The 72089-nt window shown below is 40.6% G+C and overlaps 1 protein-coding gene across 1 annotated transcript; it reads left to right on the forward strand.

The window, feature by feature from the left end:
* The first annotated feature begins 24638 nt into the window (after positions 1 to 24638).
* On the forward strand, positions 24639 to 58819 carry TMX3 (thioredoxin related transmembrane protein 3). The gene is made up of 16 exons (XM_054985364.1): positions 24639 to 24717; positions 26429 to 26483; positions 29967 to 30006; positions 31252 to 31375; positions 32003 to 32048; positions 33244 to 33324; positions 38219 to 38318; positions 41428 to 41505; positions 42931 to 42997; positions 43694 to 43792; positions 45536 to 45593; positions 47538 to 47591; positions 48893 to 48949; positions 52306 to 52435; positions 54185 to 54253; positions 56106 to 58819. The coding sequence occupies exons 1-16, from the start codon at positions 24672 to 24674 to the stop codon at positions 56388 to 56390; spliced, it is 1389 nt and encodes a 462-aa protein (XP_054841339.1). The 5' UTR covers positions 24639 to 24671; the 3' UTR covers positions 56391 to 58819.
* Positions 58820 to 72089: the final 13270 nt, after the last annotated feature.

The raw sequence follows: 72089 nt of genomic DNA on the forward strand, positions 1-72089 counted from the left end.
TCCAGTAGAGCCACGGTTGGCTGCTGGCATGCTCGGATATCGATTCTAAACTTCGCCGGCTGTCCGGAGGTTGCATGAACATCGTACTAGCTCTTCGTTCCCTCGTCTCCCTTGGTCTCGCGCCCCACTGCGTCGGGGTGGGCAAGGAAAACAGTGGTTCGGCTGTAGCTCTAGGCCGGGTATCTGCACTGCTGGGAGCGAGACTGTAGAGCGTAGTAACAGAGGAGCCGTTGCTTCTTGGTACGGGTCCTTGAGGTTCCAATCCTTGAGAGCCGGGGGAGGCATACGGATCAAACAAAGGGTCCCTGACTGGGACTGCTTTGGAGTCCGTCTGATCCAGCTTAGGCATTGGAAATGATGATTGGTAACAAAATGTCAGAACTGTGGCTAGATAATGTCCTTACTCCAGAGTACCTTCTGCAATCAGACAAAAGCCCGTTGTTTTCAAAAGTTTACTGAAGAAAGACTGCATTATAGTCCACGAGCCTGAATACAATATTCAGGATGGTACATGTGAATTGTTACCAATGACAGGCAAAGCATGAGGTACAAAGTAACAGATCCCAGCAGGCCCAGCCTCCCCCCACAGTTCTCATAACAATCCCCTTTGAAGCTCGGAAAGCGAAAGTCCTTCGAGGCTGGAACAGTGGGAGCCAAAACATTCCTCCACTGGGAGATAGCTGCCTGGGAACATCCTGGCACCTGTGAAGAAAGCACTCATAATACTGAAAGGATTAAAATGGAGTCCCTTTGGCAATAGCATACATAAAAGTATTCTGAACATGACAGCCTGTTCCCAAGCAGAATGCAAAAAAAGCAGTTTGGGAATAATAATAACAACATTTGATCTATATACCACCAGGGCTTTTTTTTCTGGGAAAAGAGGTGGTGGAACTCAGTGGTGGAACTCAGGACCGCACAATGACATTAGTTTGGGTCACCTGGAAGAAGGGGGGAGTTTTTTAAAGTTTAAATTGCCCTAGGCGAAAATGGTCACATGGCTGGTGGCCCCGCCCCCCTGATCTCCAGACAGAGGGGAGTTTAGATTGCCCTCCCTGTTGCTCGGCAGTGCAGGGAGCTCTGCAGAGAAGAGAGCTCTGAAAGAGCTGTCACTGACTCAAGGTCACCCAGTTGGCTTCTAGTGGAGGAATGGGGAATCAAACCTAGTTCTCCAGATGAGAGTCCTGCCACTCTTAACCACTACACCAAACTGGGAAGTAGTTTAGAGACTGAATTGGGATATTTTGACAGAGTGTGTAGAACTCTGGAGAGAAATCAATACAGTATGGGGGCAGAACCAATGAAAAAGTCCTGTGCAGAAAAGACCTTTCATGATCAGACCATTTTGGCAAATGTCCCGCTGATTCTCCTTGCCATCCACACAGTTCAATTTTTGAGAGATTCAATTTTTGGCACAAAAGATTCCATTTGAGAGCATGAGGTTTCTACTGAAAGGCAGGCCAAGTCTTGGGGGAAGGGTGCTTTTCTTGCCAAACAATGCACATAGTGATCCCAGCTGCTTTGCCAAGAAAGGGGAAAGGATGGTGTGTGCACTGTCCTCCAATTCCTTGCTGCAAAATGGTAACTGCATTTTTTTGCCCCTTTTGTCATGCAATATCTTTTTGCAAAGAGCAAAAGATTTCATGAAACACAGCCTCCCAGTTTGGTTCAGCACTAATTCCAAACACAGCCGCATCTGGTGAACTGGAAAGTTTGCTTGCTCACATTGTGACATTAGAGTTGGCCCCAATAAGCATATTGGGGTCAATTTCTTCCAAAAAAAATGTGTGTAAGCAGAATGGAAATTTCCTGGCATCTCCCTTCCTCTACTGAGCTCCCCAAGAGCCTGCTTCTGATAGAGAGGATATCCTCAGGAACAGCAAGAGGGATAAACTAGGAGCCTACTATGATAAGAAAAAATCAGTAAAACAGTTCTGCCCCCTTCCTCTGACTGAAACAGACTTTCCCCTCAATTTGCTTTGGCTCCCCCGCCACTCCCTCCACAGACTCTCACTGCATTTTATATCTAATTAATGCATGTGGCTTAAGCTCCCTCTACTTCCCCCAAGCATTCTAGCTAACACTCAAATGTAGTGAGCTGGTATGAGAGTATAGCTTTTTCTTTTGCAGCTTTCTTGAAGCTTACTGTCCTTTAGAAGGTGCTTCTACCTGGATGTAGCACTATGACGACAAAAAAAATCAATTGGCTTTTAAGTATTGTTCTCACTTTTTTCCCTTGGTACAAAGGGAATGTACAATTACTTCCACAGAGCAAAAGACTCCATCTTGAAAGTAACTGTCAGCGCAGAGAAAGCGAGACCTCAGAACCAGAGAACTTAAGAAAAGAAGTGTCTGATGCAAGTGATTGTAAGAAGGGAGTTCACAGAATTAGAAGAAAACACACAGAGACAATATGTTACCTGCAAAATACCATAGGGGAAAAATATCAAAAAGTATTTTTCAATAATACAATTCCAAACAGATATAATTTCTCAGAGGTTAAGGTGTTTATTACAACAATGTAGTGTCTTTCAGTTAAGCAATATGGCAGAAGAGCTCTGTAAATCAAATACATTTGAGACAACATCACACTGTAAACACCACATCAGGGGCTCATTTTGTGTTAGCTGTAGCCAGAAGTCATCAGCATTTTTGAATGCATACATAACTGATTGTAAAATGCACAGGCAGTTCATGACAGTTCATTTCCTGCTGAAGTTTAGCCAATGATGATGTTTCTATTTTTGTTCTTTATTTTCAAAGCATATACCTGCATATTCTGGGCCATTTATTATGGCTGGTGGCCAACTCTAAATTCACTTCCTATCTGTACTCTAAATTCACTTCCCATCATAAACACTTAAATGCTGCTGTTACAAAGACCATTTCCATATTTCCTGTTTCCACGCAATGATTACAATATTGAAGACTATCACTTACCTCAGTTCTAACTACCTTTTATTAAAGTGACCTAGGGATCAATACATTAGGGGACTTTTATAGAAAATGTTAAAGTAGTACGATCCTTTAATTCAGGAAAACACAGTGTTATGACCCCTTTTATTTTTCAGTTAGATTTTGCTTTTGGGAATAAAATAAGCAGTCCCTTTAAATTTCTTTAAGCTAATAAAGTAATTATTACAAATTTGGCTTCCCTGAGCCTAGATATATGACATTTCTCCTTCACTCTTCTTCGCTTCCCTCCCTCTAAGTACTGTATCAATTAGTTTAGCCTAAATAATAAAAAAAAAATCCTCCATTTTTTCCAGAAGTCAGTTATTGGCCTATTTTGTAGGTAAGTAGTTAGTTTGGCCATTAAAGCATACTCATAAACTTTATCTTTCCACTCTGGGAGACCAGGACAATCATTGGTTTTCCATTTTCCTGCGAATAATACTCTTGCTGTCACCATATAATGGAAGAGATCTCCCTGTTCTTTTCTCAGATTTGTTGGTAAAATATTTAAGAGCATGCTTTTCAGATTCAATTCAAATCTGAGTTTGAGACTCTTTTGCATCTCTTCATGTATTTTTATCCAGTATTATTGTGATTCCTTACAAGTCCACCACATGTTGCATCCATATTCTGACACTTCCAGCAATGCCCACAGTAACCTTTACTAATCCTTGCAATATCTTTGGGAGTAATGTACCACCTAAAAAACATTTTATACCAATTTTCTCTCAGTAACTGGCAGCCTCTAAATTTTATGTCTTTAGTCCATAAGTTTTCCCATAAGTCCATTGGAATGGTTCCCCCAAAATTTTGCATCCATTTTATCATACAAGTTTTGAGTTGTCCTGTTTCTGTATGATGTTGCAGTAATATTTTGCAAATCTTCCTCAGATGTGACACGTCTCCAGATATGAATAGTTCATATTGTGTTTTTGTGTGTTCATATTGTGTTTTTTCTCTCAGCCTGCTGCCTTCTTTGAGAATTTGATCCTTTAATCTTGATTCTATTTGATAAGTTAACCAAGGAATGTTTTTGCCATGAGCCTGAATTTCTTGGCAAATTTTTGTTTCCTTCTTTATCTATCATTGATTCGTAGCTAGGTTGATGAATTTTGTTCCTAACTGCTGTGTCATAGTAGGCATTAATTGGTGACATCAATGGGGAAATTGGTGGGCTCAATCTATTTCTGCATTGAAACCATATTTTAAGCAGACCCTTACAATATGAGTCCCATCTTGTTTAAGAATAGGTTTACATGATTTCTTTATCCATAAATAAACAGGGCTTTTTTTCTGGGGAAAAAGGTGGGGTAACTGTCACCTGGGGTAACTCCCAGGAGGAAGTGCTATCCCTGTCAGTATATGTGTGTCTGCACAGTGCTCCAAGGACTGCGCTGTGTAGTTTGGGAAGTGATAGCATCACACAGGCCATGGCTGCCTGGGAGAGCTCCCATGCTCCACAGAGGTCCAATTTGGCCCAGATGAGGCCAAACTTGGCCCATATCGGGCCTGAATCGGCCCTGAATGGGCCCCTGTGGTGCAGGCGTACACTCCCCCACCTGGCAGTGGCCCGATCCTGGCTGTTTCAAGCCCAATCCTGGCTGTTCAGGGCCCAAATTGAGCCAAAAGAGGCCCAAAATGGCCTGGATTGGGCCTAAATCAGCCTGTAATGGGCTGCTGCCACAAGGGAGAGCACTCGCCCGCTGGTCAGCGGCCCAATCCTGGCTGATTCAGGCCCGATCCTGGCCATTTTGGGCCTGAATAAGGCCCCAAAGGGGCCCAAAATGGCCACGATTGGGCCCAAAATGGCCAGGATCGGGCTGCTGCTAGGTTAGGGCGTGTTCCCTACCCCACTAGAAGCCCGGTAGTGGCCATTTCATGCTAGATCCTGGCCATTTTGGGCCCAAATAAGGGCCAGAATATCTTGGACCATTGCTGGGCAGGGGAGTGTTCCTTTGCCCAGCAGAGGGAGGATCCTGGCTGTTTTGAGCACAATCCTGGCCATTTTGGACCTGATCCTGGCTGTTATGGGGCCCATTTGGGCCCAAATGGGCAAAAGGGGCCTGAAACAGCCAAGATGGCACTAGAGGACAGGGTGTCTGCATTCCAACCATTGGTATGTGGCATCCCCCTGGGGGCGATTCTCTCCCCATTGTTGTTCAATCTGTATATGTGCCCCCTCGCCCAACTGGCATGGAGTTTCAGACTGGGTTGCCACCAGTATGCTGATGACACCCAGTTGTATCTGTTGTTGGACAGCTGGCCTGGCTCGGCTCCAGAAGCCCTGATTGGAGTTTTGGATGCCGTGTCTGGTTGGGTGAAGCAAAGCAAACTGAAGTTAAATCACACGAAGACGGAGGTCTTGTTCTTAGGTCATGGGATGTTGGAGGGGGGGATCCAGCTTCCCCCCTTTGATGGTGCACCACTTGTGCCTGTTTCACTGGTCAGAAGTCTTGATGTGATGCTGGACTCTTCTTTATCAATGGAGGACCAGGTCGCAGCAGTTGCCCGGTCTGCTCTTTTCCATCTTCAGCAGGCCAGGCAGCTTGCTCCCTGTCTCTTGACCTGTGACCTGGAAACAGAGATCCATGCAACGGTCATTTCCAGATTGCATTACTGTAACTAACTCTACGCAGTGCTTCCCTTGAGTCTGACCCAGAAATTACAGCGGGTCCAGAATGCTGCTGCCCATGTCTTGATGGGTGTACCTTTCAGGACACATGTAACTCCAGTTCTGCAGCAGCTACACTGGCTTCCCGTGGAGTTCCAGATCAGGTTCAAGGTTTTGGTATTAACCTATAAAGCCCTACACGGATTGGGACCAGCATACCTGAGTGACCGTCTTTTCCCATATACTCCCCGGAGGGTGCTGAGATCAGCCAGTAAGTACCTACTGGTGGTCTCTGGCCCCAGGGAGGCTAGATTGGCCTCAAACAGGGCCAGGGTCTTTTCAGTCCTGGCCCTGACCTGGTGGAACTCCACCAAGTCAGGGTCCGGGTCCACCAAGATCTTGTTTCCTTCAGGCGGGCCTGTAAGATGGAGATGTTCCACCAGGCATATGGTTGAGGCTATTAGGGTTTCCACCAAATGAGCCTCTCTCTCGGTCTCTTCTATGTCTGTAGGGGGTATCGACCATCTACCCCCCATATATCAGCGACCACGCATGGTTAAGCTGCACCTCCACCTTCATCAGATGTTACATGGTTTTTATAGGGTGAGCAGGTGTTTTATTAGAAAGCTGCATTGATTGAGATTTTATCTTCTGTTGTAACCTGCCCTGAGCCTGCTTGTGGGGAGGGCGGGATGATGATGATGATGATGATGATGATATCAGGCCACTACCAGGCAGGAGAGGGTTCCCCTGCCTGCCAGTGGCCTGATCCTGGCTGTTTCGAGCCAAATTCTGGCCGTTTCGGGCCCTAAGTGGGCTCAAAGTAGCCAAAACGGTCCTGAAATGGCACTGATCAGGTCTGAATCAGCCTGCAGGCCTATGCCAGGTGGGGGAACCCTTCCCTGCCTGGCAACAGCCCAATCCTGGCCGTTTTGGGCCCAATCCGGGCTGTTTCGTGCCAGAAATGGGCCCAAAATGGCTGAAATGGGCAGAAATGGCCTGAATTGGGCCTGAATCGGCCTCAAATGGGCTGCTGCTGGGTGGAGGATCCCTCCCCGACCCAGCAGCAGCCAGATCCTGGCCATTTTAGGTCTGATCCTGGCCATTTCAGCCGTAAAATTGGTCCAAAATAGCCAAAATGGGCCCAAAATGGCCCAGATCAGGACCAAATTGGACTGTAATGGGCCTCGGCCTTATCCTGGATGTTTCAGGCCCGATTCTGGCCGCTTGGGGCCTAAAATTGCTGAAATTGTCCCAAAACGGCCTGCATATGGCCTGAAATGGCCTGTAATGGATTGCTGCTGGCCAGGGGAGCCCTTCCCCACTTGGCAATGGCTCAATCCTGGCTGGTTTTGGCCCAATCTGGGCCCAAAATGGCCTGGGCTTTTTAAAAATACCCATGTGGTGTGAGTAATTTTAGAGGTGCTGGAACGCTGTTCTGGGTTGTTATGGCTCAAAAAAAGCCCTGGTTTCAAAGATAGTTATCAGTTCTTAAAGTTTCTCTTCATAGACTCAGTCACACAGATATACACAAATTTTCTCTGTTAGGCTCACACAGTTTGCCTGCTTCAGATACCAATTTCTCACTCAAATACACATAGACTTTCACTCTCAGGCACTCAGGCACACACAGTTTGCCTGCTTTAGACAGAATGAATATTTTCTCACAGACACACACAGAGTTCAGGCTTCCACACAGGTTGCCTAACTGAACTAGAATGAGAATTTCCTCAGGCTTCCAAAAAGGTTGCCCAATTGAATTAGAGTGAGAATCCTTTCAGGCTTCCAGACATGTTGCCTGCCTTGCCTGGACTGAATCTCTTCTCTCCACTCAGTAACTACAGTTCACTCCACCCACTCTCAGTCATCAACCAGTCATCTCACAGACTCATCCACCTCTTTCATCCCCATTCTTCATCTGTACCACACCAAGCATTTAAAGACACACAAACTTAAAATCATTACACGCAGTTTTAGCCAACACCTGTTATTTCCATTTGTCAAGTTGTTAAAATACTATGAATCTTAAATTAAGCACCATATTGTACATTGCAAGAAAATCTGATGTGATAATACAAACTTTTAGAGAACCTCTGACATTTGGAAACACACTTCACCATCTACTCTTCAACAAGAAATTTTGATCTGCTGAATATAATCAATTATTTGGTTCTGTATACAGGTTGTAGACCGGGGTGGCCAAACTTGATTAATGCTAGAGCCACATAGAATAAACGTCAGATGTTTGAGAGCCGCAAGACATGATGCAGTGAAGTGACTTCAGATGAAAAGGTGGGTTTGAGTGAGTGTCCTGAAAGTGACATCACAGGAAAGGGTGGAGTTTTGGTGCAGTATGCTGGAAGTGGCATCATAAGAAGGGGTGGAGCTTGGGAAGAGCCATCACCTGACCTTTGACTTGGAAGTGACAAGCAAGTGATGTCATATCCTTGCTAGGCTTCACCCCCAAAGTCTCCAGGTATTTTGTGAGTCAGACTTGGCAACCCCAACATTTTTATTGAAAATATGAAAGACATGGAAAGAAAGGAGGAAAAAGGAAAAGGGAGGGAAAAACATGGAAAGAAAGAAGGAAAGGGAAGGAGGGAAAGATATGGAAAGAAAGGAGGAAAGGGAGGGAAGGGAGGGAGGGAAATAAACTAAACAACTAAAATGTATGGCCATGGCAATACTCAGAGACCACTGGGAGCTGCACAATATGTCTAGAAAAGCCACATGTGGCTCCCAAGCCACAGTTTGGCCACCCCTGTTGTAGACTAATAGACTGTATTGTTCTTCAATGTTGAGAACACAGAAAACATATTAACTAAATCAAAATCCAACATGAATGCTTGAACCTGTGTGTGTGTTATGTGCCGTCAAGTTGCCTCCAACCTATGGTGACCCTATGAATGAAAGTCCTCCAAAATGTCCTATCATTAAAAAACTTGCTCAGATCTTGCAAACTGGAGGATGTCGCTTCTTTTATTGAGTCAAATCCATCTCCTTTTGGGTCTTCCTCTTTTCCTACTGCCTTCTACTTTTCCTAGTGTTATTGACTTTTCCAAAGAATCTGGTCTTCTCATAATATGACCAAAGTACGATAGCCTCAGTTTTGTCATTTTAGCTTCTAGGGAGAATTCAGGCTTGATTTGATCTAGTACACACTTATTTGTCTTTTTTGCTGTCCGTGCTATCCACAGAACACCTCCAGAACCACTTTTCAAATGAATCAATTTTCTTACTGTCAGCTTTCTTCACTGTCCAACTTTCATATCCATACATCGTATCAGAATAAGATTGTTTCTGTTCTAGGCCTTGTCTGTATATACCCCCTTAAAGGAGGAACTGCCTATTGCAACACCCATTTGTGAAAATATACTACTTCTTAAATCAGGCTCACAAATAAAGCTGAAAATATTTAAATGGTGTGATATATAATTTCTGGCAACTATCTTATCTCCTGGCAGCAGGTCAAGTGCTCAAATGAAAATAATAATACTAATGGGAGAGCACACATGCTGAGATTTATCATGCCAAAATATTAAGTGCATCAGTTTTGCCAAACATGCTCTAGTGACTACAGATACTATTTTGCTTTCCAAAGAGAAATTAGATTAATGTCAGAGGTGGAACTTTTTGTGCTAAGAAATTTATTTGGTATCAACTCCATTCCATAGGCCAACCTCCATCAGAGTACTATCTAAACATAACTGACTCTTCCAAAACCCATGGACACCATTACAGAAACTCCCATTGATTTCAATTAGATTCACAGAACACTGACACCAGAAATGAAGTCAAAAGAATATTTACTTGAAAGTCACACTGATTAATTATGCCAGTAAAGGCTTTGTCGTTGTTGTTGTTGATTAATTCAAAGAAACTTTTCTTTAAAAAATCCTCTACAGAAATCCTTGGCTGACCCCAAGGCCATAAGTTATACTGACAACTGGAGTTGATTCAAAGAGCAACTTTAGAAACACTAGTGACATAGTGTTTTTCTTCACATCCACATCCCTGGTAACAACACTATAAGGTAAGGTCTCCCAAGCACCCTTCTCCCACTGAGCTCGGGGGAGCAAAGCCTCTGTCTGGCTGCCCTCGAGCTCAAATGCAACCGTGCAGGGAGGCCACAGCTCCGTGGTTCTGGAAGGCTCAGGAGGATGAAGGGCAGCAGTTCAGAGGAAGCCCGAAGTGGGACAGATTGGCTTAGGCTGATCTCTGGCCTGCAAGAGCTGCTTGTGGCTGTCAGTGGGATGATGTTCGGGGCTGCACATCAGGTGCACAAGCTGGTGCTTCCCCTTGCTCGCTGCTGCCAGTGCACTCACTACACTTCCAATCAAAATTTGTGGGAAACTGACAGGTGTCCTCCCTGTGTCATGCATCACTTCTAATTTGGCTCATAGTCTCAAGATGACAAGAGCTACCAAGTAGGTAACATGGCAGGAATTTTAAATTACACACACCGGCTGACACCAAACAAAATTCTACCACCTGCATAACAGGCAATGTTATGCATAGCACACAAGTTAAAAATAAACATTTAATGTTTTTATTTTTTTAAAAATGATGGTGAGAGTAATAACAAGAGAAGGAGAAAATGTGGCTTTCCTCCAAGCAGTTGAGGAAGCAGTTAGAAATTTGCCTGTTGCGAACTCTGTGGAATACAGGATATATGATGGATACAAAAATGCAAATATCTTTAAATTGGATTTACTTTATATTTGTTTGTAAATAGAAAATGTTACACATGGAGAAGTATGAAAGCATTTTGATTTTTGTCATGCTAATGACTGAATAGGACTATACCACTAATTCTCTACAGAATTTTTTAAAATTTACATAATTTATTTATTAAAACGTTTAACTTGTCTTCCTCCATGGTTCCAAATGGCTTACAATACATAATTTAAAACATCAAATAGCAATAAAACCCCAGTTCCCCCTAAACCTAATAAAATACTGACAGTTCACTCATATTTGTCATGGTAGGGCTGCCAGTGGTTCTTCCATAGAATTTCTAGTTCCTGCCCCCCAACCCTCCCACCAGTTGCTAGGCACAATCTGGCAACCCTAGCTCATAGACATCCCCCACCATAGTGCTTTCCCTAAGGAAATGATCCACTTGCAGGAGAAATACCAAAAATATTCATAAATGAGAAGCATATCGTAGCAAATTGCTATTTAAAAAATGATCATGTTTTTACACAGGTCACCCCCACACACCTTCTATCCCAAGTTTAACTTGAGGGAACCTAGCAACCTTGCTTTAAGAGGAAGATGATTGTTTAGTGCCATGGCCTGGAGCAGCCCACACTGGTTTAAGGTTCCCTTATATAGTCTTTTTAGTATTTATGAAAGCTGTGGAGCAGACTGCACTTAAAAGGCTCTAGTGTAATTCTAAAAGGTTCGGAAACCTGAAGAAAAACTTAACCACTTTGACAGTCAAAGTAGTCAATTTTGTATGAAATTGTAAGATTGGTCTATTATGCGTATAGGAAGTTAATTTAGTGATTGATGCACATTCATACAGTTTGCTCATCTATTCAGTCACATCTGGACAAGATTCTGCCTTCCATTTTGTTGCATATACCACTCTCACCGCCATCATCATATATTTAAAAAGTTCGCAGTGTACTTTTTAATATTACTAGGTAAGATATTTATGAACATATTTTTAGGATTCAGCACAAAGCAAAACCGTAATATCTATTGCATCTCTTCATAATTTTTTATCAAATATCTTCTTGCTTTCTTACATGTCCACCACACATGATAGAACATTGCATCCATATATTTCCAACACTTTCCACTGTAGTACTTTCTGGTTCTTGCAATGTCCTTGGAGGTGATCATACCATCTTAAAAACATTTTGTACCAATTCTCTCTTAACATTCTACATTCAATAGAGAGATTGGCCTATATGATTGCAATATTAATGGATCGTTTTCTTCTTTATATATTAAGGTTATATTCTCCTCTTGCCACATTGGTGATATATTCTTCTTATCTTGTATCTCATAATTTACTTTTTGCAAGGATATTGCTAATATTTCTTCAAAACATTTATAATAAGTTGCCAACCTCCATCTTTGAGGGGTTCAAGTTCAGATATATGATCTAATGTGAATTTGTGGGTGTTCTATTTTTAAAAAACTATAAGATCTGTCAGGATCCATGCCTTTGAACTGTGGCTTCCTAAGAAAGTGGTGAATGCATGGTTTTTTGTGTTTTTTTTGTGGATATTATATGTGATTGTATGGTGTATTTGGGGTGACCATATGAACAAATCCAGGGGACCCATGAGGACCTCTGCTTTAGAAGCATATTTTTGTGCTTTGGCAATGTCATGAAGCAGTGAGTGCCTAATTTTTTGGGTGCAATGTGTGACAATGAACATGATATGGGACTGTATGGTGAGTTTGGGGTGACCCCATGTAAAAATCCAGAGGATCCATGAGGATCCCTGCTTTTGAAACACGTGTTTGTGCCATGGCGGTTCCACGAAGCAGTGGGTGCATGATTTTTTGGGGTACAGTCTTTGGCAATGGAAATGATATGGATCTGTATGGTGTGTTTTGAGTGTCCTCATGTAAAAATCCAGTGGATCCGTGAGGATCCTTACATTTGAACCACATTTTTGCTCTGTTGTAGTATCATGAACCAGTGGGAGCATGATTTTTAGGGTGCAATATGAGACAGTGGACATGATATGGGAGTGTATGTGACTTTTTGGGTGACCCCATGTAAAAATCTACAGTATCCATGAGGATATGTGCTTTCGAAACAAGTTTTTTTGTGGTAGCAGTGCCATGAAATGATTTTTTGGAAGCACACTGTGGCAATGGACATGACATGGATCTGTATGGTGAGTTTTGGGTGACCCCATGTACAAATCTGGAGGATCTGTGAGAATCCACACTTTTGAAGCAAGTTTTCGCACTGTGGCGATGCCGCGAAGCAGTGAGCATGATTTCTTGGGTGCAGTCTTTAGCAAAGAACATACGGGGCTGTATGGTGAATTTTGGGTGACCGCTAGGGATCCCCGACCCCGGTGGGGGTGGGGTATCCCCCACCCCAGCTCCCCACCCCGCCCCCATTTACCTAACCTGCAGAGAGGTGCGCGCCCTGTGGCACTGCACGCTCCCATGTGCAGCAGCCACCAGGATCAGGACCGTTTTGGCATGGATCGGGGCTGCTGCAGAGCACGGGAGTGCTCCTGCGCTCCGGAGTGGCTGAAAACAGGCCCGATCCGTGGCAAATCCGTGCCGATCCGTGGCAATGGACTCGTTTGCGGGCGCTGCTGAGTGCAGAGCTCCTGCGCTCCGCAGAGCCCCAAAACAGGCCCGTTTGGATGCGAATCGGGCTCCTTTTCAGGCGCTGTGGAGTGCAGGAGCGCTTCTCCACAGCGCCTGAAAACAGGCCTGATCTACATTGAAACAAGCCCGTTTTGAGGCACTGCAGAGCGCAGGAGCTCTCCTACACTCCTCAGCACCTCAAAACGGGCCTGATCAGCTGCAGAATGGGCCCGTTTTGAGGTGTTGTGGAGCACAGAAGCACTCCTGCGTGCTGTAACGCCTCAAAAATAGGCCCGTTTCAGCATGGATCAGGCCCATTTTGAGCCCCTGTGGAGCCTGGTCGTGCTCCCAGGGGCTGCACGATGACATCACTTCTGAAGTGATGTCATCGCGCCTGTGGGGGCGTGCACACGTGCTTCGTGTGTGTGCACCCTCTCTCCCCCAAGGTAAGTGCCAGGCCCCTATTTCCTGCCCGGAGGTTGAGGGGACCTGGCAACCCTAGTGACCTCATATAAAAATCTAAAGGCTTCATGAGGATCCCTGCTCCTGTACTGTGTTTTTGTGACATGGTGGTGCCACAAAGAGGTCCGTGTATGATTCTTTTGGTGGAATCTGTAGGAATGGACATGATCTGGGAATGTAAGTTGAGTTTTGAGAGACCCCATATAAAAATCTGGAGGATCCATGAGTATCTGTGCTTTTGCATCTTGTTTTTGTGCCATGGGGATGCCACGAAGTAGTTGCAATTTTTTGGTTGCAATTTGTGGTCATGATTTGGGACTGTAAGGTGAGTTTTGGGTGACCCATTTAAAAATCTGGAAGATCCATGAAGATCCATGCTTTTGTACCTTGTTTTTGCGCTGTGGTGGTTCCACAAAGAAGTAGGTGCATGATGTTTTTGGTAGAATCTGTGGCAATTGACATGATATGGAAATGTATGTTGAGTTTTGGGTGACCCCATGTAAAAATCTGGAGGATGCATGAGAATTCCTTCCTTTGAAGTACATTTTTGCACCGTGGCAGTACCATGAAGCAAAGGGTGCATGATTTTTTTCAATGCAATCATTGGCAATGGATATGGTATGGGACTGTATGGTGAGTCTTGGATGACCAGATGAAAAAATCCTGAGGTTCCATGAACTATGTTTTTGAACTATGTTTTTGTGGTGTTGCAGCATGATGAAGTGGGGAGATGTTACTGCCTATAGAGTAAGACATGGTCTAAAACATGATGGTCTTTTAATTTTGTTGCAAAGTAAAAATATTATGAATTCATGAGGATCCATGCCTCGGACTTACTTTTTTTTTTGCTGTGCCAGCGCCACCAAGTGGTGCATGGGTGATTTTTGTGGTTCAGTCTTTGTCTATGGTCATGGCATGATACGGGAGTGTATGAGTTTTGGGCAACCTGATGTAAAAATCCATAGGATCCATTGAGGATCTGTGCTTTCCAACCACGTTTTTGTAGCATGGTGTGGGAATTTAGCAAGTGTTTTCATTTCAGTCATGAAAGAGTTAAACTATTTGTGTCACCTACTTAATTAGTAAACAAACTTTGAATGTAACCATTAGATCTTCGAATAAGATTCCCGCCATAGAAAGGGGAGTCACTAAGCATAATGAAGTAAGATTAGGATTTTCTATTGGGCAGTTAGTTTATTGGGGGCAATTAATTGATGCTATGTACTGAAGTTTTATTGCTTTTTGTTCACTTCTTCTTCCACCACTTCCACTACTTCACTTCTTCTTGTCTCTACTCTAAGTCACTTATCTAGCAAGATGTAATCAGCTTAGCAATTTATTATTTTTTCCAAATGTAACCCTAATTTTTTTATCCTTTAGTAAAGTATTCTTACAGAGCTACGCTGGAGTGTGTGTTTGTGAATCTATTCTCATTACTTCCAATGCGCAATCTTTGCACAATCTTTGCTATATTTTCCTACACATGGCAGTGCCGTGAGGAGGGTGTGTGTGATTGTTTTGGTGCTGCCTTTAGAGTAAGACATGATCTACAATATGACTGTTTTTATTTTGTTTCAAAGTGTCTTGGATTTACTTTTTTTGCTGTGGTGGTGCCACATGTTTGTGGATTTATGTTTCAGTCTGTGGACCGGGATATGATATATGATTTTATGCTACATTTGTGGATGTCCTAATTAAAAAAAACTTTAGGATCCGTGAGGATCCCAGTTTTACTTTATTCTCAAGAAATCGAAGGGCCTGGGGAAAGGGGATGTACTAAAACGAATGACTGGATTGCCCATTGAAAATAATGGGAGAGGCTTGAATGCCCATTGGAAATAATGGGAACCTGGAATGCCTATTGACTTGCATGGGCTCCACTGAAACACATTAGAGCAAAAAAAGAGGTGCAATGAAAACGTGGAATGGATTTTGAAGGCAAGTCTCTGGGCCCAGATAGACTGTTCTGGGACTGGATTGACAGGCCCCTGAGTGCAATGACAGCCCCTAGGTGTGACAGAAGGGCTCTGGGACTGGAAAAACAGGCCCCTGACTGGAATGACGAACCCTCGGTGTGACAGAAGGGCTCTGAGACTGGAATGACAGGCCCCTGACTGGAATGACGGCCCCTGGGTGTGAGAGGAGGGCTCAGGGACTGGAATGACAGGCCCCTGACTGGAATGACAGCCCCTGGGTGCGCCAGAAGGGATCTGGGACTGGAATGACAGGCCCCTGACTGGAATGACGGCCCCTGGGTGTGGCAGAAGGGTTCGGGGACTGGAATGACTGGCCCCTGACTGGAATGACGGTCCCTGGGTGCACCAGAAGGGATCTGGGACTGGAATGAAAGGCCCCTGACTGGAATGACAGTCCCTGGGTGTGCCAGAAGGGCTCGGGGACTGGAATGACAGGCCCCTGACTGGAATGACGGCCCCTGGGTGTGCCAGAAGGGCTCAGGGACTGGAATGACAGGCCCCTGACTGGAATGACGGCCCCTGGGTGTGCCAGAAGGGCTCTGGGACTGGAATAGCAGGCCCCTGAATGCAATGACGGCCCCTAGGTGTGACAGAAGGGCTCGGGGACTGAAATGACAGGCCCCTGACTGGAATGACGGCCCCTGGGTATGCCAGAAGGGCTCAGGGACTGGAATGACAGGCCCTTGGGTGTGCCAGAAGGGCTCGGGGACTGGAATGACGGCCTTTGGGTGTGCCAGAAGGGCTTTTGGACTGGAATGACAGGCGCCTGACTGGAATGATGGCTCCTGGGTGTGACAGAAGGGCTCGGGGACTGGAATGACAGGCCCCTGACTGGAATGATGGCTCCTGGGTGTGACAGAAGGGCTTGGGGACTGGAATGACAGGCCCCTGACTGGAATAGCGGCCCCTGGGTGTGAGAGATGTGGTCTTGCAGTGGAATTTCAGTCCCATGAATGCAGTGAAAGCCCCTGGTGTGGCGGAAGCTTTCTGGGAGCTAAATTAGTCATCCTTTAATGGACTGATACTCTCTAAAAATTGTAGAATTGTTGTGGCTGGAATGACATGCCCATGAGTGGAATAATGGTCTCTTATATAGTAGTCTGCAACTGGAGTTACCAAGACTGAAATCAAACACTTAACATTTTAATTTATATTTCAGGGAGTTGTTTAGCCATCATCATTTCAGATCCTCCTGTATCTTTATCCTTCCTCTCGCCTGGTCAGTTTCATCACAATTTCATGAAGTCTGTATCAGCCACCTCTTCTATTTTCAGGCATAAATCCTTCTGTTCTCTCCCTTCCTGTACCTACAGCCTATTCCACAGCTATCCAGACTTCCATGTCCCCCTCAAGTGTCACACCCCGCTCAAATTCCTTGCTCAATTTAGCTCATTCTGTTGACCACTGGCCCAGAGCACGCCTCCATAGTCTCTCTGTGAAAAAACCCATTTCATAACCTTAGGTTAACAGTTGACAAACTCATGGTTTTATCTTGTTGCATGCTCTTGCTGTTTTATCTATTTACTTAGTTTGTTATTATCCACTTTTGGTCAGGTTGCAGTGATAATGGATTATAAATCCAACAGGAAAAAAAGGGGGTCCCCAAAACTGCGACCCTTTGGAGCCTGCAGGCATGTTTGTGATTCTGACACACCATGGTGGGTGCAGACACAAAATGACTGCTGCAGCAGGTGTGTGAGCAAGGAAAGACTGGGTGCAGTGTTCCTTTGGTCACATGATGAAGATCCCTGTAATGAGGTGTCAGCTGATGCCAAAGGACTATTTTTCAAAATCTGCTCAGCGCAGCAGTATACTTGCTAAACAGGTGCCACATATTCCCTACCTTTCTCAAAAAACTTGCTGGGCACCAGGAAAACTGTGGCCTAATCTGCACTGCACACTTGGTAGGCTACACTGAGCATTCACATCGATTGACGCCAAAATGGCTTCGGGTCCCATTGTTCGACCCAGCACAACCTCTAGGCAATTTGGTGTCTGCTGATGCATTTACATGTGTCTGTTTGGAGCAGAATTTTGTGGATGCTGGAGCTGACATCAATATTTATTTATGCAAATTTAACAGGTATTGCAAGATTGCCATGTTGGAGCCCCTCCTCTCACCAAATTTGCAGATTAGACTGATCTGTGGCTACTGAAGAGGCAATTTGTGGCGGCATTCTGGATAAAGACATGTACCTTTTAAGCTTGTTCTACTTTCAGTCGGTTTTTTTTAGCAAAACTGGGAGAGGATTAACAGTGCTGGTGCTTCATTCCATCCCGGTAGCTCCCTGCCGCTGTGCATCAGGATGGGAGGGGCAGAAAACGAAGCGGCAGTTTCAACCTTTCCCGGCTTTTAAAGCCCATAGGAATGAACACAATCATTAGGACTAATTCCTGGCTTGGAAAAAGCCAGAAACGAGTCCGCAATTTGTTTTACTGATAATGATGGTGGTACAGGAGTACAGAGAGCCTTGGCGGGTGGTTACGGTTACCAGCAGACATACCAATCAGCTACAAGGGAAAGGGCAAGGGAGCAGTGAGAAGCAGAGGGGGAGTATTTGATTCTTCATGGATGTGATACGTTATAGCGATGACTGGGCAGTGGATTCCAACCCACCCGGCCTGAATATACACAGAGGGAAAAACAGGGAAAAGACAGACTAAAAATGTTTCTGCCTCCCATGACTCCATTTCATATGTGGCACTCTGGAGAACATGGTAAAAATAATAGATTCTGAAACACTGTTAAATGACTGTGCGGAAAACACCCACCTTGGGAACCCCTGCCTTAGAAGATGTGTTCTGTAATGTTTGCGGACTCAGTATCTCATCTCTTTTTAGCACATCACGCCATTTACCCATCTAGATGTAACTATTGGTCTAGGGAAGCAAACTTTCACACATTCTTAAGTCAGGAAGAAAATTTTTAAAAACCTTTAAACAATTAATACGATACAACTATGTTTTTCTTTCACTAAACTCGTAAGTGGCACCATGCAGAAACTTCAAACAAACAATGTCTTTGAAAACAGTAAACAGTCCAACTAGTCTGATTCCACCAACTCCTTTTTTACTATCCTTCCATTTCGAGGCAACTGCAGCCCAGGCTTCTTCCTGAGGAATCGCAGCCCTGGAAAAATAATAAGATCCCAGTAACACCAAACGGAAAAACTTTGTGGGCATAAAACATATGATTACCTTGTTGAAGGTGATAAGAGCATATTAAGTTTTATTCAGCCACCCAGCAACCAGCCTCATCCTCATCTGCCTGGCTCTAGCTACTGACTCCCCTCCGCTGGGCGTCGGATGCTCCAGATTGCCTCTCAAATTCTACACCCCTCACAACTGAAGCTGATGCTGATGAGTGCTTCTGTTAGTTGAACCCAGGGTTGGAAACTGAGAACAAAAGGTGTTTGTTCCTGTTGTAATCTGTCCCAGGTCTGGGGGCCTGCTTGACCTTGAGAAGTCCATGAATTACACAGCCTGTTTTCCTGGCTACAGAAATAGAGGGCAGTTAGGAGAAAGGGGGAGAAATTTGCAGGGGCCTTCAGGGAACCTATATCTGCTTGATACTTGTCTGTCACTGCAAGTCCTAGCTAGTATGGCATAAGAGTATGACACTGGCATCTTATCAATAAAGGACTTTTACTCATGAAGTGAAGTCACCCGAGAGTTGCCTGGCATCCTTAGACTGGGCTACATCGATCACCTCCCACAGGTTATATAGATATGAATTGTGACCGCCAAAGGCTTGGCTATATTTCAGGAACAAGCGAACAGTTCTTTGCATCCAGCTTGCCTTTTGACACTCCGACCCCCCACCTCTCAAAACAATCTCCTGCTCTCTATTCATTATGACAATAACAAGATGCAATCAGAATTAAAAATTTGATCATACCGTTGTAACTGTTGAACAAGACTTGTTTGATATTATGTGTAGTGCACACACCACTTGCAGACGAAGTACGTTGGCAGTTTGATTGTAGCTGGAGGAAGGCCAGCTGCATATACCATCATTTGCAGCTGCAGCAGAACACCATGGCAGCATGGCAATAATCAATCTTGGCAAGCTGACCATCTGCTGGATTCTTTATTGACTAATGACAGAAGATACCGTAGCAGAGGTTGTTCCTGTACACATGCTTTGGTAGGCATTGCAAGAAGTTGCTGGTGTAAGCTCTGGTAGGAACCCGGGAACTGTTTTTGTCCTGTGTTACTCCTGCACTTGCAGTTCTTGTGCAAACCAATGTTTATTCCTATCCAGTTTCTGACATTCTCACTTTGTAGGCTACCGTACTCTTCTCCAGAAATAACGCTAAATGCATTTAATGTTGTGTAGACTCCACAGTCAAAAGTATTGTTCTGTTGAGCTGTGTCTACACATAACATTATTTTCCACTCTGCGTGCCTTAAAGAAACACATGCTATTTGATGACATGCTGCAGCAGTTGACAACAAAATGTTTCCATGCTGCTGTGATCGATCCTGATCTTTTGTTGAATCAACTATTATAATTTTTCTTGACTTGAAGACTATAATGCCCAATACCCAATGAAGTCCGGTGGAGTATAAATCAGTATTGAAGGGAAGGAGTAAAATGTCCTTGTTGAAAGCCATTGTGCGATCTAGAAATGGATAGAAAACATGGGGTTTGCCCAGAGCCACACAATTGTATATATATCTTGGACAGAGTAAAATCTTTTCATTCAGAATTCTTTGGCATATGAAACTAGAAATGGCTTCCTCTATGGCCTCATCACAGAGCCATGCCCCAGGCTTCAGTGACTCTCTGATATTGGTCGGTATGCTGTTAATCAATTTTCTGTCCATTTCTGTGGCTGTTTTATTCCAAGGATCCTCCAGCCGCTCGCCTTGCTCAAAATTCCCTTGTGCTTTTGGAGTGGAATGTGATGGCAATGCATCTTGTAAAGTGGAACCTGGAGTCTGTGTTTTCTCAATTTCTGAAATATTCAGTATATTATTATTCTGAGCACTGGCAAATGCAACAATTTTATCTTGTGATGAACCCAGCACAGAATCAGCTGCTGGTACAATGCTATAGTCATAGTCCCCCACTCTTGCCTTTTTTCTTCCAGATCTTTGAGATTTGCCCTTCTTTTTAAAAGAAGCTTGGACAGAGAATAAGTTTGTTGTCAGTTTTCTCTACATAGCCAATTGACATTTCAGCTGCAATAATATGGTAACAGAACCCAGTACTGGCACAGGAACAAACAGCAGGTTCTGGAAGGAGTTTCACAGCCTGCACTTTGCAGCTATTGACTTCTCTGACAGTAAAGGTAGCACTCTGTGGGCAGAGGGCAACTCCTCCAGAGTCTATACAAAGTCGGGCCAGTGAAGTTTGACTTTTTCTGTAACCCTCAGCCTTCTCCACACCTGTCTTTGGAGGTGGGTCACTTGATTTTATCTTGTCAATAATTGCTTCTAGATCATAGAAAGGTGGAAACTGTGACTTTCCTGATGTCTTTTGCAAGTGGGAAAACTGTTCCTTGAGTGAATAATTTCCAAGACCGCAATATGCCCGTTCAAACTCATAAAGAAAAAAGTTTGCATATAAAACATTGCTAGCAGCAAGCAATCTGCAGACATTTCCTTCCAATCCAGTTCATTCTTAATAACCCTGTTCATGCTCTCACTAATGTTATTGGTTGCCATTACATCATTTTTGAAGGCTGCAAAATCTCGAGGAAAAACCTGGCTGCATGTTTTGGTATGCTGTCCTTCAGTTCTTTATCGAAGAACTCTTTGAAAGGTTGGCTCCACAAAATGCTGTACTGTTCGTACTTTCTTCCAGAGATTCTGAATTCAAAAGGAGTGCAATGTGGTCTCTTAGCACCTTAAGATCTTTACTATTTCCTCCATGCTTTCTAACCCAGGTGCCGACGTCTCTCATAATATGATTTCTGCAATAAACATTTGGAATTTGTGGGAACTTCATTTGCAAAGGCTGTACAATACCTCTTTCTCTATCTGTCACAAATGGTATGTTCTTCATTTTATCTATACCCATTTTTGTCAGAATTTCAGACAGGAAATCTTGATGGTATGACATGAATTTCTTCTTATGAAGCAGGAAAGCCAAAGGGAACACTGGATCACCTTTCAATGTGACATTTCTTATCACAATTGGAGACAAATAGAAATCCCCAAGTTTAAAGGTAGTGTCATATGAGACAAGCTGGGGCAAGCTATCATCTTCACTTGATAAGGAAAGAAGAGCACATGCCTGTCGCATGAGATCTGGATGGCCAAATGAGATGGTGAGGTCAGGCAGCATCATAAATCTGGTAACAAATGAGTCAAGATGCGCAGAGAGTTCCACAATATTGAACACCTCATCATTGCTGATGCGTTTTCTCTGTTTATGCCTATATGACAAATTTTGCACTTGCTTGAGATTTGCTGGACGATCAACAGGCATATACTGGACAGAAAAATCCTGAGATTTCTTGTTTTGTAAATGTTTGTATACCTTTACTGGCTCTTTATGCAGGTCAAGCATACTTTCCACCTCTGCAAAGACCTGTTTCATGGTACCCAAAAAAGTTTTGCTTGATGATTTCCGATTACCATGACATGAAGGTCTGTACAGGCTTTCATCACCAAGATAATGGATGACGTACTGTGGCCTAGTATTTTTTTTGCTCTCTCAAGCTATATACGTTTCTTGAAATCAGCCAATGAGTCTTTCCTTGACCCATTGGTGTCTTTCAGGTAATAATACCTTTTTAGTACGCAAGGTGGGTATTTGCATCCACGATGGAAGTTTGACCCTTTAGAGATCCACCTGTACTGGTCAAAGCAGAAATCCAGCTGTTGTTTCAATTCAGGGAAACTAGGACAATACACATAAACCTCACCTCCCTTCGGTAGGACAGGTGGCAATGTGCATGTTCTGTCTTCATCAAGAACTTCTTTTTGCAAAATCAGAAGCACTTCATCCATACTAAGTTGGGTCCTCTGATGAGTAATGTATGGCTTGCATTCAACATGCACACCCCTGCATTTCTGGGTGGCCATTTCAGCAGGACAGAAGTGCAGCAAATGCTGGGCACCAATCTTTACTATGACAGACTATCCAATAGATGACCCAGAACCTTTAAGCAGGCCTCAGAGAGAGTTTTCTTTCAGTTTCACTTTCCCTAATTGGTTTAGCCCATAGGGGGAGAAGTGAATGTGGAAACTTTGGCCTACTGCTGTGGTAGTTCGGCAGGTCTTCTGATTTAACATTTTCTTGAAATCATTTTTATTTATTTTTCATAAACAAGCATCACATGGTTAAACTGTGAATGTAGGCAAAACCACAGATTAGTAATTTCCTGATAGCACAATATTGGTGATCAGTTCCTGTAAAACTTGATAGATTAATCACACTAGCAGTATAAAGATTGCTTCGTTTTCAAAAAGATACAAGAAGCCAGATTAAACAACTGAGTAAAACAGTTTGCAACAGTGCAACTCTTTGTAGGGCTCATGAAATTGTGACTGTCTCTCTTTAATTAGTAGTCCCATAAAAATGAATTTTCCACGTTCTTACAAAAACCCTAAAAAAAGGAAATCTATATCTAAATCAAAACATATAAAATAAGTTAAAACTTCACCTCCTACCCACTACCCACTGAAAAGGCAATACAATATTGATAACGATATGTTTATACCCTCTTCCCCTTTGGACCCCACAAAAACTTTGAACTCCAATTAACAAGCAAGCAATTTTCATACCAAATGCTAAATCAAAAAAACATGATATATGTACAGCCTCTGAGAGACCCTGTGGAAAGTGACCTCATTTGGGCCTGTTGAACAAAAGTGCAACATCAAGGGCCAGTCATTATTGGGAGCAAGAGAAAATGCCCCCCCCCCCCACCAAACCTCAATACTGCCGGGTAGCACAAACTGCTAGTGACATATTAAACTGTTTTTTCGAAGTTTGGATTGGTCCCCCCTTCCCCACTTATATGGCTTTCAAGGAAATGGGGGAAAACCGTAATTTCTTGACTCTGGAATGTGTTCCATTTTGTTGCTGTTGTTTCTTACTGGAATATTGGTGCCTTTATGAGGAGTAGGTGGCTGAACAAGTTAATTTTTTTGTGCAGATTTTGATAGGTCAGTGGAGGTAATGTTGAGTTTATGCAGTAAAGCTTGTCCTGATTCGATACAGTACCATTCGGTAAATATTTTCAAGTTTAAAGACATAGCATTAGCAAGGATCCAAGACATAGTCTGTCACACCCAGGGGCCTGTCATTCCAGTCCCAGAGCCCCTCTGACACACCCAGGGGGCGTCATTCCAGTCAGGGGCTTGTCATTTCAGTCCCCGAGCCCTTCTGGCACACCCAGGGGCCGTCATTGCATTCAAGGGCCTGTCATTCCAGTCCCAGAGCCCCTCTGGCACACGCAGGGGGCGTCATTCCAGTCAGAGGCCTGTCATTCCAGTCCCAGAGCCCCTCTGGCACACCCAGGGGCAGTCATTCCAGTCAGGGGCCTGTCATTCCAGTCCCAGAGCCCCTCTGGCACACCCAGGGGGCGTCATTCCAGTCAGGGGCCTGTCATTCCAGTCCCAGAGCCCCTCTGGCACACCCAGGGGGCGTCATTCCAGTCAGGGGCCTGTCATTCCAGTCCCAGAGCCCTTCTGGCACACCCAGGGGCCTTTCATTCCAGTCCCAGAGCCCTTCTGTCACACCTAGGGGCTGTCATTGCACTCAGGGGCCTGTCAATGGGAAATCCTGTCATTCGTTTTAATACATCCCTAGGAAAGACTCCGTCTGTCTCTTTCGTGTCTCATAGATGAGCCAATCCGGGCTGCCCCTTATTTGGCCTTACCCTGCCTGCTATTTTGGCCAGCCACCTGCTGCCCCTTTTGGGCAGGTGCTTGTTGTTTCCTTCTTCAGCGGGACAGGGCTGGGGGCAGTCCCTTCCCAGGACCATTTCTCCCTCTCCTCTCTCCCAGAGGACCCAAACGGGGTTTCCTGCCCGTTGCTCGGCCTACTCTTCCCTGCAACCTTGGCCAGCCATTTGCTGCCCCTTTGGGCAGGCGCTAGCTCCCTCCTTCTTTTGGGTTGACGGCAGGGCAGGCAGGGGGCATGCCACTTTTCAGGACCGTTTCTTCCCCTCCTCCGCCGTCCGTCTGTCCGTTTGCAACGAACCTAAGGAGGGGATTGGCAAAGTAACCAGCTACCTCTTTGCTGTCTCCAAGCTAATCCAAGAGGCGATTCCTACCCGTTGCTTAGCAACCACTCCTCCTGTCCTGACTGGCCAGAGCGCCTGCGCGGTCGGGTGGTGGTGGGGAGTGGGGGCGGGGTGCTGCTTCCCCTTCCGGAAGGCGGCTGGCTGGCTGCGCCGGTTCCTGTCAGCATGGTGGCCAGGAAGCGAGAGCGGCGTAGCCTTTTGTGGGCAACAGGTATCGGGGCGAGGGGGACCTGTCGCTAGTGTGCTGCAGAAGGGGAAGGGGCATGAGAGCAGGGCTGCTAGGCGGTCGTGGATGGCCAAGGCTGGCTTCCGGCGTGGTTCCGGGTTGGTCTTATAGCCTCTCTGCCTTGTAGCTTTTTAGCCAGCTCTGCCCTTCCTTGGATTTCTCCCTGTTGCAGCTGTTCCCTGTTCCGTAGATGTCTTCCTGTTGCGCCTTCTTTGGTGTGGGGACAGGGTTGGGGGGTATTCCGTTTTCAGGACCTTCGTGGCTGGAGCGGGGAGGTCTCTGCTTGCGGCAGTTGCAAACAGCCGCAGCTAGCGAGGAAGCAGGTGTGAAGTGCAGCATTTCAAAGCACTATTTAATGAATTCCGAAAGTCACACGTAATTTCAGAGGTGAAACTGATAATGATGATAAACTCATCCACGTTAAGTGTTTTCAAGCTGCAGGGAGTGTACTTTTAGGTGTGCACGGACACCACTTAACAGATTCAGCATTGGTTATGAACTGGCAGTTCTTGCTCGTTATTTTCTTCTGTACTTTTGTTGTTGTCAATTCTTTAAAGTCTTTTAGGAGTCTTGTTACTATCAGTCTTAATTCCCCCTCTCCCGCCCTAATACATGGAGGTCATGAAACAGTGTGATTGTGAACCTCCATACACATATATGCATGTATGCAATACTGAATTGGACAATATGTTAATCTAGTTATAAGCCACTTCTTCTTGGTCTTCTCTGTATGTAAAAGCTACCATCTTGCAAGTCCATATCCAACACAGTGGCATGTGTTTCAGTTGTCATTATTATCCTGTTGTTACCCCTGCACATGCAGGGGTTTTCCCATCACCCAACCTGCAATATGGATTAGTAATATAGAGCCTATATTTTTTCAGAAAGTTTGGAATACAGAATTTTTACAAGAAAAAGAGCATACACGCACATACGTATATAAATATCAGAGTTCTAGAGAGATGACACACACAAATACACACATTATTTATCCAGTCCAGTTTTTTTATGCAACAAGCATAGGATGCCAACAAGATTTCCAACAACAAATTGCTTTACTGTGTTTCAGTGCTGAAAACTTGACCATCTTCATCATATCTTATACTTTTATTAACCATTGTTACTTGGGATAGCTTGAGATGTCCAGTGATATGCAAATGCTGTCAATGGGGTAGGATGGAGACCTATACAAATGCTGAAGTCCTAATTGTCCTTTTTTGCTCTTAAAACTTTTTTCATAAGTGAAAAGAGTGTTAAAAGTAACCAGGAACTTTCATCTTTAGAATGTGCAAGTTATTTTTTAAGTCCATCATAACAGCCATTTTTCAAATGATTTTTTGGGGGAATCAGAGGTGGCTGAGGAACATGAGGAGGAAATAACAGTGTGTGTACTATGACTGCAGGAAGTGAGCTTGAGGATAACAATGAGTGGGAACAAGGGCCAAAGTTTTTCTAGTAGAAATGGTCTCTCAGGAGAGCAATAATGTCTCTTCTGAAGTATAGAAAGGTGAAATTTATTTTTAGGTGCATTAGAAATCACTGCGTTGAAGAGAACATCTACTTAGTAGTATTATAAGGAAGCTAATTCTGGAGGTTGTGGGGAGGTCTGTAGAATGAACACTGTGTTTTGTTATGTCATGGACAAGATTCCCCCCCCCCTTTTTTTCTCTCCTGTTCTTCCCATTTTCCTGTGCAGTTGCTGCATTTATCCTAGCTGTAAATGCGTCTTTTGTAGAAGACTTAGATGACTCGTAAGTATACATCATTTTTGTTTTTAATCCTGGTGTAAATAAGTGTGTTCAACCTTTTCAGGCTTGTGTCCCACCTTTAATGCCTAGGCAGTGGCATGGTGCCCTGTGAGTTATAAATATATTACAAGAAGTCAAGTGCCAGAAAAAGGATAAGGCAGATTTGTGACCTCAGTAGTAGGGAACATATATGGAGCATTGGAGATTGGCTAGCTGTAAAGCAGGCCAGGTTGGGGAAGAAAAGAAAAAGAATCCAGTAAGACCTATAAGACTAACAAAATTTGTGGTAGGATATGAGCTTTTGTGAATCACAGCTCAGTTCTTCAGATAGTAAGAAGAGTAAGAAGGCAGGGGAGAACTTTTGTGGAGAAGGAATCTCTGAACCTTTCTGTGCTGAAAAGAATCTTCTTCAGCACTGAATAATCCTGCAGATCTTCTCTTTGTGCGTGCATGTGCGTGTGCGCATGTGCAGAGAGAAGCATGAGATGTGGCTCTCTTGCTCTCTATGCTTGTGTGGTAGCAGGAGGTTCTTCCAGAAACAATTTAAAATAGTTTTATAAGGACCTTTTGGCTCATTCTAGGTTGAAGATCATTGGTTTAAATACCTATTTGCATTAATTATCTAAAGGAGCTTTTTTGTAATTGGCTTTAATGAGAGGTGTTTTATGTGCAAGTGCACAGTAGTTTACTAAGGCTGGAGTCTGCAGAACCATTTCTGGGAGTTAGCCCCATAATGGACTTACTTCCAAGACCTGCTTAGGATTTCTCCTTAATACATCTGTGGGAGCAGAACTGGGCTGAGGTCCTGCTCACATACTTTACACGTTTTGGCATTTTGTGTAGTGATTGCTGAAAGTTTTAAGAGCCTTTATAGGAGATTCTACATACATAATTAATTTGAATTTTTTATGTAATCTTTGGCGGGGTGGGGGCTAAAAATAGTTTGATAATTCCTTTTGTCTCCTGTTTACACTTAGTGCCTTACCTCTGTCTCTTAAGTTCCTTAGTTTTTTCCTATTAGAAACAAAATAGTCTACAAGTTATTAAAATATTGGACTTCTTCATACTGTTGGTTAATCGTAAACAATAACATAGAAGCTTAAAGGCAATGAGTAGTACCCAGTCTCCTGCAAGTGGAAAGAATTTGCAGAAGCGTGTCTTTCCTGCCTTCCTCTTCCTGAGTAGCCCCATGCATCATTGGGAGTCTCACAAAGAAGAAAACTATGCTAACTTAGGCCTTGACAAACTTTCTTTGGACCTAGGAGCTAGCCCCGAAATTAAAGAGTCCAGACTCGTCCATACCAAATACGTGTTTTTCTCTGTCATATTAAGCAAGTTTAATGTTGCCTGTCTATTATCAATGAGATTCCTGACTGGCCTGGGGAAAAATGCCCTGCCCCTTTAATAGATTAATGAGATGTTATTTATCAGGTAAAGTATTTTTAACCTTCACAGCAAAAAACTTCAACACTCCCATTTCCACACAACAAACCTCTATTAAAGGGACAAGACATTTTTATCCACACCAATTGGCAACCCTATCAGGCCTTACTCTACAAGGTAAGACCGTTAGTTAGTTGTGAAGAGCAGGGCCTTTACTTTACTTGATCCAAGGCTCTGGAATGCTTCTTCCTCATCTTCTTTCAGATAGGGCGCAAAATGTTTTTTGTGTATGAGGATGTTTTTCTAAAAAACTTGAAAGCTTTTGTAATTCCTTAGTTCCCCTCTTCTACAGGAACTAAACTAATGTACATGTTATTGGAATGAACACACATTCTCATCAACTTACCCACTTTATTCAAATAGCTACATGAAGCATCACTGCTGAAGGTAATTAGTGTTTGGATAGAATTAAAGGATTTATTCTCTTTCATCTCAAAAATATACCATTTTTAAAATTATACCCCAGTACCAATAACAAATTAAGTTTCAGTTTGATGACTAAATACTACCTTCATTTGTTTTTCTGTTTTTAAAAATGTTTTTAGGGTCTTAAAATAACCAGAACTTTTAAAAGTTTTGTCTAGAGGAATAGTGGATAGAAGCTAACTTTTGATTTTCCAAAAGAAAGCTGCAGTTACTGGTTTCAGTATCCTGACTTTGCATGATGGACCTAGAGTGTTCAAATAAGCCCTGAATATGTTTCTTGGAAACGCTGCTATGTGAGTAGCAACACTGAGGGCAATTCCATGTGGGAGCAAACATGTAATACTCTTGTGCTTGAGGTGTCTGAACTTATTCCCTTATTAGTTAATCTCATAGGATATGACTGAAGCAGCAGTATAAAAGGCCTGCCTTCTGGTAAATAATAATAACTGTGCTTCTATACAGCTTTTCTAGACAGTTTAGTGCCCCACTCAGAGCAGTGAACAAAATCAGTGTTGTTATTATCCCCACGATACAGCTGAGGAGTTGGAACTGAGAGGAATGGCTCTCCTGCTGAGCTCATGGCACTAGTGGGATTTGAACTAGCAGAGTGCTGATTCATATCCCAGCCACTTAACCACTATGCTAGTGCTACATTAAACTGCAGAATTTAATATTAATATAAAAGCATCTAAAATATGCCTTGTTGCTCTGATTTGTTATTGTAATGAATTCAGCATACACATAACTTTATACTTCTAACAAAGATACTTTTGGATTATCAGCAGTTGGGGGGTCATCTTGTGTGTTAGGTATAGGCCATTATGTGTATATACAGCGTAGTGTGTATGTGTTGGGGATGGGCTGACCAGTTTCAATTCCCTTGTTGTTGTCACAAATTCATTTTTTACAGATTACATTTTACATACAGTTTATTTTTTTTAATTTTATATAATCATTTTATTTTATATAAGCCAAATCTAAGTATGTGTACATTAGCAATGTAGTATTTGTAGTTAACAAATGAATTGGGTCTTAGAATCAGTTAATACAATAGAAGAGGTAGATGTCAGAGGCTACATGAACAGAAGACACAAACACACAACAAAATAAGACTGGTAATTGAGTTGCTTTCTGATATGATTTGTATGTGGGTGGGGAAAAAAAGAAATATGTTGGCAAATTAGTTTAATCTTTAATCACTTGTTTTTGAAATATTTTGTGCCTGGAACGCACTACCCTCAGAGAGCCAGTTGATTAGATCTCTTCCAGCCTATTTATTTGATTAGTGTTGTTCTGATATTGTTGTTGGGCTGATCTCCTACTTAGTATCATTTTTCTTTGTTGCATTGTTCCTTTGTTAAAAGTGGATATCAATTTTTTTAATTCTTTTTTGCCTAAAATGAACAAGACACTATACAAAAATAGCTGTTTTCATTTTAGGTACAATAAAATATTAATACCGTATTATTGATATCCTGTTATCAGCAGTGAATATGAGGATCATCAGTAGTACAGAAAATGAGCTCTGTTCTTTTATAGTTTGCTAAAATAAGCAAAGTCTATCTCTGTTAGAAAAATGATGGTGTTATACATATTTCATTGGGTTTTTTTTTCAAGGTTTAAAGAAAACCGTAAAGATGACATTTGGCTTGTAGATGTGAGTATGAAGAGTATAAAAGAACCTGATCCAAGACTTTCTTAAAAATAAGCTTTGCAATTTATCCATCTTTCTGATGCACCATAGTGTGGGTGTGCTAATCTAGACGTTAACTTGCTGATCATTTCAGACTTTCAGTGTGATCCTAAGCAGTTACTACAGTCTAGACCCATTTATTTAAGTGGTTTTAGATGGAATAACTCTGTTTAGGATTGCACTGTTTGTCTTGCATATATATATATATATTTGTGTGAAAGAAATAATGAACTTGGTAACTTCATTCTAAAATGCTCCTTAAGAGTTACTGTTGGTAACAAAAGGCAATATTTTAAAATATTTATGTATATGAAATACTATGCATCTATTTTTAGCTAGTTCTGTTGTTGAATTTGTTGAACAAATAGTATTTTTCAAAGTATTCTTTGCTCAATACTTATTTTAAGGATCAGAACTACAAAATGAGTTAATTAATGTTTCTGTAAATGGGCAGAGGGAGAGTGTAATCCAGCTATGACTATACAAGTTAGGTGCTATTCTGGGACTAATCCTGGAGTAATTGGGAATAATCTTCTATAATAACAGTGTGGGGCCCTAAGCCACTAGAGAGTTAGAATGTTAGATGTAGTTATAACGTGGTTAAAGTATGCATTTCTCAGTTTTAAAAAGCAGGTGCTAGAACTGGAAAATGTATGGTAAAGAACAAAATAAATCATTGGCTTAGCTTTAATACAGTATACATTAGAAATCTAATATGCAAAAGGGGCTGATAGAGTTGATTCTACATTAAGTGGCTTAGAAAAACTAGAATAGGGAAAATTCATTGTCTTTTTGCACAATATCATAAGGTACTCTTTGACAGGCAAAAATGTTTCTATGCATGTCCAGCTTTGTGCAGAATTCACAAAACAGTGAGATTGCCAAAAGTAAAGATGTAGACAAATGGTTACAGGAGTAGTAATCTATGCTGCTTGCAATGCAGGATGATAGAAGTCTTTTAGACCCAGATGGGAAAAGACTTTTATCCCGACCTCTGATGAAACTGTATTAATATTGTCAACTTTTGCCTTCTACTTTGCTATGGAGACGAGGTTTTATGCTATATTTTATTATACTTAAATAGGGAAGTTGAATGTGCAAAAGGGTAGAGGAAGTTGTTTTATATAGATGTTTCATGTGTGACAGATGCATGTGTGACAGATTCTCTAATGATTCCATGTCCTGCTTATTTTTGGTTTTTTTTCTCAGTTTTATGCACCTTGGTGTGGTCATTGCAAGAAACTGGAGCCAGTGTGGAATGAAGTTGGTAAAGAGATGCAAAGCATTGGGTCTCCAGTTAAAGTTGGAAAGATGGATGCAACTTCCTATTCTAGTAAGTGCACTGTTAAAGGGCTAGTTTTTGCTTTCTGTACTATCATAATTGTTAGAAGTAAGAGAAATGCAACTGAATCAAAAATATAATAGAAATAAACAACACAACACAGTGAAGGAACTGGCAAGACCTCTGGCATGTATGTTACCTTGACAGAAAATATGAACTGATTGTATCAACATTTAAATTACATTATCTGACCGATCCGATCCGAGCCACACAGTCGCGTCCAACCCTTGGCTACTCCGCAGATCGTCCCCCTCCAGGCCTTTCTGTCCTATAGCGCGTTGAGAGAGATCCGCAGAATCTCGCAGTGAAGTTTTTACAGGGTAGTTCACCATTGCTTTCCCCAACCCAACACACTTAGCTGTACGACAGCCACGAATGGTAAGTCATACGTTGCCACCCCCTTGGCACTTTGAGCCGGTGTGGGATAAGGGGGACATTATCTGACATCCCTCTAGAAATAGGATTATAAGAGTAGCAGTTTTAAAATACAAAATGTTTCAAGCTGTGTACTGTTCTTTTATCCATAAAGCATACCAGTAAAATGTTTTGAAATATTTGAACTGTGGCAGAGAAAGTAATATAATTTTTAATTCTAAATTACACCACTGTTTTCTATAGGTATTGCCTCTGAGTTTGGAGTTCGAGGCTATCCAACAATTAAGCTGTAAGTTTAACTTTCTGGAATTTTAATTTAAAATGCTAGTGGGTTATCATCTCTCTAGATCCTTTTAAAAAAACTCCTACGATTTTCGGGTTGTAACTGTCTCAAGAGGCATTAAAATATGTAAAGACTCCAACATGCAGCCTCATAGTTCATGTATTTTTGTATGCTAAAGTGCTTGATCATTCTTTGACAGTTAAATCCTTCTTGCCACTATTTGCAAAGTTTTTGTGCTGGTGGTTTTATGAATGCATATTTAATTTGTAGTTTGGTTAAAAGTACTGTGGAGAAAGAGAAATGAGGGAAGATGAAACATTGTATGCTCAAGTATGAAATGCGAATGTTCGCTGAAGATTAATAGACATAATGTACAATTTAAATAGCAGACTTTACATTTTGTGATTTCTTGAGTTTCAGTAAATTTGAAGTGATTAGTAAAAGCTCTTTGAATTTCAATATCTAGCTGTGCAAAATCTTTAACAAAACGGTAAAACATGCCTTCTCACACTTTAAAATGATACTGAATAAATACTTTTAAAAATTTAGGTTTCCAGGATTTATCTTTTATGTATTTTGGTGTCAGCCCATATAAAACAGTTCTTCTAAGCTAGACCTTAGTATTTTCCTTCTGCAGTGTGCCTTTTCTCAACAAGGAGATGTCATTTCTATCTGTGCTGTTTAAGATGGTTAGAAAAATGTAAGGAATAAAATTGGCTTTTTGTGTATCTTTTGGAACAGGAACAATTTTGTTTTGTTTGGGTATTTTAACTTGATATCAGAATTATGCAGATATTTATTTGGAAAAAAATGGAAATGGAGAATGAAAAGATTGGTTATTGTGTTGTCTTCTGAAGAATAGCTTTAGCTTAGCTTACAAATAGAAAAGGCAAGGGTAAACTGGGCTCAATCCAGGTGCCCCTTGCAATGCCTAGATAACAACTCATAGAACCAGATGTTCTGGTCTTCTGATGTGTGCTGGATTACGTGCAATGTTCTCTCCTGCCTTCCTGTCTGACATAACAGCTAATTAGTACTGTGAAAAGCTGCATTGGTTCTCCCTGCCCACCATACGAAGCAATAATAAATTTGAAAAATGTTTATACTCTTGTTAAATTTTATAATGTAGCACAAGACTCAAGCCAGTCTATATTATAATTGAGACATGACCAAATAAGATGTTTAACTATCTTTTATTTAGGTTGAAGGGTGACTTGGCATACAACTACAGAGGAGCCAGGACCAAAGATGACATTATTGAGTTTGCAAACAGAGTAGCAGGGTAAGTAGCAGAGTAGCAGAATTCATTTCTGTCCTGAGCAGGGGAAGAATTGTGGTGCTTTTCTGATAAATGCAGAGCAAGGAAAGGATGAGGATAAGTCAGCTTCCAAAGTCCACTTTAAACCAATTTAGTTCAATGGACTCGATAAGAATATTTGCTATTAGGAAAGTACAAGTGGGGAGCCATGGGAAAGGACCCTCCCCAACAGGTCTCTATTTTCTGTTCATTTACTAAACCCACCACCTTGTTCTCTTTGTTACTATTCTGCCTCTTCCACCTTCTTGTCTACCTGTTACCACCACTTTCCCACTCCCTACTGGTTCCTGTGACCACCACAAGCCAGGTAATGGTGATGGGCTGGAGTTGGAGCAAAAAGAATGCTAGATTCACTATCCATTCCAAGCCTTCCTCTCTCTGCCACTGTCTGTCAGCTTGTTGGGAAGGGGCTGAGCTAAGAGCAGAACGTGTGTGAAATAAGTTTTTAGCTACAAGCCCAGCCCTGCCTCCCTCCATCATCTGATAGTGGCAAGAGGGGGCAAGCTTGGAGTAGCATGTACATAGGGAAGTTCTGCTCCAAGCTCCTCCCCCCGACCTGCCAGCTGGCCCTCTTTCTCCTCTCCCCTGCTGCTGCTATGTTCTCTTCCCTAATATCTCCTTTCCATGTTTATGGAGTTGCTAAGTAATCCCCAGAATGCCTGCTGAGATTTTCAAGACCGTTTGTTTCATTCCTTTAACTTGCAATTGGGGGGTGGGTGAGTTTTAAAATCCCCCCTTTCAGATTTTTAAGCAAACTTGGGGTTTGTAGAAAAATCCTCCTTATCAGTACTTTGCACCGTTGGGTGGATTTTTAAAAAAAATCTGCACTGTGGGATCTGTGTTTGTAATAGATACAAGGTAAAAAAAAAGAGGTGGTATGAAATGATGCTTTAACTTTAAAAAACATTACTTTGACAAGATAATCTTGTCAAGTGTGTATGCAGCCGACAGATTGCTTTCCACTCCACCCAAAATTTCAGCCTTATTCTTTTTAATTCCTCTGCAAACCCCTTAGTTTCTTACTATATTATGAGCAGCTCACATAGCTAAACACGTCAATTCTTTTTACTTGAAGAGAGTTCTGATTAGGTATATGGATTTGTCACTACAAAGAAGCTTGATTTGTTAAGGTCTCATTAGTCTATGTGAGTGTTATTCCAAGGTCAACCCCTTTTTATGCTTTTAGAAAGAAAGGTTGGCTCTTCATCTCTTGTTGTAATTCAGGATAATAGCTGGAAGTGGTTTTTGGTTGAACCCAGTCAGTACAGAAATTAATCAACAATTCTTGATGGACTGTTTGTTGATGACAGTTTTTCAGACTTTTCCTTTCACAATTTATCTAAGTTGCAGCAAGCCACAATTGTGTGTTTAAAGATGAAACCCAGGTAGTGAACATGACTTGTGTTGAATCTCTAAAAAGTTACTGGAGTATGGTATAATGCAGGGGTTCCTAATGTGGTGCCCAGGGAGAGAGCTTGACTTCACTGATATCTTTTCTAGCGCTCGCCAGTGTTTTTAAAATGTAGTTGGGGCTTTTGACCGTCTGGGTTTCTAGTTGGCATTTGAGATCTTATTGACTGTACAAATGTTTTAAAAGTTTCCGTGCAGCAACTGCCACCACAGCATAACTGTGTGACTGAGGGTATATGCAAGAAAATATTTTAAAACAGTAATGTCATTCTTTTTCTTTTTAAAATTTTTCTTTATTTAAGCTATAAACTATACACCATAACATAATAAACAATAAACATAGAGAATAAGAAAAAACACACAGTTCTAAACATGACACACTAACAATACATATATCTATATAATTAAAAGGGAAAGGGAAAAGAAAACAACAACAAAAAACAAACAAATCTAGATTATACTACAGGTTGCCCTCTTTTTTCTATTGTTCATGTTTCTTAATCCATAAATACAGATGTAATCAAATCCTTGTTATCCATTTCATACAAAAAGTCTATTAACCGTTTCCATTCAGTCAAGAAGTTAACTTATGTCCTTTCTCTAATCAATGCAGTACGTTTTGCCATTGATGGAAACTCCAAAACTTTTGTCAACCATTCCTCCACTGTAGGCAATGTTGTAGTTTTCTACTTTTGTGCATAAAGTACTCTTGCCGCTGTAATAAAGTATAAAAACAGTGTTCTAAAGCTTTTTTTCCAACTGGCTGTCCGTTATTCCCAACAGAAAATTCTCTGGTTTCAGCTGAAGTTTAATCTTCAAAATCTTCTGAATCAATGATTGTATCTGCAACCAAAAACTCTGCTTTCTTACATGTCCACCACATATGAAAAAATGTCCCTTCTTGTTTGGCACATTTCCAGCATACATTTGACGCCCCCTTATACATTCTAGCCAATTTTTCAGGGATCATATACCAACAACACATCATTTTGTAAAAATTTTCTTTAATGCTGGAGCTTAACATAAATTTCAGCCCTCTTGTCCACATATTTTCCTATTGCTCCATTAATATATCGCGTCCACAATTTTTCACCCATTTAATCATACATTCTTTTACTTGTTCTTCTTCTGTCTCAAATCTCAACATGTTCATCATTTGTACAAAGGGCTATTTCAAATTCAGTTTTAGATTTTTTAGAGAGCCAGTTTGGTGTAGTGGTTAAGAGCACGGGACTGTAATCTGGAGAGCCGGGTTTGATTCCCCACTCCTCCACGAAGCCAGCTGGGTGACCTTGGGCGAGTCACAGTTCTCTGGAGCTCTTTCAGCCCCACCCAACCTCACAGGGTGATTGTTGTGGGGTAATAATAACACTTTGTAAACCGCTCTGAGTGGGCATTAAGTTGTCCTGAAGGGCGGCATATAAATCGAACGTTGTTGTTGTTGTTGTTGTTATTTTTAAAAAGGCATCCTGTTGAATGGAATTTCTGCCTGAAATGTTAAGTTATTGTTAGAGTTATTCATGAACTCTCTCCCTTATGTTTTGTGGTTAGCTCTGTCTCCTATGATAGCCATTTTATGGCTCTGCCCACCACTCTGTATCAGAATTCCAATGGTGCTCACAGGCTCAAAAAGATTGAGGACCCTGGGCCAGATTTAGGAGACTCAGAGTTGAATCTCCACTATGCCATGGTAGTTTATTGGGTGACTTTGGGGCAATCACTTTCAGCCTAGATTATCTCACAAGGAGATGACTTGGAGGAGGGTAGAACAATGTTGTACACTGCTTTGGGTTCCCATTACGGTCAAAAGTAGGAGTATAATTATTGTTTTGATATAATTATTTAGATAAATAAATGATTGGTTTCTTTTGTTAAATACATTTTGAAATTTTATTTTTAAATACATTTTTAGTTTTTTAAATACTGCTGTATATATTTAATATTTATCATTTAACATAACCTTTAGGGATTTTAAAACGCTTAACATGATTTTTTGCAATCAATTAGCAATAGAAAACTTATGTGAATCCATTTAATGTTTTATTAACATGGAAATGTTCTCGTGATTGTAGCAATTATTTCATTAGCATCATTATCAATTCATAGAAGTGTTCATAATTTCTTTAAAACACTGCTATCCTAGAAAAGAAGGGGCAAGTCCCTCCTGAGTGCATGATGAATTTACCACTTAATATTCATAATTAAGTTTTTAAAGTGTAGAAACTCCACTAGTGATGCAACTGTAGAATATGGTTACTGCGCTGGCAAGAGCAGGTGCAATGTAACATTTAACAGATCTTAGAGACTAGTGTCTTAAAATAAATGTTGATTGGCTTTCCCCCTTTTTCTAAATTCTTAGTTTGCTGAGTCAATAAAAGCACATCTTTGAGGAGCAATGGAATGTGTATTATGCAAGCAGGAGATAAATTTAGAATGAGAAACATTTTAAAAATTATATATAAATGTATTGCAGTGTAGAAGCAGGAGAGTAAGTTTTAGATGTAACATATTGAATAAAAATGGATACAGAAACAGATCCTGAGCAGAATCATCCCCTACTTTCTTATGAGATAGGTAATATAGACTTTCCTTTTGTATTCTGATACATTACTTATTTCTTAAATATGGTGGACATGTAGAATGTGGGGAAAGCAAGTAATATTGAACAAGTAGTGAAAGCAATGGTGTAGTTGCAAATGATTATTTCATTGACCATGTCTTAAAAATAGAAGGGATATTGGGGAGAAAATTTTCTGTTTTATATACATGGCAAACCACCGTAACAAAAAGTCTGCCAAGAAAGCTTCGTGATGCAACTGCACAGGGGACTACCTTTACTTTTTCCTATTCTTTCTTATTTGTAATTATTTCTGATTTATATAATTATGTTATGTAATCCCTCTTTTTCTTTTTTGTATCCCTCCTATTATTATTGCTCTGCTTTTTAAAATAAAAAGTATATAATAAGCACATCTTTAAAAATAAGAATACTAATGTTTTTGATAAAGCCTGCTGGTATTTGAAATGCAAATTTTTAAATTAATTCTTTAGCATTTTCATATGATACATGACATCTTCCTCTGTAATTTTAATTAAACTGGTGTTTTGACTGAATAACATTTTGGTTTAGTATATATGCAATTGTGTTTAGTTTTAAGAAATTACTATACAGCCTGCTTTTGGTCTACTTTTGTGAGATCCAAATTGATAGTAAGTATATTTTAATTTCTCAGAGTTAAGCTGCACTGGTTTGGGGTGGCATTAGCCCAAACATTGATGAGAAAATTGCAATTCAGACCATGTTCTAATTGAAAAATCTCAGTACTACTATAACAGGATGTAATCTATAGGAGCACATGATCAGTACTCAGAGTAGGAGCTCAGGAAATGCAGTTAAGAAACTGATTTTTTTTTCTTGCTTATGTTGCTCCATTTCTTTGTTCTTCAGGCCTGTTATCCGACCTCTCCCTAGCCAGCAGATGTTTGAACATGTTCAGAAGAGGCACCGGGTACTTTTTGTGTACATTGGTGGGGAATCTCCATTAAAGGTTTGAAACTTTGCTAAATGTATATTTTTTCCTTTTGTTCATTACAGAAGATGTGTACTTCCTGAAGATGTCCTAGTAGCCAGCACCTAAATACTTTTTGACAAGTACTTGTAAATGCTCTTAAAATTGCAGCTTCAGAATGACTGAATATCAAAGTAAGTTCAGAGGAAGACAGTGGACAAATTTTATGATAACTGATGAGATGCAAAAGAAAAGCCAAGTTGCCATTAAGATTTTTGAGAAAGAAGACTCTGGAAAACAGATTTGGAAGATTAGGGTAGCAGTTTCTGACACAAGATCCCAGAATACAATCCTAACTGTAACAAGAAAAAAACGGCTGAGGTTGCCTGGGGAGATTTATAATGTTTTGAGAAAGATAGGCTTTCACAGGGGACTGGAGAATTACGCAGAAATAGACATAAGTGCAAGTAGCAAAAAGGAGAAAAATCAATATTTAATAGCTTAATATACTGCTTTTTAAAACCTCAAAGCAGTTCCCATAAAATTCAGTACACATTTAATACATTATAATCAACTTCCAAAGCAACAAAAATTCAAGATACCAGCTTCAACCAAAGGCCTTTCTTGCAGATTTTTCCCCCTGTTTTGCAAACAAAAATGTATAACTCTCACATCATTGGGCAACTGATTCTGAAGAGACAAATCTGCCACACAAAATGCCCATGACTAGGCCTTTGACATCATAAACAGGGAATTGTGAGCAGGCCCTAGTGGGACAGTAGTAAGATCTGTCTTGGCTCCCATGCTGTACAGGGCTCTCAAGGTCAAAATCAGTACTTGAAATTGAACTGGAAACACAATTCTTAGCACAACTGATCTAACGTAGCTGTAAATATTGCTGGTCTGGTTGTCTCCTATTGGCAAACAAGCCACTTAGTTTTGTAGGAGCTACTGGGATGTTTCTGGAGGCAGACTCCCATAAAACTTGTTGAAGTTAAGCATAATGAAGCATGGATCAGTGCGGTCAGGTGTCTGTGTTCAAGAAGGGGCGTGGCATTCAAGCCAGATGTGATTGAAAAGACTCAACAACAGTACTGACTTGCTTCTCCATTCACAAAGCTGGGTCAAAGAATATCCCTTGGATTCACTAATGCCCAAGACATCCCAATGTAAAACACCAGGCTTCCTGATCAACATCACCTCCATCTTGTTTGGATTCAGCTTCAGCTTGTTTACTCTTAGCTGGTTAACTGTGACTTCCAGGCATTGACCAAGGACAGAAAGACAGCAGCATTCAGGTGCTTTGTTAAAGTGATATACAAGATAGTTGCCATCAGCATGTTGATGATACCTGACTCCAAATGTACAGTCACCATAGATATTAAATAACATAGGGAATGGAACACTGTTAGCTTTAGCCCTGTAAAAGAGAAAACTGGATTAATAATCAAAGGGGGCTATAAGAGAGAGGAGAAAACAAGGAATGATTTGTTTTTAGTTGCATAAAATTTGGTAGGATTTTATTTAAAACATTTTCATACTTGCTTTTACCCAACTTAGCATTTCCAAAGCAGTGAACAATCAAAAACATTAAAATTAATTTTAAAAAGTACACACACACAACAATTAAATACCAAACAATATACATAAACACAAAGGAGAGTCAGTGAGGGAACACAAAACAAATCAGAAAAAAATCACTCACTGGTGAAAGAGAATGATAATGAGGGAAAGACTAATTTTCCTGGGGAAGGAAATTCACAATTTTAGTACCACAGCTGAGAAGGCCTATTCTCGGGTTGCCAGTCTCAGAAGATAGTATCACCTGAAGTAGGGCCAATGAATATGACTGTAGTGGTTGGGTGGGTTCTTATGAGATTGGCAGTCTTAAGGAATCCTGATTCCAAGCCAGCTTTAATGATCAACACTAGCACCTTGAATTGGGCCCAGAAACAAATTAGGAAGTAGTATAAGTGGAACAAGATGGGACAGTTAAAGTCTCTGTGACCTGTTCCAGTCAGCATTCTGTACCAACTGTAGCTTATGGACACTATTCAGAAGCAGTCCCACATAAGAGTCCATTGCACTATTCTAATCTAGTTGTTACCAAGACATGCAATATGGTGGCAAGATCTCCCCCCACCCCCCACCCCCGGCAAGGAAAAGCTGCAGCCAACTGAAGCTGGTAAAAAGTGCTCCTGCCTGGAGCTGATACCTGCTTACCAATAGGAGGCCTGGATCCAGCAGCACCCCAAAGCTATAAACATGCTAATTATAGGAGGAGCAGTTATCAATGGGTTAACACCTAAAAGCAGTTTCCTGATAAGTTCCAAGTTGGAACAGCCCGAAAGGCTACCTAGCAAAGGGGCAATAAACTTTGTTCGGATATAAACATAGATTTAAGAACTGCCTTTGACTCTATAAATAGACTTAAGGCTCCTATATCTAATTCAAGCCCTGTACTCTTAACACTTCTTTTAAGGTCAGATATCACAGAAATGGGCACCTCACAAACCCTGTGGCTGTTTACAAGGAGGCTGGGCTGTTGGCAGCATATTTGTTAATTAGGTGTCGTAATATCGGTGTGACCCAGTTCTCTTCTCCCTGAATCCAGCCTGCTCCTCTGCTACTAGGGATTCCTCAGTCCAGCTCTTTATCTAAAAGATGGTTGGCATGAAGTTTACCTATAACACTGAGCAGGCTAATTGGTCTGTAATTGGCAGGGTCATCCCTTCTTCCTGACTTAAATAATGGTCTGTAATTGGCAGGGTCATCCCTTCTTCCTGACTTAAATAATGGAATTATAACAGCCTGCCTCCATTCCTTTGGGATATGCCCTGAGCAATCAATGTATTAAGCTTTTAAATATTTTTTTTGAAATGCCTTTGCGTTGTCATATCATCAAGGTGCTATAATTAAAACACTCACTAGCTTCACTGAAAAAAATATACATTTTAATTACATTGTGTATTGTCCTAAGAACTTTGTATAGGTTCCTCTGGGCAAACTTTTATAGTGATGACTTATTTGTAGAAATCTTATATCTGAAGAAAAGATATTTAGCAGTGTATAAATTATGTGATGTTCTTCTAGAAATGTTCATGAACATTAACAAGCCACTTTAAAATATCTATTTGTATTTCCACAGGAAAAATACATAGAAGTTGCTTCCGAACTAATTGTTTATACATACTTTTTTTCTGCCTCAGAAGAGGTACTACCTGAGGTAATTTTTTTTATGAATGTATTTGTATTAACACTGAACAATCACATTTTACTACTGGGTCAGTGTTCTCTAAAGCATAATGTAAATAGCTACTTTTATTTGTATTAATCTTACTCTGTGACCTAAAAAAGTCATTTATGTGTGGCAAGAGAACAGCATTCAGCTGTGGCTTTGTGAGGCAAACTCAGTTGATAGCACATGGTATTAAATTTTAAAAGTAGATTATTTCATTGTCTATAGAAGCTGCACTGGTAGAAGTAAGAACAAAGTCATAAATGGACATACAGTGACTGATGGAAGAAATAGAGAGACTTAATTTACTTAATGGGAGGCCACAGCATGATGAGAATGGATGGGTGTACCTGACTTTGTCCCCCCTACCCATCTGCTATTTGATACAATTATAGTGATCATTCTAATTGTTAAGTTCTCCATGAGCTAGCCTACCCCCATATCACCCTTGGACTCCCAGTAAAAAAAACAAGGCCTTTCTCCTTTCCTTTCCCCAACCACTAATTGGCAAAAGGAACATGGCAGTATCTCTTCCTTCATATTTCATAGTTCAGTTCATGATTGTTCAGACTTTCGTGCCTGCAACAGTGTAGAACCAACAGATTTCTTCCATTGTATTGGCATTGGTACCTAGGTAACAACACATCTTGTCTGCTAGTATCCTGGTGCAGCAGAACTTAAGCTAAGACTGCAATTATGTCATAAAGATGGCTACAGTAGACTTTTCTTCCTTACCTAAAGCACTAAACAAATGCTTTCAGGACATCTCATTATATTTTTATTCTTTGGCAGTATAACTGAGTTGTTTCTATGTTGGGAGTATTTTTAGTGACTTCATTATACCCTCAGGATTTGGTGCTCTGTGTGAGTAGCTGCTGTAAGGCTGCTGTAATTGTACACTCCAGGGATCGCCTACTCTGTGCCACCCTGAGATTTCCTTTTCCCTCCATCACTTTCCTTGTTAAAATTTTAAAATATTGAAGAATGGACTCAAGCTATTTCTGTGGCAAACAAAACTGCCACTATGTACTTTTTTTAATGGAAAACAAGTTTTCTTCTCTCAAAAAAAGTGCACCTTAATCTGCACCGGAATATATTTTCCATTGAATTTTATTTAAATGTGTAAACAATAGCTTACTAAACACATCTATTGTATATTTACAACATGGAATCCAAAACCTCCCATTTGTTTGTACCAAGTAGCATTATCCTTTGTTGACTGAAGCCATTAATTTGGAAAATATGAGCAAGAAGAATGAATGCTTTGAAATCTTGAACTTTAAAAACATAAATATTGAGAACGTCTGCATCTTCAGCTTTCTTAGAACTTGAAAACCAATGTGCATACAGTTCAGAAGTATGCAGACAACTAATTTTATATATCGTTAAAACGTTCACTTTCTTCTCTTTCAGTATGTGACACTCCCCGAAATGCCAGCTGTTCTAGTTTTTAAAGACGGTACTTACTTTGTCTATGATGGTAAGTTGAGAAGCACACATATTTGTTGGTATGGTAGACCAGAGTTCAGTTACATGACTGAAATTCAGAGGATTTACTTTTATACATGTAAAGAATTACAACCCTAGTTTTCCTCTGAGCAATCTTCACTTAGTCCATTTAAAAAGTTAGCAGAGTAACCAGTGTTTCCTCTCATTTTCTATTCAGCAATGCAAATATGGTATCATGGTATCATGTATCTTTCACATGCCTCACAGCTAGGTAGATTAGACTTCAAACTAGATTGTTACTGGCATTGTTCGAGTCTTACAAGTGTTTGGGATGTACGAGGCCACCAAGGGTATAGCCTCCTTCTGTAGTATGTTGGAGTATATGTATCTCTCCTAAAATGAAGTACTGAGTGCAGCAAAAAACCCAGTATTTAGTTCTTTCTCTTAACCCTTTCCATGCCCACTTTTCCTGTTACTGGCCAGGGAAACCAGCTTCTTACTTTAAAAAAACCTGGTGCATAAAATTAGTGTTGTATTTCGTACAAAGCTTACATAGATTGTTTAATGTCTCTGAAATGTGACATGCTTTTGCTATATTACAGTTGTGCATAGCATGTAGTTCGTACATAATTTTCATTATGAAGATGTGGCTGTATAGAAGCTTTAAGGAGGATGTCTTTGTTATTAATAAATAATAACTTATCTTCCTCTCTACATATAAAAAAAGAATACGAAGATGGTGACTTGTCATCTTGGATAAACAGAGAGAGATTTCAGGGATATCTTAATGTAGATGGATTTACACTCTATGAGCTCGGAGACACAGGTAAGATGTTACTGTCTTGAAGCTATTGCCATATTTTTATTACACATTTCTGCCTTTAACACGTTTTAAAGAGGGTTTGGTTGCAGGCCCAGCGCTGGTGGGTTGGGAAGGGATGAGGGCAAGGCGACAGAATACACAGAATAACTTTAGCTGGAGTTAAAAGAGGCCTCAGCTTTATTGGTTCACAGCTTGTGGAGCATTGTGATGCATAAGTGCCGGATGCAAACCTCAGCAGACCTGCCTGCCAGCCAATGACCTGCCACACCCATTCAGTCCATCTGCTGAGGGTGAGGGGAACCATAGGATGACAGATGCTGGGATACCACGTGGGTGTATGCCTCTGTGTGGATCCCTTGCCACCTGGGAATGAGGATGCCCCAACAGCCCCTTGAGCTGGGCAAGCACCTTCTCTGCCTCACTTCCAAGATCCCTTAAGGGGATCCCCTTCCTGGCGAAACTGGGCTTGCAGGCCCTGTCTCCCCCCAAAAGGACCCAGGCCCAATGCTCAAACCGCCACAAGAGCCACAAAATGGATCCCACCAAATCTCCTAAAGAAGCGATCAACTTCATAGGCCATCCCAAATGGTTCTGTCCCTCCCCCAACCGTCTTGATCCCAGCTGGACAAGTGCACACCATCCAGAGGGTATAAAGCCTCCAGCCGGAAAGATACATTCAGGTGTGGAATCAGTGCACTCCCTGTTGCCTTTACGTATTGCCACTCCACCTTGGCCAACTTCTGCCTTGCTGGATCCAGGCTATCCAGGCCAGCAGCCCTGCGCCATGAGTGCCACTTGAGCAAGTCTGACCATAGTAGATGCATCTGAGGAAAGTGTCTACAGAGGAGTTCCAGGCCAGCCATCATGGAGTGCTTCAAGTCCAATCCCTTCTATATACACAAGTCATTCTCCTGCAGTTGTAGGAACAGGGCATCATCGGGACCGTGATGCCTGGCATGATGAAGAACCATTAGGACCAAATCCAAAAGCATTCCCCTGATGCCAATCCACGTGATCCTGATGCCCTCCTCCAGTCCCAGCTACTGACCTCATCCGGCTGATAATGTGTAGATGCCCTCCCAGTGAACGATGCTGTGCCCACAAACTCATACCAATTTGTGCCAATCTGCAGAAACTACTAAGAGAAACTTAGTGGGGGGGGGGCCCAACTCCAGATGAATGTAGGTCCAGTAAGCTCCAGACCTCCATCTGCCAATATCCTGAATCCTGGATGATGGAAGGAGTGATTTGTAAACTCCTTGGGTGCAGAAAGGTGGGTATCTATGAGATGAATATGAGCCCATCTGTGGGGAGGGCAGGGTATAAATAGAAATAAATAAATAAGATACCACACAATTCATGTAACCATTATAAATCTACCTGCCTGTGACTTAAACTCTTTTCCCATGCCTGCCAGTTTTTCATAGGCTGGGAATTTCAGGTGTGCAGTTCCCACTGTATTAAAAAATGCTGAAAGGTTCCAAGGTGACTGTAACCCTTTATTCTTCTGAAGGCTGCACACATTAGTTCTTATTTCGCTCTCTTTTTGAGAACTTTCTTAGTGTAATGCAAGATCTTTGCATTACAAGATCTGAGCAGTTTTATGTTTAATGGATTTAATTCTAAACTATATATTGTTGCTGCATTGTGCTTCTTAGGGATAAGGAAAGGTTGAACATGCTATGTAGAGAAAATGGTGTTGTTTAAAGAACTTAAATTGTGTTGCTTCTACCTCTTTTGCTTTAGGCAAACTTGTGGCCATTGCAGTTATTGATGATAAAAAATTTTCTGCTGAACATACAAGGTAAGTGATTTTCTGGGTTAAACAGACCGGAATACAGCATAATAATTGAGTGAAATATTAAAGCACACTTATGCAATCAGAATGTTATCAAGCAATCATGTAGCACCAAATACCAAAAATGCCCACATTAGATGCAAAATACAGTGTATGTTTTAGGAACATCTCAAGATCTGAAGCTGAACAGAAGTTGGGGGTTGGTAAAGAGTTTGGTTTTTTCCAGGCATGGTGAAGTCAGAGGCAGGCCTCTTCAGTGATGAAATACTTGACCTAGTGAATTTGCACAATGTGAGATGTTTCCAAATAAGGAAAAAGAGAGGTTCTGTACAAAGAGCAGCTTTATTTAAGGCAGTCTCTGTGACATTACCAGGTACCAGGCAAAAAGTACTAATTTTAGCACTTTAGTTTGAATGATTTCACCAGAATTTTCTTACTAAAACTGATGTTGCTAGAGCTTTTTTTGTTAGGAGAAATACAATAAGGCAACAGAGTACTGGGTATGAAAATCTCTTGACAATCCAGACATTTGGGACGATGGCCTGATCAACACCTGAGTCAGTTCTATTACTTTACTGTGGCTGGAATTTGTGAAGGCCATGTGCCTGTTCGTCTCCTGCTCACTGTTCATGTGCTTAGGTGTGAGAGGCAAAGATGGATGCTAAAAAATTGAGTTTTAATTGAGTTTTTAAAAAAATTGAGTTTTAAAGAGGACTACTCAGTGTTCAAGATGTCAGTTTGTAATTGCTAGTTTCATGAACAGTTAATTTAGCGAGTCTCAGGTAGCTGTGTTGGTCTGCAGTAGAACAGCAGGATTTGAATCCAGTGGTACCTTAGAGACCAACAAGATTTTCAGGGTTTAAGCTTTTGAGAGTCAAAGCTCTGAAGAAGGGAGGTTTAACTCTTTAAAGTTCATACCCTAAAATCTTGCTGGTCTCTAAGGTGCCACTGGACTCAAATCCTGCTGTTAATTTAGCTAGAAAATCATAATGGATACATGACACACAAGTTACAACTTTTTATTTTATGATGTATTTACTATGTTTTGTCTTGTCCTTTTAAAATCTCAGAGCCGTATACAAGGTTCTCTTCACCCCTTTTATGCTCAGATCTATCCTGTGACAGGGTAGTGGCTGGCTCAGGGCCATTCAGTGTGCTTCATCAAAGAGTGAGATTGCCTAAACCAAATCAGGAATCTCACTTCACCATACAAGCATCATGGTACAAAGCAACTGCTGTTGCTTGGTATGTTGTTTTCCAGTTTACAGCGTCAATCTGATAAACCAATCTGAAAGACCTAAGCCTCTGCCTGGAAAGTCTTGACATATGGAGTTTGAAATACATTTTTTTTAATGATTCTTTTTTATTCTTCTTGGGTTTCGTAATTTTACCATTAACCGAACCAAATATTAGAGCTAGAAACCTAGTTTTGCATTTTTGTTTCGTTTTTTAATTTTAATTTAATTTTAGATTTACAGGTCATCCTGTTCCCAACTAAAGATGTGTGTTTCAGTTTGTAGGCTTGACCTTCAACTTTGTTTTTGTGTTCAGTTGTGGACAAAATGTGCTTTAGTCAGGCTCAATGGTAGAATATTCAAATAGGAACAGGTAAAATGAAATTGAGAGGCAACTAGATTTTCTTAACAGAACAGGACTCACTGGGTTGGTGCTGCTTGGATAGGTCCAGTCACAAAATTAATCTTTTGCTGCACCCCCCTGTAGTCCCTGCAGTGTAACTTCTGAGGGCCAGGAAACCTGTAGGCACTCATGTGATGCTGTGGGAGCAAGGAGTCTGCAGTGGGAAGAAGGGAGTTGGCAAAAGCCCCCTTCTCCCCTTGTGCATGAGTAGATCTGCCTTTCAGCTCACAGAAGAGGGACTGTAGATCCAACCAATTGTTGCAAAAGAGATAGTGTTTAGACTGTAAATCCTGTGAAATCTTTCTTCTGCAGGTTGAAGTCTATTATTCAAGAAGTTGCCAAAGATTACAGAGATCACTTTCATAGGTACGTGTAGATATTTACTAAATGTGTTTCTTGTTTGATCGCACCTAATTAATTTTTCTCTACTCCAGTGCTAAGGGCATTGAGTAAATATTGCAAGCTGAAATATTTTTGATTGTGATGCAAGAAGTCTAGTTTCAGATGTGTAGCTGTGCTTGTTGCAGGAAGGGGTCTTGTAGCACCTTAAAATGAATAGAATTTAATTCTGATGCTAACTTAGTAAATCAAGCATGGTATTCCTTCCCTAGATTTTTCTATCTATTTTATTTCACACTGAATTTTAACATGTGTTTTAAACTCCCTTCAAAATGTTTTTTAACATCTATTGTTGCAAACAAAGCTGAATTAATTTCACAAATTAGCTGTTTGTCAGTTTTGTTCTTCATAGTTCCAATACTGGAGCATGTCTTGCCTTTCGATCACGCACTGATTTGGTTTTCAGATATTACCCACTTGTAACAGTGCATATCCTTAGGGATGTCTTTCTTCTGCACCTGTACAAAATTATTCCTTGTCTTATTGCAGCAGCATACCTTTTCCCATGTCACTAGATGTTTGTCCTTTGGAACCTCAGGATTGAATAGAATATATTTTCTTATTTTTCCCAAGAATATTAATATTACTCATGATTCATTAGACCATTCCCATCATCCCCAATCCCCTTACCTGGAAGCAGCAGCATTTACTATTCTGTTGGCATTGACATGATGTAAGGAAGGTCTGTCTGGGTCTCTCTTGTTTTTTTTTTTTACTTTTTCTTCCCTTTCCTTAGCCTTCAGCAGCAGAAATGGGGAGACAATAAGATAGAAGTATGGTTTCTTCTTTTCTGGTACCTGAGACACTGGCACCACCAATTTGTCTTGAACTTTGGGATTTCTGATTTTTTTCCGTTTCTGTTTTGTGTTTTGATAATATTGCGGAGATAAACATTATGCTTGCTCACCATTTTTGAATGCTAAATTTGTTCATATAAGATAAGGATGTAGGGATAAATTCCATTAAGAAGTAGTTTGGATATCTTTGTCACTGTAAGATGTACAAATATACTATGTTCTATTAAATATTGAGCAACAATAGGATTTGTTTGATTATGGAATTTATGATTTTCATCAAAAGTTATCCTCAATTTAACAGAATTAAGCTAAAAGTAAATTGCTGTGTGGCTTGTCAATTTCAATTGAAAAGTTTAATAATCTTACCTATATATTCAAAAGGGCATTTCAGAGCATTTGTTATGTATACGGTTTTTGAACTTGGCAGAAATAGTCCAGGAAAAACAATGTTAACAACTTTATATTTGACAGGAACTTCCAATTTGGCCATATGGATGGAAATGAATACATTAATAGTCTACTAATGGAGTAAGTGCATTATTTCTTGAGGTTACATGCTTTGTGTAGACTGTAATTCCTGTTTGAAAAATTGACGAAGACTCAAAAACTGACCTTGCATATAGTTCAAGGCAGTGAGCGCTACACAGTTGATTTCATTTGCAGGATAGCTTGTGTTATGAGATGCTTGTGTTACCATGTTTTATTTGAAAAACTTTCTAATGATTTGACTGCACCAAAGTGGCTGTCGTGCTCTGAATTTGTGTGTGTTGTTTGCATTTGTGCACTTAAATGATGCAAACCCTTTTTATATAGGAATAACATGAGACAAAAGCTGTAGTTTTCAGCACTTTTATGTATAATTTTTTCCACCAGATGGCAGCAGTAGATAGAAAATGGAACATAAGAATGGGAGCTAGGCCCTGAAAACAAAACTGCTGGCCCGCTGCTGTAAAATATAAAAATCGTACACCCTTTGAGGAGAAAAACATAACAGTATTTTTATAACGTTTTTTTCATGCTTGAAAAAACTTGATTTGTACTGCTGTTTTATAGTCATACAAGCTTTTACATATACAGTATAGTTGGGGGTCGGGGTTAGGAGAAGAGTACAAAGCCCTCCAATTTGTGTTTTAGAAAAGATCAGAAAGTCATCTCCCGTTCTGAACTCTTATGCCAGGGGAAATGGTCTTCTCCGGTTCTAATCAGCAACAGAAATTATGCTAGGCTTTATGCTGAGTACGGATTGCTTTTACCTTTGCTTCCATGGGGAGCCAAGGGATTAGAATGTTTTGGACCTTGCCGTCATTGTAGACTACAGTAAGACCAACTCTCCCTGACTTGGTCTGTTTGAGAAACTGCAGTTGCACAGTTGACTACACCCTTCTCAGTATGTGGCTTAAGTAATACCTCATTAGACAGGTGAAGGCTATGTCATGGAGCTATGGTTCAGTGGTAGAGCATCTTCTTTACATAAAGAAGGTCCCAGATTCAAGCTCTGATAAAAGGCCTCTACCTGAGACCTGGAGAGCTGCTGCCACTTTGAGTAGACAATAATGGCCTTAATAGTTAGGGTTACCAGCCCCTGGTGGGGGCAGGGGATCCCCCATTCCCAGCCTCCACTTCCCATCACCTCTCACCTGGGAAAATACATGAGCAGGCCAAGAAATCCCTGGAACTTGCTCCTGCATGCCCCGGAACAAATCTGCATTATTCCAGGAATGATGTCATTCCCTGTGCAACACAGAAGCATTCCAGAGCGTGCTTGTGCTGTGTGCATGCATGAGGTATGTCCTCCCATTGTGACCCGCTGCAATCCTCCCATCCTCCGCTGTGAGCCCCTGGGGACCTGGCAACCATACTAGTCATATGACTCAGTATAATACAGCTTCATGAATATGTGAGCATTAATATAGTGGAAAGGTTTGCTGGGAAAGGAGAAAGTTAAGAGTCAACCTCAGTAAATGAAAAGTATATGGCTTGTATCTATTGCCTGCTGCAAGCAAAGCTTACAGGTACACATTCTTCCACTGTAGTCCACTGTGTCTCCCAGAAACACTACCCCGGTGTACAAGAGATCTTTAACGACACTGAGCATTCTCCTTTTCTAGCAAAAGTGTTTTGGTAACCAAAATCACCAAGTCAATAAGATCCATCCAATAAGATCCAACCCCAAGACTTAAGATTTCTCGTGCATTCTCTACTTGTAATTATGCCCCCATCCCCTATTCAGAAATGAATCCGGCAAACTTTGTCCAGTTTCAACATATCTAGCTCTTTTTCAGAGATAAACATGGAATAAGTTCCGTGTGACTGTAAGCTCTATGTCCCTACAAGATAGTTAAATGTGAGGGATCATTGGCATGCAAATGTGTAATCCTGTAAAGCCTCTTTTACATATTATAGCAAATGAGGTAGCAGGGAGACCCCTGGAGGACTTTGCAGAGAATGTCCTGTGCACAAGATCTGCAGTTAAACACAATTTTTAAACTTTTTGCAAGAAATGATTTAAATTAAGAGGGGCAGGATATGAATAGGTTAAGTTCCAACAGTCATCTCCCTAGAACCTTATGGTCAGCTTGTATGTGAGAGGAAAGTCTTAACAGGACCAACAGGTTACAATTTCCATTCTTAAGAAAAAGCATTAGTATGTGTACAAGGGAGGGACCCGCAAGGACTTGTGGGGGGCTTCCCCTCTCTCACTATCTCCTCTTTGAAAGCGCTCATAGGTTCTCACTTTTTCTTCTCTCCTTCCCACCCACAAGTTGACCTACCTTTATTTTATTTTTAAAAACTTGTTATGCCATTATTCCAAGGTGGCAAACATAAATATATTGAAACATTTGAACGTTAAAACAGCATTTAAAATAATACATAAAATAATTCAATACAAACATAAACAACATGAAAACCAGGGAAGAGAGCCAGTAACAGTTACTTATTTTCTCCCTTCAGTTTTCCTTCCTTGCCTTCCCCTGACAGCCTCTTCCTGTGAAAAGTCTGACCAAGTAGGCCTCTAGACCAGATCCAGTTGTATGGTGAAGAACCCACAAGGAAATGTGAGGGGCACCTTAGTTTCCCCTGTATCCCTTTCCCCACACTATTTCCTATTTCTCTGCTCCTGGCAGCCCCATATCCTCACCTTTCCATGCATCCTTCTCCTCACCGATCCAATTTTTAGTTGCTAATTTTATCATTTATTCACTATATTTATTTCTTGCCTTTCTCCACAATGTGAGCCCAAAGCAAGTTACTTCATTCTTTTACACTTTATCTTCACAATTAACCCTGTGAGTTAGATTAGGCAGAGTGTGTTTGATTGGCCCAAGGTCACCCCGCAAGCATCCATGGCAGAGTGCAGATTAGAACCTAGGTCTTTCATATCCTAGTCTAAAACTCTTACATCACACTGGCCTTTGTGTGGTGAAATCTGTTGAACCATAGTGAGCAGCCAGGTGATTCATGGAACTCACCTGGTATCAAGTTGCTGATGATTGCTGGTGGACCTGATCCTGGTAAGTTTGCCTTTAAAGGCCAAACCAGCCCTGAAAATAACCCTGCTCCCTCCTCTTTCCCTTACTGACATAAACTAAGGTTTAAAGGTTGGCAGTACCACAGAGGGCATTTGTTTCTTAAAGGTTATAACCCCGCCCAGTGTTTTTTTTTTGTTTTGTATTTTAGATTTCAGATTTTTCTGAAAACCTGGGGCTTTTCTCAGGTGTGTAGAAAGATCTTTTGTCTGTTCATGGCTCCAGTCTCTGGATTTGACTATCCACAGATTTAACTATGTTAAGAATTAAATATATTGATTTTATTAAAATTAATACAGTAAATACTAATGAGGATTTTTCTTTTTAAGTTTCTTAAGTTGTTTGATTTAATTTCAGTGATTTGAAAATTCCTACTGTTGTTGTATTGAACACATCCAATCAGCAATATTTCCTGCCTAATAAACCCATTGAGAACTCTGAAGATATGGTACAATTCATTAATGAGATCTTGGAAGGCACTGTAGAAGTAAGTAGTTCCCTGTTATTCCAAATCTATTGGTAGTATTTTGCATTCCTTGAAAATAGCTACTGATTATTAGGTTATCTAGTTTCTCCCCTCTTGTTTGAAGGACTTTGTCTCTGTGTATGTTTTCAAGTGTCTTCAAACACACAGTCTGTCATGGAGCTTCCCTAACAACACTGAACAGATTGTGAGTTTTATAGCATAGTTTCACAAATAACTAGACATGGGCACGAACAGAAAAAAAAAACTGAACATGGTGTTCATTGTTCGTTGCCACAAACAACGAACAACAAACATGACCTGTTCACAAACATGTTCATTGTTCGTGGGGGCCAGCAAGATCCCTACCACACCACTCCCAGAAACCCTACCTCAGCAGGCAGCAGGAAATGTACCAATAATAAATAATAGTTTGGCCCCAGAGCCTGGCAGCAGCCCTGGAACCTAAAGGGGTAGATCTCTACCGCACCACTCCCAGAAACCTTACCTGAGTAGGCAGTAGGAAAGGTACCAGCAATAAATATAATAGCTTGGCCACCAAAGCCTGGCAGCCCTGGAACTTGAAGAGGTAGATCCCTATCCCACCACTCACAAAGAAAATTCAAGCTCCAATGCACTCTCCCTGTCTCTTTCTCAATATACCAACAACAACTGTCTCTCCCTCTCCACTGTCTACAAAACCAGAGCTGGGAGCCCCCCTGCTCTTTGCTTACAAGTAAGAAATTTGGAGCTCCACACTTGAAAGGAAGACCTGCCTATCAAGCTAAATTTGGCTTAGATTGGGGTTTCCAAGGCAATAGCAGGAGTTCAGACAGAGTTCAGGCAGTCCCTGCCTCTGGTTGCCAAGGGAATTGATTGCAGGTGCCAGACTGTCTGGCTTGATGAACAGCAATGAACAACAAAGGAGGCTTGCAATGACCACCTGTTCGTTTAGAATGGGGCCTCACAAACAGCTTGTTCACGAGCAGCCGATTGGGCTGTTCGTGGCTTTTTTTAGTTCGTATTGCTGTTTGTGCCCATCTCTACTAAGAACACATTGAACCATGGGGAGATTTTAGGAATGTTCTAAAGAATGGATACTGAAGGCTAGATGTCACATAGAAAATCCATGATCAAGATCTTCCACACCTTTTAAAAAACAAAAACAAACTAAATGCAGCCACAGAGAAGAGGACAAATCTGATCAGACGGCTTCAGTGCAGCTTAAGGTTAGTAGATTTCCCTTTCCCTTGAACTGTTTTCTTGATATATTGCTACTGTCCTCAGAAACTGCTGTTTATTGGGGAATGGGGTAGATACAGGGCCCTATATATGATGGCCCTGATTTCCTCCTCCCCAACCTACTTTTAACTTTCTAAAAAGTTTGCATGATATACAGATCACATAATATCCTGCACATTGTCCAGTTTGACCCTGAGATGTTGATAAGACGCTTGTTTTAGATCTGTATTGGATTTTTGCTTGTTTAGGTACAGTAATTTTGCTGCATGTATGTGTGGAGATTGTGTTTCACAGGAAGTAGTGAAGCTCTTGTTTTTGATATAACTTCAAAGCATAGATGAATTTTGGGAAGTGCAGATTTCCTATCTTTAGAAGGTAATTTTCTCTTTCATTGCAAAAAACTGGTAACTAGTAATTTTTTCTTGGGGAAGTCAAGCTACAAAGCAAATAAAGAACAAAAAAATAAAATGTAAACATAATCTGACATACAAGTGAATCATGCTGATCTCTACTTTCCCTTCTGAAATTCAGGCACAAGGTGGAGATGGAATTCTTCAACGAATCAAGAGAATAATTTATGATGCCAAGTCTACTGTGGGAGTAAGTAAAAATCCTGCACACAGTTAGATTCCATATCTATCAAATTCAAAAGTAATGCTTGGCAAGAGTTGCACTAGTCAGAATAAATTGAACTGTGCTTTTCATTTAATCACATACTTCTGGATATTGAAGCTCTTTTGAAATTAGTTGATTTCAGCATACAGACTTTTTTTTTTTTTTGAAAAACAGATTTCATATCATATAAAACGTGGTGTTGAGAATAGTTGGATGGTCTCTGAATGTATCATAAATAAGGCTCCGGATGTAATTGAAAGCTGGAGCTCAGAGTTGCTGCCAGAACCAGCCTTCTCTTGGCAAGTCATTCAGTCACATCTTAGTGTCTAGTGGATCAGTGCCATTTCACTATGAGTCTTCATGACTCTGATCCATGTTCCCAGCCCCGCCAGGCTTATGAGAACATGCTGCCTGCAATTCACATTGTGAGCAGTGCTGGATATTAGTGCTGGACAGGAATAATATGTGCTGAGGTTTGTGCCCAAATTTTCCAGCCTGCTGAGCTTACCTTCTGTATGTTTGTGCACCAAGTGAACGTTCTCATGGAAACATGGGCATAAATTTTGAATCTCCCCAAAAAGCTGTCGTGCCAAAATTGAGTTACGTAGAACTGTGAAAGCCTCCACAGAGCCTTCCTCCACATGCATTCATATGGGGGAAGTCATTCTTGCACAGATACTCTTAACAAATTTTGTGTGAATGTGCCTTAACGTAAACTTAAGATGATTGTTATGACTCAAAACTTTGGGAAACTACATGCAGTAAGTCAGTGTACAATATGGATGGTAGGAAATCAAATAATTTTAGAGTTAGTATTCATATATTAAAGTTGTTTCTAAACAAAGTTAAGTCCATAAAATTACAAATACAGAGGAGCTATGATTCATCTTCACCACTTTAATAAGTGTGAGTTAATTGTTCCTAAGTCTTAGTGAACCAGCAACTAACACCTTTTCTCTCAGATCCACTTTATATTTTACATGCCACCTCTGAAAATATGCCACAAAACTGCAGGCCAAATAGTAATCATCAATTTTTGGAAGGAATCGGAAACTTTTTCTCAGCTTCCACTTCATCAGCCCACCACACCACTGTATTATTTTGCGCATAGATGTGTGAATATCCCTAAATAGGAATTAGGGTAGGGTTAGGAGGAAAACAGCAGACTCTCCCCTCCCCGTCCTCAGTAACAGCCAGCTAATCTTGCTAGGAACTCTCTCTAGCAACATAGGATCCGTACCTACTGGAACAAGGGTTTTTGTTTCTTCCCCTTCACTCAAGCCTAATGCTTGTTTGGGTGCCAGACTTTAGAGGACAGGGGAGCAGGGAGCAAGGATTCCTTTATCTTTTTCTGATGAGAAAATTAAGTGGGAAGTGTAAGAAAAGTGGAAAAAGACAGGGCTAAAGTCGTCTACTTTTATTTGCTTCCACCCCTTCTCCTGCATAACTTTTTCCAAGTCCCCGTTTGCAACATATGAAAGCTTTTATTACTTACTTACTAACTTACATTATATCCCTTCTTTCTCCCCAAGGGGGACCCAAAGCAGCTTATAGCCTCTTCTTCCTCCTCTATCCTCACAGCTGTGTGAGGTAGGTTAGGTGGCTATTGAATATCAAGATTATAACATTCCCTCACACAGAGGGACTTTAAACTTTCTAATGAAACGAGTTTGATTTCTACTTTTTATAAACGTGTTAGCATTTTAAATGGAATTTAGCATTGCCAGTCTCTTAAAGAAGTAAATGATCAAAGGCTTGTGCAGTGAGGAGAAGTCCCTTATGTGGAGTACTTCACTTGTCATACAAGTATCATTGATGGGTGGTTATTCTCCAACAGTCTGTTTTCAAGAGTTCCCCACTTCTGGGCTGCTTTCTCTTTGGCCTGCCACTGGGTGTCATTAGCATCATGTGTTACGGAATTTGTACTGCTGACACCGAGGGAGGCGCAGGAGAAGCAGAACCATTGACAGAGGAAACAGCAGGCAGGGAACTGACTGATGAAGGCACTGAAGGCACTGATGAAGGCACAGAAGAAGAACAAGAGGGGACCGCTGAAGAAGCCATAGAACTTGCAAGCGGAGAGCAAGAACAGAAAACTATATTGGAAAAGAAAAAAGACTAAACTGGTAGTTAAACAGTTTCTCTGTAGAATTTCAAAATAGAGACTTATTTATTGAATTCAGCCATTTACATACGACCTTCAGAGATGAGGACTTTTATCAGTTTATTTGCATGCTTTCAAAATATCTTGGCTTGTGAGAAGGACTGGTGGGAGCTTGGGTTTTGAAGTCTCATTCTTAGCTTGCTGAAAAAACCAAATTAAGGAATATACCTGGGCAATTTTACATGGATATCATGACTTAATTATGTGTTAGTGTTTCCAGACTCCATTGGACAACAGATGTTCCTTTTCTGGAGCCTGCTCTGAATTGAAACAGTATGACCAAAGGAAACAAAATTCATATGTATAAAACCCTCATGTGAAATCTGTAAATATAACTGAGGTTTTGAAACTTCTTATTGGGAAACATGCATTGAAAATGTTACAAAACGTATTTTTACTTGAATTATGGTAGATTTTGAAAAGCAGTTTCTTGCTGTTTCCCTAGAACTCCATTTAATACAAGTTTTAAAATGATTAAATTTGCATTTGCCTACTCCTTTTAATAAAGTGAAAAATGTTGCAGATTTTAAAACTCATTGATTTCTGTATTTTACTTTAAAAACAAGGGGTGTTTCCTTGTAGAGGAAATAGTTCTTAAATCCCAAGTACTTGAACAAACCCATGGGCTCTGTTTGCTCATGGAGTCATTAGATGAAAGCTCAGTATGGGTCTATGTGCACACTGTGTACGTGGTTCTATGACAACAAGCCTTCCAGTGCATCATAATATTCAATCTTGTTACATAGTTGGTGCCTACCAGTGAAAAACATGTATTTAAACAAATATTAACTTGTTAACATGGGTATCTACAGTGATGTCTCTACTGACTACAGGCTCTTGACTGGAGGGAAAGTTAATTATCTCTAGCACTGTTAACATTTATAGAAAAGGGAGTATTTGTCAGCATAATGTGTTTTTTATTAGCTGTTTAATCATATAATGCATCTCTGATACTGCCCCATGACATTGAAAGAGACTAAGCTCTCTTCAGAGTTAGGGTCTCCTGGGATAAGCCATAAGATGGTGTTGGGAGTATTGATACCATGGTGATTGCCATAGCAACCAAGCCTGTGCTGCTCATTTCCAGGACTAAGGCTGTCACATTTGGTTGTTAAACTATAAAACATAAAAGCTTTTCAGCTTGTTGATCACTATACAACATTTTGATATAATGTGGATATCCTCCATATCAGGCAGCTCAATATAGTTGTTATATATGTATTCTATTCTAAAGAAATTTTATGCTTGAATAGATTTTTTTTTAAATAAAGAGACTGGTTAACTTGCACAAAAAGTAGAAGCTTGCTTTTTCTGTAGAATCCAAAATCCAATAATAACTAGTGAAGCAACTTGTAATGCAGCCCAAATTAAGAAGCTCTTCTAACTTAAGAAATGTTGTGAAACCATCCTGCCAGTGGCTTTGTTACTTTCAAAATGCATAGTGGTTATTATTATTATTATTATTATTATTTAGTAAGGATATCTTTTTATTTCATTGAGAAGAGGAAATGATTTTGATAAAGGTAAACATTGCTTTGCAGAAGAAGAAACATGAGAACTACAATTATTCTCTTCCCCCAAGAGGGAACTACTATTTGTTTATTTTTTCATTTATGGTTCAAAGAAATGTTTGTGACAGTTTGTATTATTTACATTTTTATCTTTTACATATAAGCCAGGTTGCTTCAGTTGTGAATATATCAAAAGAACAAGGTTCTTTTAGAAGCATTTTTGTTTCCAGAATTCGTGAGATGTCATTCCAGTCTTGTCTTGTACCCACAGTTAGCGTTGAGGACCTGCTTCCTAGAGCCTAAATTCTCTGTGGCAGTAAGGCAGGCTTCAGATGGTGTACCTTTTATTGCTTTTACATATTCTTTAGGAAAGCAGTTTTAAATAAGGGTGGCTTACGACTCCTAACTCTTATTTCATATTCTTTTAAAAAATCTTGAAGTTCTTAATTAGATATTTGTTCCCATAGCTGCAGGTTGCAGCCAAATTCTGTTCCGGTTCTAAAAGGGTGCACATTCGAAGAGAACAAATCCTTCTAGTACTATTTCGAATTATATAGTGTTCAGCAAGTAGATTTTGAGTGGTTTGACCAGTGGCAAGATATGTATTTGCCATTCTGCTTATGGTCAAACTACTTACTGTTACCCAAACTGAAATCTTTTTACCGCTTTCTTCCATATACATGACATCATAGTTAACTCTACTTTAAATGATGCTTCCCTGTTATTTTTTTATCATTTAAAATGCTTCACACAGAGAGGGATAGTTATTTTAACGTGAATGAATGGAAGTGCTCTGACTTCTGATCTTTGTTCTACCTTACTGGATTCTTCAAGTGTAAATGTGTTTTTCTACTACAATAAAAAATTAAACATTTGTTTTCATTTCTTGGTACTTCTGGGTCACGTGTGGCCGGATACAAATTTCTTAAAAGGTATTTCCTAGAACAGTTCTTGTTCATCATAGACAGGATTGGATTCCTAAGAGTTTTCAAGCTGCTGTCTGCACTTCTTGCCTATCTCCTTATTTTCTTTTTGTGCTCAATACATACACCTTTTTCATATAGTGGTCTTCACTTTCTTTAAATAATACTGAGAGAAGATAAAGATTTACAGACAAGGCTAGAATAGATAAATATATAATCTCTTATTAAGAGTGATCCACATATGCATTATAGTGTATTGAGATGCAAGTGTTACATGGAGAGTCAGCAAGTACACTGCCATGAAACTTCTGTGTAGTTTTGCAACAAGATCACAAGTTGCAACATTTCCAGGCAATCCAAAGGTTGTTAAATGACTGTGATCCCTTAGCTGCAGAACTACTGGATCACTGTCTTGACTATTCTGTGCCCCTCACTTGCCTCCTACCATAAAGAGAATACATCCTTACCTTACATTTGGTGGTGGTGCTGCAGAATGCGTGTATGTCCTTGTTTCAAGGATGTTAGAACCAGTCTTCTGGAGCAAAAAATTGTACGACTAATTTCATGTGAGTGAGGAAACTTCAGATTTGTTTCTGTAAATGCAGTACTCTACCTTATCCTGGCTAAGGGGGAAAATGCCAAAAGAGACTTTCTGAATGCCATATGATCATCACAAAGAAAATACACTGCTATTGGGAGGGAGAATTTGAATGTGTAATATTTGTGTAATATACAGTTTATGCAACATAGTTATGGATGGCATGAAATATCTCCTTTGGGAATATAAAGACAAGATTCAAGATTTGTTAAAACACAAATTTTGTTCCTACTCTGTAAGATTTATTTATTTTGGTAAGATACTCCTTTTTTATAATTGACATTTTTATTTGACCTTTAGAATTGTCTCTAGAATTGTAGCTTGAAATGCACCTTACCTTGTCAGCAACGTAAGTGATGCAAGCAATGATGAAATCTTTGATTAATGCATAGTTCCCTCCTGCATGCACATACGACTTTGGATCACTGACTTAGGTGCAATGGGGTTAGAAATCTAGAAATGATCAGTGCACCCCATATTACCATCTCAATAGTGAGATTTCTTTGGCTTGCTATAAGAATTAGTGACTACAAGATTTAAGCTCTGGAGAGATGACTGATTTCGGATTGTGTTTTGCATTTTGTGAATCCAAATACTGATTTTGTTTTACTTTATTTTATGCCAATAAATGTACTGACTGACAGAAGAATATGGGAGGATAGTTATAGCAAAGTGTTAAATAGGATTCCAATATTCAAGTGGTCTGGTAGGCATTACATTATGGTACATTATCCCTTTTATTAGGCAAGGTAATAGCTAGACTTCTCATGTAAAAATTTCTCTAGTATAGCACCTTTCCAAAATACAGCATTTTGCACAAAATTTACACTACTTGAACAGAGGTGTACACCAAGAAAACTTTTGTTTTAATTTTGGATCTGGGATTCAGGATGGTGGAATTGTTACCATGATTTCTGATTTTTAGGGATTCAGATCCTTTTTTTTTTTTTTTTAGTTCTGGTATTTCAGGACCATTATTTTCGATGGGGAATGTATTGAGGGTCTGGTTATAAAGATAATGGCACCAAATTTACAGAGAACATAGTCCTCCCTCTAATCTAAATGCCCTAAGTTTCAAGCAAATTGAACAAAAGGGTTTGCAGACTCCTGAAGTAAGTGCCTCTCACTTCATGCACATTTCTCACTACTGATTCTTATGGGGGAATATGGTGGTCAAGTGGCAGCCTACCAGGAACAGACAAAAACCCTGTATGTAGTGATCTTCCTATAATGACTGACTGACAATAAAAATTCATCTTTCTGTTGACAACTCTGTGTTTGCCTTCTTTATTGTGGGCAGTTGTTTTTTTTCTGTCACAAAGTGGGAAAGGAGAATGGCAATTCTGCCGTTATTCTTTATGGGGGACTTGGAGTGGTGGCTGGCATGGCTGTTTTTCAACCAAATGACACAAAAATCACAGAGAAGCTAATACTACCTGTCCACTAAAGAAGCCTAAAGTTTTAAGTGAATTGGACAGGAGGGTCCAGTTGTATGGGGCATTGAACAAGGTGCCCACTGCGTTCCAAAAAAGGCTATATTACATGCCCAAAAGGAAGGCATGAGCCAGAACCACAACTGTGCCATTATTCCCTACACAGAGACACTTTTTTGATGGGGCTGAAGTGGTTATTTTTCAACCAAATGATACCAGAATTGCTGGGAAGCTAGTACTGCCTGTCCACTAAAGCCCTTGTATTTCAAGCAAGTTGGACCAAGAGGTCAAATTCTACATGCTCCAAGCCATCCTACTTGCAGGTCAAAAACAGTACTGCTTCCACAAAGGAAGAAGGGAAGGAGGAGGAGTAAGCCAGAACCACAGCTCTCCCAGGCCTTGTGCCTGGATTGCACTGGCTGGTAGCCACCTTTTCCTGGCCACTGCCTGGGAAATTCAGAGAACCCAAGAAAAACATGCCTGATGATTATGATGGTAAAAAAACTACATGGATTTTTGGCAGTTGTGTGTTTGTGTTTCATAATGCTTAAGAAAGCCAGATTTGTTTAACTGTTCCAGAAAATAATGGTAATGACCCAAAACAGTGATTATCATATTTGTTTTTGGCTCAGGAATTCCAAAGTGCACACCTCTGGTCTTGAATATTGATTTAACTTATTCTTAAGGAGATGAGTTTCCTTTTATTTCTTGCTGCCCAGATCTTGGAAAATCTTTTTGTTAAAATGATGATGAAAATTGATTACTCTTTGGTTTTCCTGGTTGGGAGCTTTATTTCTTGTTCTCCACATGTTCTATTTCATATTTTACCCATAGACTTCTATCTTTTTCTATTTTTATTTGGTTTTATGCATGGTAGGAAGTATATCCCCAAAACAGACAATTATATAGATAGCTCTAAATTGTAAAGAGTGCTCTCTTTGAGTTTTGGTTATGCATGGTATAAAAATATGGAATCACTGTGGCAATGTCATATTTACAGTATTTTCAAAATCCTTACATTCACAAGGAAGGTGTTGTCAATGCCAATTATGTGCCCTTCAAATATGTTCGGCCATGGACAGTCTGAGATAGGACACAGCTACACGAAACCAGAAAGTTTTTAAAAGATTTGCCTCTTCATTGGATCAGACCAATGTTTCATGTAGGAGAGGGGAGAGGAGAGAGTTCCTTCTGACCACCAAAACACTATGCTGGGGATCCTGGAGCCAGCACAGATTAAAGACATGAACTACAGTAGTTAGAGTTAAGTAAGATTGAAAAAGCTGGCTGGATCCAAACCAAAGGCAATGGTGACCGTAACAAGCAATGGTGCTCTTAGATTGTTCAGATTTATGCTAAAATAACATGCTGCTAGTGCTAATAATATGATAGTAATAGATCGGCCCTTGATATTTATTTAAAATATATCTCACATTATTTATCAAATTGAAGCTTACACTTTTGCACACAAATCTAGAATAGCAATTACCAAAATAAGCAAATAGCTGCACAGTAATATTAAATTAGTTAAAAGACTAAATGCTAAACCTTGACATGCTACCTATGGCAATTCTGAGCACTGTTCCCAAATATGGTACCTGCCTTGTATTCCAAGAAAGTGAACAAGTCCACTGCCTAGTAGAGGTTGTGGCTGGTAGATGGCACCCCATTGTGTGGCAGAAGTCTGATGTGCCTGCTCTGTCAAAATCAGTCACCAACATTGAAAGATACCAAAAAGGGGAAGAGGGAGAGACTTGGCAAAATTATACTGGAATGTAGTACGATTCAAAAATGATTTCAATGTTTTACAGCCATAAGTAACTTGTTAATGCCACCTTGTGCTCCTTGGAGAAAGGATGGGTTAAAAGTGTAATTGATCGCATGACTCTTCTGAGAGTCCATGGTTTAATTCATCCAGAGCATCTCTTGCCAAGGAATTAACACATTTTGAAATCTTTTTCCCCCTTCACTTAGTGATTCATGTGCTTTCAGCATCTAGTGACATATGAGATTAGCTAGCTACCATAGGAAACAGGATTCTATGTAACAGATGGACAGCAGGCCTTTAATGTTTTAAAAGCAGTATCTTAAAAGTGCAACATGATTTTCAGAACTATTTCAGTTCCCATGATTTGGGGCTCTTGTGTCCTTTGCCTTTTAAATTTTAGCAGTTGATCCTTTCTAACAATTTTTTTTTTATTATTGCATTTCTAGACCGCCCTCCCCATCAGACGGGCTCAGGGCAGTGTGACAACATAAATTAATAACATACAGTTTAAAAACAATAAAAACATTATAAACATTAAAACACTATTCCATATACAATAAAAATTTCTCAATTGGCGGATATAAATATTAAAATACAGCATTTTGGGCGCATCAAGCCCTGTGTCACACTTATGAGCTCCTGCATGGGTGGTGGACGGTCTCCAGTGGTATGGCCGGCGAGAGGACAGCCTAGCTTCCACCAAATGCCTGGCTGAACATCTCCATCTTGCAGGCCTGGCAGAAAGATAACAAATCCCGCCGGGCCCTAGTTTTCTCAGACAGTTCCACCAGGTCAGAGCCAGGACCAAAAAGGCCCTGGTTCTGGTAGAGACCAGATGGACCTCCCTGGGGCCAGGGACCATCAGCAACTGCTTATTAGCTGATCGAAGTGATCTCTGGGGAACATATGGGGAGAGGCGGTCCCGAAGGTATGCTGGGCCCAGTCCGCATAGGGCTTTATAGGTCAACAGCAGAACCTTGAACCGGACCCGGTACTCAACTGGTAACCAGTGCAGCTGACGGAGGATGGGTGTTGTATGTGCCATGATTGGAGCTGTGGCAACCACTAGTGCAGCTGCATTTTGAACCAGCTGCAGTTTCCAGATCAAGCCCAAAGGAAGCCCTGCATAGAGTTATAGTAGTCTAATCTGGAGGTGACTGTTGTCTGGATCACTGTCGTAAGGTCATGGGTCGATAAGTAAGGGATAAGTTGTCGAGCCTGTCTTAGATAGAAAAATGAGGATCGAACAACTGCTGCGACCTGTGCCTCCATAGACAAGGAAGCATCCAGGATCACCCCCAGGCTCCTCACTTTCGACACGGTTGTAAGTGGCACTCCATCGAGAGCAGGGAGCTGGTGTCCAGCACCCATGGACCCTAGACCCATGTCCAGGACCTCCATCTTCAAGGGATTCAGTCTCAGCCGACTCTGCTTCAACCATCCAGTCGCAGCTTCAAAGGCACGTTCCAGGACATCTGGGGCAGAGTCGGGCTGGCCATCCATCATCAGATACAATTGGGTGTCATCTGCATATTGATGGCACCCAAGTCCAAAACTCCATACCAGCTGGGCAAGGGGGTGCATATATATGTTAAATAGCAAGGAGGAGAGTATTGCCCCTTGAGGGACACCACACACCAACGGGTGGCGGGATTGACAACTCCCCTAAAACGTTATATGATCATGAAACAAAGCAACTCTGTCAGAGGGCTAAGGTAGAGATTCATATTGCATTTTATACGTATCTAAAATCTAGAATTTAGCCCATAAAGTGACTTGTCTTCAAACAAATGGTCTGTGGCCACGCACCGTGGCAGAAGGATTTCCTTACAAGGACAAAGCCAGGAAGCTGCTATGTAAATCTAACTATGTTCATAACTAATTTGTTACCATTGTTGAATGTTTGCTTTAGCACTCAGATATTTGTCTGCATTTACGGTGGTTTCTTGATTCTCATATTAGGAAAAATACTCGATACATACAATGACAAAAATCAAGTGTATAGAGCATAATGGCTAAAGCTATTTATTGTGAAGTAAGTGCAATCCATAGATGCAACAATGGCCTGTCTTTTTTTTCTCTTCGTGCTATTTTTTTTCCATATAAGGGATCATGTAGCAAAATCCAGTATGAGCAAAAGGTACAAAAACTACAGACACTTAATCTCCAGAGACTTAATCTCCAGGTGACTTACAAAGTACATGGGTGGTAGACCTGAGCACGTGTGGTAGAGGCGGAGAGTGCCCTCGAGTCATAACAGAATTATTGTGACCCCTGGTGGGGTTTTCATGGCAAGAGAGTAACAGAAGTGGTTTGCCATTGCCTGCCCCTTCAATCCTGGTCTTCGTTGTATGACCCATTATTTAGAGTGTCCGTAGCTATTTGGTGTATGTGTTCTCTAAAATTCAAAAGGCTGTTATTTTTATACCGGTAGACCTGGCCTCCAGAGTTCAGTGGTCAGGTCTTTTCATAGAAAATAATCACCCTTTAAAATGTGAAGGGCACCCACAGAGCCAAATAAAGAAAATAAAATAAAGTGCATAGTATAAAAGTGATGCAGATTCTAAATTAGACATTAAATTAAAAGTTATACCATCTTATACAACCAATAAGTATATAAACAGTACAGTTATAATAGTTTTGGGAGTAAAACAAGCAATACATTTAAATTTCTTTGACCTGATAAAACATTACATATTTGTTTTCCCTAAGTCTAAATACATAACATTTCTCCTTCTCTCTCCTTCCCTCCCTGACAACATTGAAGAATTTATCTCTATGGCCATTTAAATATGGAATTTGGAAGGTTATTATTGTTCCATGTTAACTTTGACAATCCTGACAAAGTGCTGCATGTGATATTTGTGGTTTCATTTTTAAAGATTTTAGATATAACTTAAATGAATGCAATTAATAAAATATTATTTTGCAGTGTTAAAAACCTTAGGATGAAATCAACTGGCTTGTTATACAATGTATGGCTAATATCAGGAGCTGTTGCAGATGCCCGTTTCCAACAGTTCCACCATGACCAAGAAACACAGCCTGGGACAGGTTTGATAGGGCACTATTCCTGTTCCTCAATCTAGAAACTGGAATCATCAGACACTGGGAGCACATTTAACTTCATCAGATGCCCCAAGTAAATTCATTGCCTTCATGAACAAAATTATTGCTTTATTTGGGCTAATCCTGAAAATGGGTTGCCCGGCATCCAGTGATGGGATATAGTAGATGAGTGTGACTTCACCTATCATAAGGGTAAGCATTTTGTTAGCATTGGCCACTATCAAGAATAGCTATGTACAACTGGAGTCCTGCTTGATGAAATCCATTATTGTATTTCCTTTTGTGCTGAACATGAATTGAAGTTCAGTTCATTGCCAAGTACTAGAATTAACTGGAGTGATCTTATAAAGATTATGACTCAAGGTTGGTAGGTTAACTCTCTTTCAAAAAATCCATTGCATTCTGGCAGCAGTCCACCTGTTAGGAAAGATTGTTTGATAATGATACTGTTACAAACACATTTTGATTTGTTCTCTTCCCCTTCCATGTCACATCAGAACATAAAATGATGTTCTGCCTCTTGCAAGTCAAAGAGCCAAGAGCCAGCAATACCTGCAGTAGAAGCTTCACCTAATTTAGTGTCTGCTCATCAGTTAATTAATCAAAGATCTCCAGTATATCTTTAGTCACAAAAAGACTCTGATACGTTAGCATTCCCCAAAGGTTTTCTGATACGTTAGCATTCCCCAAAGGTTTTCTTGCTTCAAAGTTGTCACAATAACTTAGTTGAATTCTCCTACAAAGCCCCATTTCACTGATCTGACCACAATTGCTGTCAAGCAAACCTCTTCCCTTCCCGGAAACCTACCCCCTTTTACTTTATTTTAATTTTTCCTAGGACCCTGAACTCCCTTTTGCTTGCTCGGGTTGCACGCTCACCTTTCCCCTTCCTCTTTCCAAGCATACATAGAAAAGAATATCTTGTATTTAATCTCTGCTGCTTCTCCTGTACCTGGAGCTGTAATTTGCCCTTATATGTACTTTGACAAGCTCCAACTCATTTGTGGAATTGTTGCTGCTTAAGTTCCCATTGACACACAAGACACATCCTCACTACTTTCCTCTTTAGGCTTATTTGCTGTCCAAATGATTGCACACTGCCTTGGTAGCTATAGCTGTCTCTCTCGTTCACTTGGTCCTGCCCAGGAATGTACTGATTCCCCTGCATAGATGCTTGCATTATTTTTCTTAATAACTTTATTTTTGGTTTACAACTTTTATCTGGATCTCAATGTTCGTTCCAAGCTTGTAGTGTACCTTGCCAATTAAATGGTTATGACTGAGAGTCACTGCCTGAATTTGAGGGTGTCTTTAAACTGTGAGGAGGACTGAAACCAACGATTTTTAGGAGTCAGGACTCCTGACTCCTAAAAATTGCTTTAGTGTGAATTAGGGCTTGTATTGGAGAATGGGCCAGATTCACATTGACATGTGGCTAAAAAATGCATGTCCCCTTGCCAAACCCAGTACTGATTGTTTCTTCAAAAGCTAGAAGGTTGACTGGTGTACAATCTCCTCCTGTGTTTGGATCAAGGTTTATTGGTGTAGTGGAAATGAACATAATAAATAGAATGTCTTTGTAGCAAAAAAAGTGAAGTTATTCAAGGTTGTTTCAGCTTATCAGGTGAATCTTCACAAGATACGTATGCCGCCCATGTAAGAGCTTTTCTTTTGATCTCTAGCCTTGTGCGTGTGTGTGGTCGCATGGGGAATTGTCAGAGTTACTTTTCCATGTGTAGAAAGCCTACACTTACAGAGGAATTATAGATTTGGCTTTAAGTATTTGTGCTTCAGTTAACAAAGAATTCATTAACACCTCCATTCACCACACATCAAGGCAGATAAGCGATGACTGAATAATTTTGTCGTGACCTTCAGTGATAAACACATTCAAGCAAATTACTACTTTCCCTCTAGCCAAATGTTAATTTCTGTGATTAAAGTACTGCACATACCAGCTTATCATTTTGCCACTACTGTTGATCATACATGCTATTGTTAGACAAGTAATTACCAGATAGTTAATTAGAATAAGAGGCATATTTTTCAGAGTGAAAAATACTGTGTTTCAGGAGCCCCCCCCCCAAGGTTTCTTTTGCTCCTAATGTATCATCCATTATTAATGAGATCTGGAAATAAAAATGCTTCTCCCCTCCCCCAACTATATTAGCAAAGCAGGCTTTGCAGACAAAGAAAAATATTTGGAGCCATTTAGTTTATCCTGTTCATGACAAAATTCTTTCAATAACACAACCCCCCCCCCCCTTTTTCCCATCTGTTCCTAAGAACTGTTTCTCATATTATGGCTGTTAACAGAAAAATCCACCAGTACCAAATTTCAGAGTTTTCAGATATGGAGTTTCAAAAAGTCAGAAATTGTGAATACCCAGAATAGGAAACAGACATTTCCCACTAAAAACAAGGCTAATAGGTTCTTTAAAAAAGTTTTTTTCAGCCTTTCCCAGTATCCGTGTCAAACCCAAATTGCTGAGCAGATGTGGCAAGTGTACAATAGTAGACCACATTTCCAATCAGCAGTGCCTGGGCTCTTAGCAATGACTGCAATCTGGGCGATGAGACTCCTGAACACTGCAAGTGTCATCAAGATGCTGTTAGGCACAGCATAATGGCACATATGACAGGTAGTGTGGGAAACAGGCAACTAGGATAGCAGACAGAGCAGAACAGCTGATGGTAGAAGGCTGGGCAACTATTCCTAACTTCATGAGACACTGCATAGTCCTGGAGTGAAGTAGGATTGAGGAGAAGAATTGAATTTTAGCCTTTATAACACTCTCTACAAGCAGTAGCAAATTGTTTATATTCATTCTTGGTTATACAGCCCTCTTTCCATTTCTTAAATGTGTCTTTTTAAATTTTCAGATCTTTAGAAAGCTGTGTATGGAACCACCATGGTTTCTTGAAGTTCCTCCCAATTTTCCTTCTCATTGGAATTGTTTGTGATTGTGCCTTCAATATCTCACTTTTAAGAAACTCCCACCCATCTTCAACTCCCTTCTTGAGTATTTCGGATCTGGAATTGGTAAAATTAGCTTTTCTAACCTATATGTTTGATTTTGTTCAGCTTTTCGCCTACCCAAGATCTTAAACTCCAAAATTATATGGGGACTACTACCCAGGGTGCTCATTACTTTTACCTCAACAACCAGTTCTTCCCTGTTAGTGAGAATCCAGTCAAAGATAGCAGACCCCCCTCATTTCCTTCTCTACTTTCTGGGAGATGAGTTGTCAGCAAGGCTAGTCAGAAAGGTATTGGACCTTACTTTTTTTTAACAGAATTTGACTTTCAACAGATATCAAGGTAATTAAAATCTCCTATAATGACTATGTTCCATGTCTTGGAAAATTTTGTAATCGGGTCTAGGAATATATCATCCAAGTCCTCTGCCTGGCCTGGTGGTCTATAGTAGACCCCCAACATAATATCATTGTTATTTCTTTCTCTTTTTATTTTTACCCAGGGGCTCTCAACTGACTTTCCATGCTCAGATTCAGGTAGAAGACAAATTTCACAGCAAAGTGCAAAGGAATGTTTAATATACGCAAAATTAAATTTGTTTTAGTTATTTTTGATGCCTAAAAAATCCAACTAAAAATATAGATGCTCCTGAGGAATAAGGAAGCTTGGAAGCTCTTGTGTGTGGTGGAGCCAGCAGATGTGCATCGGATTCTCTGTTTTAGAAGTGCCTTCTGCACTGCATTCCATGCTCTGGAATTGTCCTTGTACTGTTGTCTAATAATTTCAGTTCCTTTCGTTAATTGGCATATTTTCATCTCTGTTTACCTGTGGATGCATTTGGCATTTTAATAAAATGCTATGAAAAAACAATCTGTTGCGATTGTATGTATGATTGAAGCAGCATCTTTTTTAGTGAGTGGTGTTTCCCATGAGTTCCTGTTCACTGGTAAAACCCCACTTTATATCTTGATATAGCTATACAATCATCTCATGATGGCTGTTTTGCAAGGATGGTGGTAGTTTTGCTGTGCATAGTAGGGTAAAAGAGACAAATGAATGGAAAACTGTTGCAAATTGCACAATGCAATTTCCCTGTGCAAAATTCAAAATGCATAGTCTCAACAACAGAAACAAGATTACTGGAATTGCAAAATCTGGTGAGAGATTCAGTGGAGGACTTTCAGAAGTATCCCTAACCTGTAGTGTGTTTTATGTAATCTGTTTTCAGTATTACAAAAGCAGCTCATTTTCAGATTGAGTAAATAAGCTTTATGGTAAAAGGAACTCTAGTCTAACTTATGTTTTTCAGCTTTCATGACCTCACTTTTCAAAGTTGTTGAATGTTTTGCCAATAGAATTGATACTTGTGCTTAAATCTTATAGTCATAAGTGATGATGATCTACATTTCTAATTTTACACTCACTCTTCATCAAGGTCACTTTTAACTCAGCCTTTTTCAAAAAATGAGACTATAATAACTATAGAACTGATGCTGTGATTGAGAAGCTTGATTAGGCACAAGGGCTAAGATTGGATCCAATGGCCTCCTATTTGTTAAGAGAAAACACTCCTGTATCTGTATCACATGAATAAAACATAAGCTTTGTCATTAAAATGCATTGCTAAGTATGCTCCCTCAATATTGTCATCTATTCATGAATGCATGAAACTGAAAAGCTATTAATATTAATCACAAAAAAACTTTGCATCGTTACATTTCTGCAAATTGATCAAACAGGTAATTTATTTTCCTGAATGTGTGGAAAGGTAAAAAAGCTCCCAAACTTCTTTCTCTTCTTGAAACTGCTGGTTTCTCATATGGCGAAGCTGTTCTGGGGAGTGACTGTTAATTCAAAGAGATTCAGAAATCCATAATTAAGAGAAAATAAAGGGATATGGATCATTTGCACTGAAAGAAGTCTGCAGTTATAATTGAGCGGACAATATGTGGGGTTAACTTTCAAATAATGCCTCTGGTATGAAGTGCCATCAAAGATATGGTTTCAAAAGAAAGTGTCTGAATGCACAGGATTAAAAACTGACAGATCCTCTTTTAAATTAGGTACTTAGTAGTATCTAGTCTTTTTACATAGTTTAAATCCTGAAGGCTTCGCCATTTGAATTCATTTTTAGGACACTGGTGTAGAAGAGTTCAGAAATATAATATATAATCAAAGAACCAAAAACATAACTTAAAAAAAAATCAAAACTAGAACTTAGATCCAGATCTCCACAAATGGAGTTCTCACAAAACAGCTCTTTGCTGTCTTCTTCTGCAGCCTTTTATGCTCCTGAAAAGACCTCCTGGAGTGAAGAACCTCAGTAATGAGCTTGGGCAGCGATCCTTAATGAAGTATTTTAAAGATGGCTTTAAAAGAGGATTGGGCAAATTCATGGTGGATAGGTCCATCAGTGGCTACTAGCCATGGTAACTACAACAAATCTCCATGCTTAGAAGCAGAAAACCTCTGAAGACCTTTGCAAAGAGGCACCATCAGGGGAAGGCCTTGGCCACTAAGTCCTACTGTTGGCCCTCCACAAGTGGCTGCTACGTGAGGCAAAATGCTGGACTGGATAGACCACTGGTTGCCAGCTGTTACCTGGAAGGAGACTGTGGGAGGGGGTACGGACATTGGGGGGGGGAGACACCATTGCACTGACGGCATTATGTCATATCCAAGGCAAACTGGGCAAACCATAGATTTTCTGCTGAATCTTAGAGCAGCATGACATCACTTCTGGGTTTGTCCTGGAAATATCACGCCATCGACACACTGGAAATTTTTCTGCACCCCCCCCCCATCAAAGAGGAAATAAAAAAAAACTATGGTTCAGCCAATAGCTTGAAGAGACTCAGTTATGAGAGGACTCACAGGCTAGCCATGCAAGACTAGGAGGTTCTGGCTCTTGGGGTGGGCAGCTGCTATTGTCCACAGATACAGGGGCAGGCCCCTGCAGTGAGCTGCTCCCAGGAAGACAAGATGATGGTGTTGCTTGAGAGCATCACAGTGCATCTTGCATACTGCCCCAGCAACAACAGCACTGCCAACACTTTGGGGGTGGCACCCAGCTTCAGTTGGCTAGGGAGCAATTCCAAGATCTTTTGCAGGTTGGGGGGGGGGATTGTGAGCAGCCTGCCTAGGTGCACCTGTTGCAGCTCTAGTAGCTCTGTTAGCCTGGCTGAGTAAAGGACATCTCAGACCAAGGAGAAGGACAATGGGAAGGAATCCCAAAAAGTGAAATGATGGCCCTGCTGCTGCAATTCATTTGACTCCACACAATCTTCTGGTGAGTCTTCCTCAGGCAGGGAGGGAACCACAAGGTGGGGAACTACTGGAAAGCTGCTGCTTATATACCTGGCCTTATGGCTTGGG

Source organism: Eublepharis macularius, chromosome 7, assembly GCF_028583425.1.
Source record: "Eublepharis macularius isolate TG4126 chromosome 7, MPM_Emac_v1.0, whole genome shotgun sequence".
Taxonomy (NCBI): Eukaryota; Metazoa; Chordata; class Lepidosauria; order Squamata; family Eublepharidae; genus Eublepharis; species Eublepharis macularius.

What these genes read in the sequence shown, in the direction of transcription:
- TMX3 (XM_054985364.1), top strand. Translation starts at nt 24,672, where the DNA reads ATGGTGGCCAGGAAGCGAGAGCGGCGTAGCCTTTTGTGGGCAACAG. An exon ending in GTAGAAGACTTAGATGACTC is followed by an intron (nt 26,484 to 29,966) that starts GTAAGTATACAT and finishes TTTTTTTTCAAG; the next exon opens with GTTTAAAGAAAACCGTAAAG. An exon ending in ATGCCAAGTCTACTGTGGGA is followed by an intron (nt 54,254 to 56,105) that starts GTAAGTAAAAAT and finishes ATTCTCCAACAG; the next exon opens with TCTGTTTTCAAGAGTTCCCC.